The sequence below is a fragment of the Ruditapes philippinarum genome, unplaced genomic scaffold (genome assembly GCF_026571515.1).
Source record: "Ruditapes philippinarum isolate M1 unplaced genomic scaffold, ASM2657151v2 ctg407_1_1_1_1, whole genome shotgun sequence".
NCBI lineage: Eukaryota > Metazoa > Mollusca > Bivalvia > Venerida > Veneridae > Ruditapes > Ruditapes philippinarum.
In genome coordinates, this window is record NW_026857632.1 from 314,688 (window position 1) to 376,589 (window position 61,902).

General features: G+C 30.5%; 1 protein-coding gene across 2 annotated transcripts; it reads right to left on the bottom strand.

The window, feature by feature from the left end:
• Window positions 1-12,964: 12,964 nt before the first annotated feature.
• Window positions 12,965-53,357, bottom strand: LOC132750424 (uncharacterized). Of its 2 annotated transcripts, none has more exons than XM_060740407.1 (8): window positions 53,130-53,357; window positions 51,701-52,015; window positions 24,520-24,891; window positions 24,296-24,358; window positions 22,863-23,030; window positions 20,345-20,536; window positions 19,236-19,332; window positions 12,965-16,969 (listed from the first exon to the last, which is right to left on the bottom strand). In XM_060740407.1, the coding sequence occupies exons 1-8, from the start codon at window positions 53,185-53,187 to the stop codon at window positions 16,822-16,824; spliced, it is 1,413 nt and encodes a 470-aa protein (XP_060596390.1). In that variant the 5' UTR covers window positions 53,188-53,357; the 3' UTR covers window positions 12,965-16,821. The 2 variants fall into 2 exon arrangements, with proteins under 2 accessions (XP_060596390.1, XP_060596391.1); XM_060740408.1 differs by lacking the exons at window positions 12,965-16,969; window positions 19,236-19,332; window positions 20,345-20,536; ... (1 more) ...; window positions 24,296-24,358; window positions 24,520-24,891 and adding exons at window positions 37,337-37,934; window positions 40,109-40,202; window positions 43,921-44,103; ... (1 more) ...; window positions 50,560-50,622; window positions 50,756-51,127 and having other exon boundaries at window positions 53,130-53,335.
• Window positions 53,358-61,902: the final 8,545 nt, after the last annotated feature.

A 61,902-nucleotide genomic window follows, 5' to 3' on the forward strand; every position in this document is an offset into this window, starting at 1 on the left:
GTGCTCCAAATATAATAGGACATGGAACCAAAATAACAGCATGCACATTTATTACCCATAATGTTGCTCTTCTTCCGGCAACATTTTTCAAAACCGTCACTTGAAAATACTTGCCTTACCATAATGCTCAAATTTTGCACAGGCGCTAGGGTGTCGCAATTAAACTTCAGTATTTTTGTTGACATTATATCATGCAATACAATCACATTATACTTTAACATCTGCAGGCAGACAACTGATTTATCATAAAGTATGTTTTATTCTGATCAAAATGTGGAAAGTATGCAAACACTAAACATTGATAATATCTTGAAAAATAATCAGAGTGAAATAGGTTTGCATGAACTTTTGTTATTGCCAGTTTGAACAATAGAGGCTTTTTTAGACAGCGTAATGTAGATGTATAGAGCGTGATTATGTTTTATCATTTATAAACATTGACAGACACTTATTGTGATAAGGTAAATATCATAATAAATGTTTTAGTTTTACAAGACGAAATGCGTAAATAAATAATCTTAGAAAATATTGATTTTGGACATAATTTTAGCACTTTCATTAAAACAAGCAACGATAACAAGAGTTAGGATTTGGAAATAAATCAAACAAAAACACAACACATAACACACACAACAAAATAATTATAATAGTAAGGTTACAGTTATACATAGTTTTCCATCCTTAATAAGCTTTAAACAGCAATTCGCTGTGTAGATGACAAAGTCTGTATAATAATATGAGATCAGTTGCTGTACTTGAAATGAACAGTTGGTAGAACCCTTGTTTGCTCCTGGAATTTGTATCCGGTACATTTGTAATTTACATTGCATCCACTGGCATCATTCAAATGCTGTTATTTTATAAAGTGTAGGTAACACAGCTTTGAAAGAATTATTACAATTATAGTTTTTGAGACCACTTCAGTAGACAGTACCAACAGTGCAGATTATGATCAGACGGCACAGGTATGTTAATTATGGTTTGCACTGGCCGAGTCGAACGAGTCTTCAGGTTAAAGTTTCAAATAATAATTTAGAAATTCTTTAATAATATTTGTTTAAATGGGCTGATTTCTATCGAAACAAGTGAAAATATATTTGTTCTTATTTTTGTTGCTTCAGCCACGTTAAATTTAAAACATATTTTGTATACCAGCGGAATAAACCGTCAAATTGAATAAAGAGAAGATATTTTAAATGGAAATAAGTGTTAACTCTAAAGGTGTACAGTCTTATAAGGTTTTATAGAAAATGAGACAGTACGATCCTTTAAGTTGACTTTTGTGAGACATTTTATTGCCTGTGTAGGCCTTATGGCATTAAATTGTCATCTAAATAGAGGTTAAGTCGGTGGTAACTTCAATATATTTGTCGGTACAATCATTCGTAATAATAATGTTGTTTTGGCTTCATTAGTATAACCTAATTTGGTACATACGTTTTTACCCGTGAATAACGTCAGTAGTTCCCATTTTAAACTGATGACGTTATGAAAAATGCGTAAAAAGATTAATATGTTGTTTTGATGAAATACGTTATGCATCATGACCTTTGAAAGGGAATATTCTTCACGAAATAATATCTTTAAATACCTTGCCATTGACCACTTGGCCTGTTTTTCTTTTCTCCTTTATTATTGATGTTTGTTTCAGTTTGTTTGATTTAAGTCAAGGTTTTGATTGTAGAAAAAAGTTGTGTCCTAGAATCTATATATTGATATGTTTCTGCTTGTAATCATGCAATTCGTGTCTGTCATCGATTAAACTTTGATAATATATTGTTCTGAGTTAATGAATTATAGTTCATTACTTATGATGCTTACGAGTATACGTGTGTGTTTATTTATATGATCGCATGTATGAATGTTTTGATATGAATATAACCTGCATGCTTTTTTTTAAAAAAAAAGGAAAAAGGGCATTCTGTTCTGCAACTTTTAACAATATTTTTACAATCATTAATTAATATCGGGCAAACTTATGTTTTCATTTGGAATGTAGTAACACAAATTTTACTAATAATAAGCTGAAATTACCAAATTAAAAAAAAAACAATATGATAAATAAGATAATTAATTTGAAACATAATTAAGTATAGATTAATATATTTTAAATTAGTGTTAAACTACACAAAAGTTGCTATACATTAAAGTGATATATATAACCTGAAGCGATAAACGATGTTAGCTCAACAATCAACCTGCTGAGTAATATCACATATGTCACATTTCCAGACGATCATTTTTCAGCGGAAATTAAAAACGAAAAACAAGTCCTACATTCTACATTTCTGCAATATGTCATTGTCCTGTTCTAAGTTATTTGCTTAGAAATAAAATAAAGTAATTTCTGTTAATGACATTAGAACTTGCATTATGTTGGATGCCATCTTCTGGTTATCAAAATGGAAACCGGTATTTTGCTAAGCAACATTGCTATCAATGCCATATATTTGACGGGCTAGTCTTCCCATGCAGTTTCTTTGTAGTACTTTAATCAAACATTATGTTCATAACATATATCGTGATTTCATGTAGACACTTTATTATCAAATCAACTGTGATTTCTATCAGATACGTCAATAAATTGTGTTATTAAAGGGCTTCATATGGCAACATAAGTGCAGTACAAAACCGAGTTAGATGTTTATTATTTAATTTAATTCGCTGTTAGTGTTAAACTTTTACAGATTTGATAAGAAAATACGTATTTAGCAGGGTTGAGAATACATAAAAAAAATAACGCCTACAACTTGTATTGCAGCAAATCACACCCAACGCTAATGAAGTAACACTTCCAATTTCCCTAGTTAAAAATGCTTGCTACATAACAATTAAACAACATTCTTTGACAAAGTTAAAATAGTGACATTAAACATAACAAATTGAGGATGAAATATGTTCCACTTATATGGCTTTTGATCCTGTTCAATGAAAGACACGTAGAAAAAGCATTACAGTTTCCTTATTAAGTTTAGACTTTTGATTGATTCATTGTTTAATTACTTACTTGTTGAATAAAGGAAAAATACCGTGATTTTTTAAGACATTAAACGTTCAAGCACGCACTTTGAAATTAATTTATTGAATGATTTCGTAAAGTAAATCAAATCATACTTTTATTGCTAAAAAGTTCTAGAGTTTAACCTCTGTCTTTTAGAATTAAAATTGCTGAATACATGTTAAGATAAAATTGTTTAAAAGTTTCTAAAAAAATAAAACTTTGTCAGAAAGTATTTCGTTTTCAATGGCTTAACAAACACACGATTATTTATGTTAAATTCAATAAATATAATTATAGTATAAAATGACTTGCTAGATATGCCAGTAGTTATTACTTTTAAAGATAAGTATCCAGCTATTCTTAATAATAACGTGTTTATAAAACATGACCCTTCTTATCGTTTGCATTTTTAAAATGTGATCAAAATACTTTAATTATGTTCTGCATTTAAAGCTTTTCTGGATTGTTTCGGAACAATAATTATACTTTAGAGCAAATATGCCCGATGAATGAATTTAATCTACTTCTTAAAAACGTTTTTTTCTGAATCATGTTATAGTTTTAAAAAAGGTACACATTGCCGTATAACCTGAACCATATTTTGCTTTTGGTGCATTTTATTAAAGTATTTTGTACCGAATTTAAAATACTACTGTATGTACGAACTTTCTACTTTTATGACAAATAAGTTTACATTCAGTACTACTTTCTTCAGATGATAAACATCTAACATTCTGTCAAACCCGTACCTTAACGTTATAAAACGCATGTGTAGTCTTTCTACAGAAGAAAATAATATCATTCGTTTCAAGGGACTAATATGCTTTTGAGTTTATTTTTTTTGTGACCTTCCATTTTAAAACATAAAAAAGACATTAATAGCGAACCATACTGTTATTAAGCCAAATAGAAACGGGCGTAACGATGTTGCAAATGGTATTGTGTTCCCTTTACACTGAGCCTATACAATAATTGATGACTAAGGTATTAACTTACACGTCGTTTATTTCTTTATTACTTCTGTGTGCTCTATTTCACTATCAAGCTTGCATTATGCGAGGTTTAAATGCATGTATGTATTAATGATATTGATTTATCATAATACTACTTCAATTTATGTATTTACTTAATCTTTATATTTCTCTTTAAATTTTAAAAGTAACAATTACACTTTATCATTTTGCAAAATACAAATAAACGTAGTTTAATTCATTTACAAAGTTCATTAGTATCTATTGTAAAGTGAAATTAATGAACAACTTTAGTATATGACACAGTAAATAACTTGAATTAATGTACCAAAGGATATTCGTTAATTTAGAAATGATTAAGTAACCAATTCGTTTATTATAATCTACATTGTTCATTTTATATGATTGTTATTTGCATTCCTTCAAAAGGATCACCAGATCAAACATTCCAGATAGGAAAATATTTTAATAAGCATCTAAACATACATAAAGCATAGGGTTTCTTGTGTTTATATACATAATATACGTTAAATAGCCAGTAAATCATATTTTCTTGGCAAAAACATTTGACGCCGTCTGTGACCTATTCAGAATGTCGATCCCGCAACGTTTGTTGCCTTTTTCTACTCGATCTAAAAGTTATGATATTCACTTCTTTCTGCTGAAGGGACCAGAGATCAGGTTTGGTAGTTCGAGTGATCGGTGTCCGAGCGATCGCAGGTAGAATATGTATATAGACACGTTGCCGGGACTAATCAATGAGGTCAAGCGAAGGGAGATATTCCAGCGAACCGAGTTCGAGCAAACAAAGTCCAACCGTATTTATAACGTTAATATAAATATAAACTATTATTTGTGTCTGATGGCAAAATTGAACCTATCAATTGGTCATAATGAACTAAAATCTTAAAAGGCAGTACAATGTATTGGAATGTGAATTTGATGTATAATAATTGTAAGGAATCTAAATAAGACATTTAGCTTCTCTATAGTTTCTACGTTCATCTTAGAATTTTATACATGTATCATAAATGTAGGAAAATAGGTTAATGAATTTATGACCTGGTAATAAAGTCGTCACTTAAACAATTATGCTTTCAAGTATTAGTTATTTAAGAGCATAAGTATATAAATGCTTACATTCGTCGAATTTTTAAGAAGGTTAACGAACAATCTGACCTATCTTTTACAATGAGCACCTGCGACTATCAATTAAAATGTCGAGATGATGTTCAGGAAGTTACTATTCGTATTATCATTATTCTATTTCTTTTCAGTTGATAATTTCTTGCAAATACCAGCTCATTAGCAGTATTGCTAGATATAAGTCACGAGGTTAAGATTTAGTGTAATTACGAGAAATTTTCATAATATCATACTGTTCACAATATGAAATTTAATCAGTTTTGTATAGACATTAAAGCAAGGCAAGAGTGTAATGATGCCCTTCTATCGTTCATTTGAGATACATTGCTAGAAAGGGTCACACATGTCAAGTAATTTTTCAATGATAATATAAGTAGTGAGGTCACATTGGGCTTTTCATTTTTTACTCAAACTGCATTAATTATAAGATGTTTATATAAGCGTCTGCTACGAAATGTTTCATACCAAATATCTAAGCTCTTGGCACTGTGATTTCACACTAGAAGACTTAATTTAATATAGTTCACTGTACTGTGAAGGTCTATAAAAACTAAGGGACCCCGTCAGGGTCAATAGTAACATAAATTGGGCATAATCTATATAACTTTAGAAGACGACTATAAAATATCTAAAATCACTTTTATATTTGTATGTGTGGTGCAGAAGATTTGCAGATTTCTTTCCCTATACAACTCAATATAAATCAATGAGGCCATTTGTATCCTTTGGGGCATTACTTATATAATGTTAGAGATGTCCACTAGACAATGCAACATGCAAAGGCAATCTAAGCTTTTTACAATGTAGTTTCGAGCGGGCCAGTTTTGACTCCATTGCATTTGTTGAAATTTACAAGGTGATTCCTCATGCAAAATTTCTTAAATCTCGGCATTGTCTTTTCAGATAAGTACACTCTTTGGTCTTTTATTTGTATAAGTATCATAATTTAATAAACTAATTGACTAGTTTGTGCTAGTAATTTACATTTAAGCAACGAATCATGTTTAAGTACAATAAAAATATCCAAACAGGTGAAAGTTCATTTTCTGTCAATAGCACTTTTCTTTTTTTCTTTTTCTTTCTCTTTGAATGATTTAAGTTACACTTTTGCTCTGATTACTTCAAACGAAAGAGCATTATAATTCATTTTAGTTTTAAAAAAATACGAGAATCATATAAAAAAACTAGGACTATCTGCAAGGGACATTTAGAATACAATAAATTTAATTTCCCTGCATTATTACAAGTGATGCCAATGTTACCAAAATGTGTGTGGATTCTTTTACATTGGATTAGTTCGTGCTTCGGCTTTTCAAAACAAAACAGTTAAGTTTATGAAGGCTTTTAATACTTAAGTGTGTGTATATCCTGTTCCATTGAGCACCGTCCCTTTTTACCTAGATCATCATTTGTTTGTAATCATTTTTATAGTTGTATTATTCCTTTCTATTTCATTGTCGTAAATTGTAATTTTTTCTATCCATGCCATGACATTCTTCTGTTCTTATATAGTTTTATTTACGTGATAAATCAATTCAGAAATATGCATTTTATGTTTATATTGTCAATGTAAGTGCATGTATTTTTCTAAATTAAGCAGTATAATCATGATCATGCGTGACATTGTCTAATTTTAAACTCTTTTGTTCTAATTTACTTCATACAATATCCATAAAAGACTGACATCATGATTTATGTATATACTTCATGATTTGTGTTTGCATAATTTCCAAATTATGCTTCTAATTAATGCGTCTGACGTGTTCGTTAGCGTTTCATTGAAAAAATACCATTTCATCTCAAAGTCGAGATCTTTAGTATTACAACAAAGTTAAGGTAACAATATAATGAAGATTACCATCATTTTTGTATTAAATAGTGTAATCACTTGGTATGTAAAGGCATTTAGCAAAAATGGTATCAGTGATTGCTGTGCATTAATTTCAATTAAGATCACTCATTCTGCGTTTGAAATACCCACGTTTTGTATGCACGAGAAATTTCGTGCAATTAGATGCACAGTTAAAGCATACTTATCGCTATATTGACTCATTTAGCCATCTTAGAACTGTTCTTTTATCTGTTATTTTACCTTAGATAAATGTTCCTTTCAGTCATGATCTAAAACCTGAAACCTTCATTCACCTACATACATGTATTTGGCATCTCTATCTACAGTCTGTAATGTCTGAAAACCTTTGACTCTGACTTTAAAAAAATCACTTCACGTCAAACATATTCAGGTTGCAATGCGTAGTGTAAATCGGAGGCAGTAGGATCTCTATAGAACTGTATTGTATTGTATGACAAACATTAAAAATGATACATTTTTGTAACTCACTGGAACAAAACATTAACGTAATGGGAAGTTTCTTTTGTCTAATATATAACAGTAGATGCAACTTTCAATTTGGTCTTATAAATAATGTAAAACGTAAGTTACAAGGTGAGACGGTCTCATTTTGTTAATATCAATTGTGGCTCCGACTTCTTGAGATCAAAACAAGCATTATTATTTCAAAGAAGTATCGCTTTACTTTAAATGCGATGGTATATTCACCGTATTTTCCCCTGGGTTTCAAATTTATTGTCATCTTACTGAGTTGGAATTTCATAAAATCCGCAACGTTTTTTTTAAATATATAATTGATTTATGTATGAACAGTAATGTCGAAAAATATTTCAACAATTTACTGTTAAACGTTTTAAGTTCTTTTTATTTCCGCATGTTTCAAATCATTTCAAACAGCTTGTAAAAATATTATGTATACAGACAATTAAATAACTACACAGTTTGAAAAAAGTTATTACTTAAACGTGTGAAATAATCTTAAAATTGTAAGCTGTTTTTGAGTGTTTAAGACAAATGTGTATCTTTCATGGCATAAATCTACCATTTGGTAAAACAATTGATAAAATAAAGTAATGTTAATACCATTTAACACAATTCAAATCATATTACAATCGACTCCGCTTATAACAGACTCAATGGGACATTTAGATATCGTTCGTTATATCCGAAGTTCCCTAAAAGCGAAGTAGCAACAACTTGCTGACTTGTTTGGGTGGGTAAATTTGCCGTGAAAAAGGCATACCTGTCACTGGTTACCGGTATAATTGGTATTTTACGGCAGCGGTAATTTAATGCGGGTCATTTTATTGAACAATATATTATGTACATGGTACATGTATTTAGACATGTAGTACTTGTCTATAAAGTGCTTACCATTTGTATTCTTTTACTATTTGTTTGTTATTGTTTGGTTAATATTGCAAACAAAAAATCTGTTATTTTGGTAATTATCGGGTATTTACAGCAATTTATCAACTGTGGGTACGAAATACAACAAGTAACAAATTATGTTATGAGAACATTTTAACAAAATCGTTATTCTTACCCGTGCTATCACTCGATTGAATAATTATCGGATAGCCGTATTCATGTACTGATCTTAATCGAGAGCATCCCGATATTTCAATAATAACAGTTTGTTTTAACGGAAGAAATTTACATGTTTTTCGCCGTTTGAAACTTGACAAAATAGTTCGCTATAGCCGACAATTCGTTATAAGCGAGTACGTATTAAGCGATGTGATTTAATGTAAAATAAAGAAGGAATAGGCCGGGGTTATCAGATTTAGTTCGCTATTAACGATAATTCGTTATAAGCGAGTCCGTTATAAGTGGAGTCGACTGTATATTACACTCATGAACATCAGCTTTAACATGATTGTTTACATAAATTTGTCAGTTCAGCCTTTTTTAAGATGCAAAACCATTAATACATTTATCGTTATCCGATTCAAAATGATATCTTATGTATCAGAAAGTTTGACTAGATTAAAACACAAGAATTAGAAAAAAAACTCGAAAAGTAAAATTTGTTGAAGTAAACAAGGCAAATACACTGACTAGACAATGCAAGGAATCTGATATATTTAAACGAAATTATCTCTTCAGAAATTAAGTGATAAAATATATAGGAAAGCGATGGGAGTAATCTATGAAATATGTGTATTAGCAGATGTTCGTTAATTTTAATATGAAAACGTAGTTTCAAATACAGACACAAGCAACATTTATTATATTAATACATAGATTTAATGCTGTCTTAACATTTATTTTCGGAAGATTCTAACTTATATGAACACTTTGATAATATATTTTTGAAATTAATGTAAAATTTAAAAATAACATTGCCTTTCATTTCTGTCTGTTATTTCAGGTGGTCATAGTTTTATTTCTGTAGATGAACTGTACGATTAACCATACTGAAGCTGCATAGATATTTATCAATTTCAGGTTTAACGTATTCAATGACGTTTTACGTAGTATTAACACAATAGAGTTAAAATAGCCAATTTCCAAATTCATCGGAGGTAGACCTCAGGTGCTCCTCAGTGAATTATTTAAGGCACACCTGAGTAAGACCAACGAAACACTTACGCAATGCTTTAGATAAAACCTTATTTCGAAACACATGAGTGCATGTATCGAAGACATCCCGGTATTGAATTGTACCTAATCCGTTGTAGTCTAGGAAAAAAAGTCTGATCATTTTGAAATGCCCTCATTTAAGGTATGCACAGCTTGTTTGTTCATATTTATGCGTATTTAAATACATCTGTGTAGTTTTGTGTGTTATACGATGACACTGAAAGTTGTTTTCTTTGTTTCATTCAGGACTTTATTTCTGGGCGAATGGGCGGAAGGATATCAAATGTACTAATCGCCAGCAGACAGTAACGAATAAAGTGTACGTACATCTTATGAATTAAGATTTCTGAAAAAAAAAAAAGATATGGCTACTGTATAATATTTCGGACATCGTTTGTTTGGAAAGTGTTGATATTTAAAGTTGAAAACAGTATATAATTTATGAAAGATAGATAGTGGAAAATCAAGAATTAAGTATCAATTGTGAGTGATTTACTATAGAACTTAGAGTACGGCATTTTACTAAGCCGACTTTATACTGAATCTTACACTGGTTTCCCGTATAGACCGATATATCAAGCAGATCTAGATTTTTGCACTGAGTCTCAAGATCCCTAGCACACATTTTTGTAATAGTACAAATCTGTTTTTCGTGTAAAACATCCCCTAGGCGGGGAACATTTTTTTCAAAGTCTTATAATTCTTTCATTGCTGTGAACTGTCGTTTACCTTTTTATCTTGATGTACCTATGGCATAATAAAAGGTTATCATGATTATTATGATGGTGTTTCAAAATGATAATGGGTATGTATATGTTTTTGTATGATTAATGTATTTAATTAGACGATGCTTTACTATATAGTAAACAGCAGGTGTTCGGTTGTAGAACCAGGGAAAAGTATTTTACCCCCGTTGGTAAATTACTTTGTGTTATACCTCTTTCGAGTTGTAATGGAATATAAATATTATCAGGGCAATGAACCTATGAATGAGTGTGTTCCAATTCTTAAAATATGTAAACAGTATCAACAAAGAAGGGTGTAATTCATTGAACGCAACCGTCAATGCGACCCAGAAACATAGGATCATCGTAAAGGAGCCCAGCGGGATACCAGACAAAACATTCAATTTGTCAAATGTACTTTATTTGTATACAGTTACAGACGTATTCGAGTACTGATGACACTACATTTGATCAAAATATACGTATCATACTGATAAATGATCAAGACATTGCAAATGTAATGTTTAAACAGCTATATTCTTAACCTGCGACATGATGAACAGCGAGTGAGCTACATATAATTACAAGACATAATAGGTCTGCTTTGTGTAATAGGTTTTCCAACAACCTGTTTAGATATTTCAGGCGCATCAATTATCTTATTTACATATATAGGGACAAAAGCGCTGAACTTCAAACAAGAGCTAATTTAGAAGCATTTAATATTTCTTTTGTATCGGTAGATAAATAACACAAATGTTTGAAACATCAATTTAGATTACCATTTAACACACGTGTTCTATATGTTTGGAATTGACCGAACATTCCCTAGAAATGCTTCATTTTTGTTTCCAATTTTAAAGATATTCTGGTATAGTTTTGTTTAAAAGATACTAATTGGACAATTACCTGAACCATGATTGCCTTTATTCATAAAAAGTACAGTTATAGTGATTTATTCTAATCTTGAATGGAAGTAAAATACTAATATCTTTAGATTTTTATACGTTGATGAAAAGAAATTTACTTCGTCGCTAGACTTTCAGGCGATAAGTATCTATCATGTTTTAAAACAATGAAACACTATAAATCTACGTTGCCTTTTACACTGAAGCAAATCATAAACAAATAGTTTCTGAGGCATAATATCTCTTTAAGAGATGCTTTTTGTTAAATGAAATACCAACACAATACCTCGCAAAAGTATTGATCGTATATTAAGAAGTGAATCTGATCCTTCCATATGGGGATTTGCAAAGCTTGGTGTTTACTTTTCCATTAAGAATGAATGTAACTTTATTTCTGGAATTCATGCATGTTTATTGACAATGCAGTATGAATGATTTTGTAGGCGACATGCTTCTATCCTAAGATGTTTACAAAAAGAAATAAAACATATCAAATACTTCACAAAACTAGAATGACAAAGCCGAGATGCTATAGTTTACAACTGACTGCTGACATCTTCAATAAGTTTAAAATAGATATAGGCAGAATTGATAAAATATCTTTGAGGAAAATATAACATTTAATATAAACCTAAGAAATTAGGGGATATTTATTTAAACATATTTAATTTACATGAATGCAATGATTTTTATTAACGATTTTTTTGGATTGACCAGCAATGGTGTCATAAAGAAACATGACCACAGTAGACCTCAAACCTACGAGCTTTGAGTTGTCAAGGAGACTTATTAGCCACTGCATCACCGTTTTCTTCATGATGAAAATAAAACATTATTTGTCATCGTCTAGAAACGATTAAGTGCATTTAATAGATATAGGAATGATATATATGTGGAATACGATACTACTAAGCGCATCACATTTTACGAGAAATATCAAGTTGTACATTTTATGTAGATATAGCTTTTGTGAAATATGTTATATGATAAGATTATTATCTTAACGCAACAGAGTCAGTCGAATACAATTTAATTTCTGTTGTTTTTATGTTTATTTATTAAAACATTGTTAAAGCTTTCATTGAATTATATACCAGCTTTTATAATATTTCATAAATGAGTATTGTTGAGCAATAGGAGAATGTATAGCTCAAATAGTTCCAAATTAAAATCCAGATTTCTTTTCATTTTTCATCCTTTTTAATATTACAATCAATTTGATATATTTAAACGTTTTTACAAAACAACAGCGGATGTCTCTGAAATTGAAAACTCACCAAGTTACTGTTTAAGTGACAAATTTAGCTATATCCAGTTCTTGAGGGATGATTGACGGTAACATGCAATAAACACTACCGTCCATGAACGGACTTGATCAAACCGAGCCTGCATTTTTATCAGTTATATTGTTTTGAGCTTACTTAAAATATTCCGCGTTACACTATTGTGCAAAGGTCGCCTTTTTCACGCCACTTAATAGGTAAACTGAAATTACATTTAAAAGACAAACAAACCCAATCTCCCTAAATATGCCTATATCGTTAAATAAGCCGACTATTATTATACTGTCCAACCTCAATTATTCGAAGTGCCGGAGACTGAAAATTTACTTCGAAAAATCGATGGGTTGGAATAATCCAAATCCGAACATAGTGATAGATGAAAACTACTCCACTTGACCATATCGACAATTCTAGCGAAACTTTTCAACACGTCTTATACCGGTAATCAATCGTGAAAAACAAATAAACAACGATCAATGTTAAAAAAATAAATTTATTAACTACTTGCAGTTTATTACCAGGTTCTGTAGCACAGGTTAATATAAACATATAAACATGCACATTAATAACATTGCTGTCATCTTCCAGCATGTCGGACAAAGCGAAGGATTTTAATGATAGACATACATGCATGCATTACAAATGTATTCAAAATTATACAAACAATATCAATATAAACCGTCCAATTAATAAAATAGTTTATTTTCATTTGTTTATTTTTCATTCATCAATTAAAAAATCATTATTTTGAACACTTTGAACCGTGCACTTAATAGCATACAATTAATGTTCGGTACACGCAAATCGTAATTATCATGGCTGTTAGAAGTTTTTCTGCCAAGTTTTTCACAATGTGGGACGGTCAGCGAGTCAATCAGCGCCAGTTAGTCTGGCTTCAAATAATAGGTGTGCAATTCTTACATAATGATATAATCGGGACCGAAATTTTACTTTGAAAAATAGGAGGTATTCAGATAATGCATTTCGAATAATACGTTCATATTTATATCAATCTATACAGAGACGAAGACGAAACCGTAGATCTACTTTGGATAATGCCGGGTATTCGAATAATGGGTTGTCGAATAACCGGAGTCGGACTGTAGTTAATAAGCAGTTCTAGTAAAACAACTACAACACTGTCATGTGACAATTTTTATTGTCATTGTGAAGTGCAGCAAGACGATAAATCAAAATAGAAATCCTTGAAAAGCTTCCCGTTTAAGAAGCACATCAATATCAGTACAGCATGTACAATACGTTCTGCTTTTCGTTACAATACAGGCATTTACACAAACAAAATCTTTATAGTGGCATTAAAAGTCAATAAGTCAAATTGTTGTTCGAAAAAAATGCTGAAAAACCGTTACTTTTTTTTCTTATTTATTTCTTTTTAATTTGTTGTAAAAATATGCAAACTGTTTTAAATTCAATAGCAACTTACAAGCAAAATAAAAAATATTGTATGATCAGAAGTAGTTGATGCGTACATTGTAATTCCACGTTCGTTCAACAAAATCGAGACAAACCAGACTTAATCAATAACTACCTATTGTTCTCTTACTTACATGTAGTTTCCTTGTTTGTTTAATTGGGTTGTCACAGCGATAGATAATAGGTCACATGGTGACGTTCCAGATTTACTGGTTGAGGAAGACGTCAGGTGCATTTCCGTGCATAATTTCAGGCACGATCGGGCACCTTAGTAGAACCACAGACGTTCAGGCTTACATGTAGAGGTATGAAAAAATATTACTATAAAGATAGAGATAACGGTCTGTAATTCACATTGTTTCTTGGATTTTTAAACTTTCAAGTCTCCTTCTTGAACACATATTTGATACTTTAACTTGTAAAACTTGAAGGTAATCATTCAAAATTAGTCATCTAAACCATGAAAAGCCAAATAAGGTTACAAGCCCCTATCGTCGGCTAAAGCAAATTAAAAAAAAATGAAGTGGTAAATTTTTGGAAAAGAATAGAAACCATTCTTAAACGAAAAACTGTTATCGCTATATATGTTTTAAATATTCTTAGACTACATATTAAAGTGACATAATGCCCATCCAAGGGTATATAGTGAGTAAATGTGTGAAAATCAAAATATGTTTTCATTTTGCCATAATCCCTTTCAATTAAATAATTAAGTTCGCATAAACAATAAATAACACACAGACCCGAATGCAAATTCTGTAAATGTTCGTTAGAATTTACGTATAACGCTTAGTTTATAAAAAGAGTGGGGCAGTCTTTTTAAATTTTAGGCAGATTTATAATTGTATCCTAAACATTTTCCTATAACAACTGTTGGTCAAACACCGTATTGACAGTCAATCTTTTGAGATATAAAGTTAATTTAGCTCAACTTGACTATGAAAATATGAGCATAATGTCACTTTAATGTCTACAGAAAAACCAGTAGGATTATTGTTACAGAAATGTCATTTTTAAAAAAGTTATATCTTTGAACAATAGTTTGAAATAATAAAATGTAATTACATGTACAACAATATTGATTGAGTTGTAATGATTTGCAGACATATTATATGGAATCTGAAGATCATACCTGTGACGTTATCATCTAACATAAGAAAAACTGTGATGAAAAAAACGAAACAAAAAAGATAACCAGGAAACACGTAAGTTTCAACTTAAATTGTAACCGAAAAACGTCTTGTTTTTGCACCTAATGATGTTCTGATACAAATCATTATTTAGTTTAGATCCAATTGATTTAGCTTTGTTTTCATTTTTCTTCATATCAAATCCATATAAAACTTCGTCTAGCCTCGTTTGTATTTCCTGAGTCCAAAATTTCATTTATTATGAATAATTCCTATACTGTTTTCAGAGTAACAACGTGACACTATACATTATTGAATACAATACTGATGTTACTGTACTTGTTCACAACTGCAAAATAAAATACATTCGACTCAATGTACCAATGTTCGTTACAAATTATAGTTTTGACAATTAAGTTCTCTTCCAATATAAGGCAGCATTGTATTCAATATCATTACTTTTATCATCTAGTATCTTTTGACTTAGCTCTTATGTTATACAACTACCATGTTTTGGTAGAATAAATGCACAATACATAACAATGCAATGTTGCAATGTTCCTTGCAAATTATAGTTTTGACATTTATGTACTCGCCCAATATAATGCAGCATTGAATACAATTTAATTTCTTTTATCATGTAGTGTCTTTTGACCTAGCTCTAATGTTATACAACTACAATGGAATTAATACGAATGAGAATATGACAAGATATGATAACATGTTTTGGTAGACTAAATGGTACACCAATATATAACAATGCAATGTTGCAATGTTCATTCCAAATTATAGTTTTGACGTTTATGTACTCGTCCAATATAATGCAGCATTGAATTTAATTTCATAAATATAGGAATACATCACTTATAAAGCGTGAATCCAGAAAATGATTTGTAAACTAAAAATCACACCCATTTTCAGTAATTGATGAAAAACTAATAAACAAACATATTGTAAAACGTCATGATAATAATTGCAATCAAAAAGTGTTTTTTTTTTCATAAAGACATGTCATTATCTATTAGCATTTTATTTGTATGGACACTGAAGTGCAATTATAAATGATAAAGAAAACTTTTACTTTTTAAATATAAAGTTTTATGAAAAAAGCATAAATGACATCAAACGCAAATTCGGTACGCCACAGCCTGAACTCGAAACATGACTTTCTTATATATATTCATAGACGTATATAAGATGTGATTGATTACTTAACGAATGAAAAGTTTTGCATTGCGGTTTTTGTTGCATACCGCGAAACAGTTAATCAGTGTTGGTTATCATCTGACTGTCTAGAATCTCAATCTGCCGCCAAAAGCATATAATGACATAATGATGCCTAATGACGTATTAAGATGGCGCGAGTATTTTTTGGTATTTATAAATTATTCCAGTCGGTAGGAAATGTAACAAACATTTTGCGAAGCTTTGAAAAAGTTAGTTTGCCAAAGTTTGAAATTTAAGGTAGTAATATAATGTTAATAACTTTTCAGTACAAAAAATATATATTATTATAACATATTTGTTGTTATTTTGTCCTTTGTCTAGTAAAGTTATTCATTGGCATCGGTGGTTTGTTAACATTCAATGAAGCAGTAAATAAAATGATTAGAAATTCTTACTAAAAAAGCTTGTTTTACATCGACCAAACATGAATTTCAGCGTCACATGCATATGTTATTAAATAAAAAGTAACTTAATATCAAAGAAAACTGGACATAAAACTGCAAACTGTCATTTTGCCTTAGCCAGATAATTATAATATCGATGCATTTATCACACTAATTATTCATGTCGATCTATAGGTGCGAGTTTGTTTTTCTTCCGGAATGGAATGTGTATTGTGAGTCCAAATATATGCGCATCATTATGATCAATGTACACATGGCCATGTGTGATCCTTTGCTGTGGTGTAATTGCAGGCAATGGAGCACTAAAATGACAAAAAAAAGTTTTATCATGTTAAAGAATGACGCAGTATATAATATAGAGGATATTTGTTTAGTTCAGTGTAAGATCGGAATATATTTCACCGAGTGAGCACCAAATGGTATATTTCACGAGTGGCGCAAAAATAAGCACCATATTTCGATCTTACACTAAACTAAACAAATTTTCTTTTTATTATATGCAAAGAAACGTTTTAAAAAGACATTAAACCTAATACTGAATGAAAAGCGCACCAAATAATAATACAACGTGACGTCATTTACGACGTCACGTCATTAAGTTGGTACCCAGTACTGTGCACGCTGGTATTTCACTGAAACAACGTAAGGGGCTTAAATTCAAAACAGTGAAATTATCAAAGCCGTTATTTCACTGTTTCAAACAGTGAAATTACCAGTTTTATATCACTGATATATTTCTATAAACCACCGAAAAGCATGTAATAAATGAGGTTAATACACGACAAAACACTATCATAACTTAAAGCGCATTTCGATTGATGATAATATTACCCATTTAAATAATACACAAATGTCCTAAAACCTGTTTTTTTATTCTTATAACTTCATTTTTAGACAGCTCTTTTTAGCAATTATCAGTATTGCTACAACTTTTTTCAAGTCTGTATTTGAAAGGTGCGTGACCTTGTCGACACTATACATTTCTTGTGTCACTTAGAAAAAGAGATATATTGTTTACATATGGGATGTAAGGAATTCATTTTCTGATAGTCATCAAATATATTTCTTTTTCATTTATAACTATATATGTGTATTTATGTTTATGAAAATAAAGTATACAAAGAAAAAATAAGCACCAGACTTCCTGATGTAAGAAGTTTGTTATATAGAAACTAAACTAACAAGTAAACATGGAAAACAAAAACCTTTGCTTAGAATGGTGTGAATTACAAAACAATTGATAGATATTTATTTGATTTAAAAAAAAATAAATAAAAACGTATACAAAGTATATGTAGTTACGGTAATGTTTGACAATATGAATAGTACAAAAATGCAATTAATTAAATATACTTCTGCTCAAATGTAATGGTTGTGTTTCTATTTCTGGAATAAAACACTTAACTTGAAGAGTGATACTGAATAACAAAATAACGACTTAATAATATTTTACTATACATTATATAATTATGTATTAAATTATATAATTATAATAAACACCACTTATTTTTCAAAATTGACGTCTTCATGGACATTCCTTCTTTGTAGGTTAAGGCTTCATGAACATTATAGAATACTTGGTCGAAATATCCAGTCACTTTAAGGTGTCTAGATAACTTAGGGGTCTTAGTGTCACGGGCGGGGTCTTTAATGAATAGCTCTGACAAATAAACTTTATTCTGCATTTTTTTTCAACTAACTCAATTCTCCTATATGACATGCTTTTCTCAACCCGCTATGTTATCTCTGTATGGTTGTATTAGCATATCAAAAATAATCCAGATGACATTTAAGTAACACAGACAAATCATTTCGAAAGAGTATAGTTTAATCAAATACCTGTATGTGTAATATGTGTTTGTCAAAATGTTCTCAATTATTATATATACTTTATGTTATGTTAATGTAATCACTTTTGAATAACTGTTCATTATCAAGTGGTGGTAACTTTAAATTCTTCCCAGTGTCACCAGCAGTCTGATTACCAGACACATTCCCAATTGCAAATATACTTAGTTTTTCAAATCTTAAACTTAATTCCATATCCACTGACATTCTTTAAAACAAAACTGATATATTTGCCTGAGGTCATTCCAGTATGGTATCAGAGAACATTTTCCACACATTTCAAGGCTAAATTTTATTGTTAATGCATTTTTGTACTTTAAATGATACTTGCATATGTTTGTAGAAAAACAACATGTTTTACAATTCAAACTACTATGCAAAAAGAGCATGAAGGAGGATGCAAAAGAACATGAAGGAGATTTCAAAAGATACTAAGTATTTTCCCACTCAAGCAATTTTACGTCGCAAAATTCACAAAATGGCTAGGAAAAGGCATATGACCTTAGGCATATTATAATCCTTGGTCGTGAGTTTTCGGCACCGGGCTGCAATCTCAGAATAGGTCATGTGACACTCATTATCAGTTAAATCATATTCGATTTCGTATTATATATATTAACAAGTGTACTTAATATGTTGTTTTTCAAATATTTAGTTCTTTCTTATTATTCTTCAGAAAATAATTCTTTAGTTTAAAACTAAATAATTAGTGTTAATTACCCGGATCTTAAATATGACTCCTTTTCTGTCCCTCGCGGCGGTGGTACAATTGCGGGATATTGCTCTCCTTCGTAGGCAAGGTCTTCCCGGTCAGAATCTAAACAAATTATTCAACTTACACAACGTATTGATATAATCCAACAAAAATAAACTACGTAGATTATATTTAATGAGTGTAGGTTTATTTTTCAATGAGTTCAATAAACACATGAGTTAAATAATAAAAAAAAACCCAAATTAAAGGCTATTAAAATGAAAAACACGTTTTCTTAGACGCGCCTAAAATACAGACTGAGTGTATACTAAAAGTATTATTCAGATCATACTGAATTTTTGAAAATTACATTTAATTTAATAGTTCAAAACTAGGATCACATGAGTCGCCTCACGTAACCCAATTACATGTTGCAGCTTCTGTGTAGCAAGAGGCAGGAAAATAATTAACAGGGCAAGACGCGTACAGATTAAGGGCCATAACTCAATTAAAAAAAAAATAAGAGAAACATTATTATCGGGAGGGGATATTGTTTTGGCGTTGTCCGCCCGTACGTCGCTCCTTCCGACCGTCCGTCAGAATTTCGTTTCCGCACTAGTTCTCTGCAACTACTGGCTGGAATTTAACGAAACGTTATAGGAATCATCAATATCAAAAGGAAATGCGCATATATTCGGCTTGTTTCAGTCAGACACTTTACTCAGAGTTACGACCTTTGAACAGTTATGCAGTATGCATATAGAACAATATTCGTTTGACGATGGACGCCGAAGCATTCCTCTTTGATACAAATAACTCACCCTGAACTTTCAGTTATGGTGAGCTGAAACCATTAGTGAGAGTAAAAAATAATGTAGTTTACGGAAATTCTAAGTTCCAGGTGAGATAATTCTGAAACTATTGTTCTAGAGGTTTTAACTTTGTTACATAAGATGTTGTTAATGATAAAGAACATGTATTTTTAGTTTGAAGTTGTTAAAAAATAAAAAAAGTTATCATAACACTATTTTACAGCTACAAAACTTTTATCATAAACGGACGCCATAAAGTACGCGTGGTGAAGTAAGAGAGTTCTACATATACTTCGTATAATCGAGCTAATAAAGTATATTACTTGTATCTTGATCACGGTTACTGTTTGTACAGCATTTGACAACAATCAACACTATTAGGGCTATTACTACAGCTACAGATAGTACAATAACAGCTATTTTCCATGCTGCAAAATCTTGTCCACCCTGTTTACTTTCATCTGTGTCTGTATCAAGATCCTCTTTACTATCACCGTTACCATAGTTACCATCAGCTTAAACAAGAAAATTAATTACCCAGATTCTCAATAAACATATAATAACATGAATCTTAAGTACTGTTTAATCTTAAGTAGATCTTCCTATTCAATCAGGCAATTTTACTGTCAACAAAAGCCACACAATTTAAATATTGATCAAAATGTAACACTGCAAGAAGCGGTTCCGTGTTGAACTTCTAGAATTACTTCCAAGTATTACAGTTGTGACTCTAAAATTACATGCCCGTTGGGATATTATCCTATATCCTACACATTAAAGAATCCACTAAGAAAATACAAATAATAATGGCTACTTATAGCTATGGCAAAATTTGGTCATTTGACTATGATGGGGTTAAGTTAATTAATGACTGAAGGTCAAGTGTTAGTCTGTTATGCTAAGAGGTCTTATTCCAAGGGTTGTTGTGACCGAGTTTGAAAACAATACACTTAGAACTTATGAATAAAATATGATAAATTTCAAACATTTAGGGATGGCAAGGGAAACGCCGACACGACTGTAAGACTCTATGAACTCTCGACCCCTCGACAACTCAACCTCTGAGACATCTCGACCCATGACACATAGACCCCTTAGTCTCTTAGACCACTTCATTGACTGGACATTTCGACTCCTTATTCTATAATGTACATAAACACGTTATTTAAGAAAAATGCCGTTATTTGTTATCCATAATCATACTTCAAGGTAAGTGTTTTATACAAAAAGAACAGAAGATGTTTAGTCATGATTACATTCAAGTAATGAACGAAATAAATCCGTATATGAAAAACGAGATGAAATGGTTTAGATTAAGAATTTTGAGAATTAACTTTAAGTTGGTTTCCGGCCGAAGGTCAGTCTGTTTTTGATTTTATTTTCTGTACAATTTACAGGGAAGAATTGAATATATGTAAAAATGTAATTGGTCATTTTGAAATTACAATCTGAAATATCGGAATCTGATTTGCCATGATTGTAAAATTAGTAAAATAACATAACGGATTTTTCTGACATGGTATACGCTTCTCATTTTAATTGATCTAAAGAAATGTGGAAACGAACTGTTTACATTAATAAGTTCGTTTACTATCAAGTTAAATTCCAAACACTTAAACTCTGTTGAACCATGCCTTCTCCTTTACATAATATGTTCTGTATTGCCATGCATCATCCTACAGATTAAACGAGTTAACGAGTTATCAATGTTGTCAAACATTAATGAAACAACCACTTAAAATGTTTACTCTCGCGCATGAACATAGCGAAACAGCACATAAGAAAACGAACTTATCCGGTTTCAATGTAATTTTTATATCATGATATTTTTATATCATTTGTATCATGATATTTTATTACAAAAACGCCCAAACTACAATGTGTGGGATAGTAGCTTTGAAATATTTTGCATGTGCCAACATATGTATATGATTTTGATAACGTAAAATAAAATATTTGGCTCAATATCATTATCCCTTATCCCTACGATTCTATGTCCATGTTTCCTAAGATCTGCAAATTAACCTGTTTCAGTTCGACCGAGTATCTTTTTAAAGATACTTCTTGTTATATTTAAATAACAAATGAGAAAAAGAAGAGACTATATGTTTTCCAGCCAATATGTTTTCAATTCTACATATATAAAAAACATTTTTGTTGCAAAATAGTATTCTCGTTTCTTTTTCAACATAATTATTTATGTTAATATCATAAGTATGAGATAATCGCAACTTCGAACTAGAGACAGGTCAATTCAATTTGTAACATTTATTCAGTAAAAATATATAAATATTCATCTCCTATCTTACATACATGTGTTCAACAAGTAACAAATATTAACAAAAATACAGCAATTGTAAATATGAATATAGACGTGATGCACCGATCGCGTATGATGCACCGATTGCGTATGTTCTTACTATGCATTCATTCTGGTCTTGTCTTGGGTCAAAACACAACAAAATATATATATACATTGTAATTGCTATGTAACTAAACATTAAAACAATTAAAAATAATAATTACCTTTTATTTATTTTTTTTTTGATTCTGTTATGAAAATAATTAAAACATTTGATATTTGCCTTTAATTATTTCTCCAACTATTTTACTCGCCTGTTTTGTACATAAATTAATAAGGGGGTCAAAATGTCCTATTAACAAGGATTCGTAAAGAAATGTAAAAAAGTGGTCAAAGGTCCTTGGTTCTCGAAGTTAATTTCATATCCTTAGGGATCGAGAAGTCAATTGGTCTAAATATCTTACTTGCAACTGTAACAATAACCATTAATTTGCTTCGGAAAAAAGTCGAACTTCATACAAATATTCATAATATCTTACCAATACAAGTACTTGTTTCCCATGATCCCGTGTCTAAACATTGGATCGTCAGCGTTGTAGTGTTATATCCGTCTTCACAAATCACATTTGCACGGGCTCCATAAGACGAGTCGTTCTCAACGATTAATGAGGCATTGCCATTATCAATATCAATAACTGAAGCACAATCTAAATAAAACAAGTATGTATATACTTGTACATATTCTTTATTTATCAAATGTGCAAATACGACACGAGATAAACACCAAAGTGTGACCCTGAATGACATTACTGGCATTATGCCAATTACTTTATATTTAAATATTTCGTTCAAGTTTTTGTTTGTTTTGTTTTGGGTTTTACGTCACATCGACACAGTATAGGTTATATCGCGACGTTCCAGCTTTACTGGTGGAGGAAGACCTCAGGTGCCCTTCCGTGCATTATTTCAGGCACGAACGAGCACTTGAGTAGAACCACCGACGTTCCGTAAGCTAGCTGGATAGCTTCCTCACATGAAAGAATCCAAAGTCCCTGTCGGGATTCGAACCAACAGCGGTGATGGGCAAGTGGTTTGAAGTAAACGGCCTTAACCACTCGGCCACGGACGCCCCTTTCGTTAAAGTGACATTTTGCCTAACCAAGTGTATAAATGAGTGAACAGGTGAATAAGTTTTCATTTTGCCATAATTCCTTTTAATAAAAAACAATTATTTCATATAAACAATAAACAACGCGTGGATCCAAACGATTTTTTTTCTTAAATATCCATTAGCATTTTACCTGTAACGTTCAGTTCATAAAAAGAGTGGGCAGTCTTTTTATATTTTAGGCAGATTTTAAAATTTATCAAAAACTTTTTCCAACATGAACTGTTGGTAAATCACCATTTTAACAGTCAATATTTTGAAATATATAGTTAGTTCAGCTCAACTTGAATATGAAAATATGAGCATAATGTCACTTTATATCTCGACAAGGAATTTTATAATCAAATAGAGATATAGGTATATTTTAATCCGGCCAATTGATTTACGAAAATATGATCTCACAAGGCGCGGAGGATAAATAGTAAAATGCATTGACATCAAAAATAAGTAATTTTATAAAGTTATTTTAATGACATTTTAGTAAATAAGAAGTACAATTAAGTTGTCGGGCCATTAATAATATCACATATTAAACCAAATACAATAATTGCATGTTTAATCTTAGATAAGCCATTCAACCTTTTTGGCTCCATACGACAGTCTTGTCATTGTATCGTATTGTTGGCTAAATCAAATGAAATGGTGATTTTTATAGCAAACATGTTATTTTTCATTGATCAGAAATGACGAAGATCTACACTACTGACTACGAACCCACATACAAGTTATCTTCCTTATTGATATATGCTTCTCCTAAAATTGGTCAGATATTTATAGGTAACAAAATAGCAGAACCGAACCTACCAACACACAGAGTCTCCGGTACAGCAGAGCAGCTCAGACTGAATTGAGTATTTACTGTTGTAGCTAGAATAAAAAAAGATTAAAAAATCACACAAATATCCTTAATAAAGTAAGAGTTTATCATTTATATCTGTAGATGCAGAAACGGAGGAAATGAAAAATATACTTTGATAAAATAAAGATTAATAGTAATAATAAATGAAATTAAAATTGTTTATAATTACCAGCAAATCCAAGAAAAAATAATCCTTCCTGGTTAGCAGTGGAATTGTCCAAAAAGTTAATGGTGATATAATGCTTGTTTAGAGCGTGAGTGGTTATGTCAGATCCATAGTAACTTTCACATTCGATACCATGTAATGTCACGTTTAAACTGTCCCGTATTTCTAGTCTTTGTTCACAGTTTGATGTATCATAATACAAATCAGCGTCAATGATATATAAGTTAACACTAGATGGACACTCATAAATTTCTAGAGAGCAAGAACATGTAGATTCGCCTGTTGTCACACCCGGATAACCTTTATTTGTTAAATAAAGTGGTGCACTCGATGACTGTAACGTGCCACTTGAACATACGGATAATTTCCTTTCAGCTGTAATCATAAAACTTTAAATTTTATGAATAACAAAGAGGGGGTTTTGTGCCACAAAACATGTGTTTCCCACAACTAGGTATGGTACTGATGACTCCTGCGAAGTTTCGTCGGTATTGAACTAGCGGTTTTTGCCTTTAAAGCCAGAAAATTTGGAGGTTTTTTATTTATTTATTTATTTTTTTACTATTTTTTTAATAAAGCTGTGGTGGCCATTTTGTGCTGGCGATATACACGATTAGGGAAGGGTACTTATAACTCCTGTGAAAGATTACATTGGAATCCCGCCAGCAGTTTGACATGGTGCCAAGCCGGACGGACAAGCTTAAATTACGGACGGACAGATAGACGGACAGACGACGAGGCAAAACAATATAGATATATCATAATTTAACTTTTTAGGAAACATAATAAAGTCAAATCATATAGCAAACTCAATAGGTAAAAACAATGTTTGATATATAATAAATAAGTATTTATTTTGTTTAATCTATGAATTAATTTGATTGACTACTTTGCTTTTTTTAAAAAAAAAAAAGTTTTAAAACATAAGAAGTTGATAAGTTTAAAAAATTTTAAAAAAGATGTTAAAGGGAAACAATAAAATAAATTGTAACATGGGAAAGGTTTGTGCTTTCCCTAGGGAAAAAAAGGGCCCGGGACCCCCCCGAGGGAATACTACGGGACGTTTTTCCAGAACATGACGCAAACAATACTTTACCGGCGTGTCGCACTTAAAAAATGGTCCGTTTTGAACCCGCAACATGTGGGATCACAATCGCGCATATCCAAACAGGATAGAATCAACAGCTATCACTGAGCTTCCACAGTCTATGTTAACATTATCGGTATCACAGTGTGTTTCATTTCTCCTTTCTTCTACTGATGACAGTTGTGCTGGAACAAGTCATAACAAGTCATGACAGTAATGCTAAACTCATCACATAATTATCATGATAATTAATGTTATTATTACATGTATTATAAAAAATATTAAAATAATGATAATAATAATATAAAATTATTATTTATTATTATTATTATTATTTATTTATTTTTAAATTTATTTTTACATTTAAATAGTCCTTTTTCATGCTTATTTTTTAATATACTTTATACTTATTTATCAATATTTTTATTTAAATAGATACAATTTCCCTTTACAGGGGGGTTTAGGTAGACCCTGGGTAAGGGAACCCTAAGGGAAATGAAAAGAACAAGGAAGGGTTTTATGTCTTCAATTAAACCCTTTTTCAAAATTTAAATAGAATTTACGTGTGGTTTTTGAGCAATGGTAATGAACTAAGATTTGCCATTGGGGCTTTTTTCAGAAAAGAGGAAAATCTAAAAAAAAACTGTAAATATCAAAAAAAAATGTTTTCTTTTTGCCCGTGGTTTAAAAAAACAAATAATTACATTCAGGTAACAAATAACACAAACAAACTGTTCTTAAAATGTTCAAAAATGTTGCTCTACCCCACTTAATCAAAACACTAATTATACCATTTCCCTATCTAAAATGCCTAACTCAAAATATTCCTAAAATTTACTATAATGAGTGGCTGCTTTCAACGTTTTGCCTAAATTTTTTAGAAGGTATATCGGTTGGTCATGCAAAATATAAAATACTTTTACCGTGTAGTTTTTATCTTATTAAACTTTGAAAATATCTGGTATCATATTTGCTATAAATTTGGGCATTATTAAGCAAATAAATACCTACAATAATTACATTATTTGAATCAAACCCTTTTTTGATAAGGGATTAGAGAGATACATAAATAATGTTAAAAAGAAAAAAAGGTTACACCTTCTGGGGTTTGAACACATGTCCCTCAATTTCAGTGAAGATTGCAAGCGATTTTAGCCTATTTAAATACCCTTCAAATTATTTGATGGTAATGCATTACCCATAGTCTACCTTAAATATATGTAAGTCTAACCTGTTCCTTGGCAAATGATATAGTTTACAAATTGTTATTGATAGTGATATACTTGTTCCATAATTCAAACATCACTCTGTGATTGACTGCTCTTAACATATTCTTTGGCATGAAGTTATTTACAACAAAATTGAAATAGATACGTGTATGTATCAATGCATTCCAAAATATCATTATTTTAAACATCAAAGAATGTTTCAATCTACTAAAGTGTTATAAGCTACAATTGTAAATATGTCTAATACATTTTGTAAATAAGCTAACTATTGAAAAGGGGGCGAAAGAATATTTTAAACATTTGATCAATAAAGAAAAATCGGCACATGTATTAGCGTTCATTCGACATATATACAATAAAATTGAAATTTAAACAATATGATATATTACTTCATGTATATAAATAAACGTATAATAATATATGTAACGATGAACTGAATATGCTCTCAAATTATATGCGTTCAGTTCTATTCTAACAAATTAACCGGGAATGTTATAAATATATGTAAAACACATCGTGTTTACATGATTTTCTTCACTTAGTTATTAGTGTAAATCGATATGATGATATGTGAATATAACTGTTGGTACAGGACTGGGAAAGACACTTTTTAAATACATTATATATTTTATTGCGATCCCTTTTTTCCTTGACCCGGTTTAATTTTTCATTTTGGGGATAAAATAAACAACATTTAAATTTGTTAACCGATTATATATTTATTATGAATTTAAAAAAACATTTTTACTGTATGATATAAAATTTGACAATAAAAAACCAAACCCCGATATGCAAATGTATCTGTATTAAAAACCAGGGAAAGATTTTTTATTTCAACTTTTTCATTTTTAAGATGAAAAATAAATCTATTTTTACCCGGAAGGAAAAAATGTCAAATTTTGCGTTTTAACCCACCGCCTTTTCTATGCACCCCATAACCCGTTAAGGGATTAATAGTAAAGATTTTCTTTTGATTATTCAAAATTTAAAACATTTATTTTAATAAAAGTCGATAAACAGATTTTGGCACAACTCCATAATTTGATCTTTAAAAATTGATATAACAATAACGAAAAAGGAAAACAAAACATATCAATTTGAAAAGATATTGATTGTATTTAAAATCGGGTTAAAAAGGGTTTACAAAAGTATTGATCGCAAATGAAAGGTGGAAATAAGAAAGGGAAACAATTAGGTTACTTTATAATCAATAAAATGCTTTCACTTTTTCTTCACCTTCTAGTAAAGGAGTTGTTAGTTTTGATTCAAAACAAATTTACATTTTCATACTAAAAACAGTTAAGTGATATGTTATGATTATTTAAAAATAATGATTTTCATATGTTGTTACTGAGGTCAAAGTGTATTTGTTCTCACGAGGTGGGCTTGTCCTATATGCGTAAATACTTGCGTGCGAGTGCAAGGTTGTTTTTGTTTTGTCCTATGAGCCTATCGTTATGGACACACACTTTTTACACTGTGAACCCATGAACAAATAGTGTCCACAAAAGATCACAGCAGCCAGAAAAAAAAGAGAGTCAAAAAATGAGGGTAACTTTCCCTTTAAAACCATGCTACTTACGTTGTTATATTAACATATAAAGTCAGATGATAAAGTTAAACAAATTTAAAAGAAATTTAATATTTAACTCACTTACGATCCGTGCGTTGATTTGACACCAAAATGAAGCATTTGCTTTTGTTTTTTCTTGTTTTTTTTTGTAGAAGCAGTCTCAACAGTAATTATCAATAATGCTGATAAAATTACTCCGTTAATTGTTTGATAAACCCAATCTCTCTCTTTATTAAATGTAACAAATCTTTAGCATATATATGGCAGCGCGGTAGTATTTCATGCGGATTTTTATTTCGTTTTATTTCTTTTTTGTTTTGTCTTTTTTATCATTTTTTTTATTTCATTTTATACGTTTAAAATGGTTTTCATTGATGAATAATATACCTGAGTGTGTTCAATATTGTTTTTTTTATAAATTTATAACTATTGTAAGTTTATATATTTTCGTTAATTTACTCAAGTAGTTTTTATATACGTCCATCAAAGTTACATGTATAGTGACTAAATTATAATTCCTTGTTATATCAAGTTTCCTTTAAATGTCACGGTTTTGTTTTCAAAAGTGATCATTACAGAGAAAAAAAATTCCAAAAACAAATTTAAAGTGTATGACTGTTATAATCTATAACTCATGATTATCCTTATATCATTATCATTATAATTAGTTTATACATTTAACGTGCTAGAAATGTGAGTAATCAATTAAGGGAAGGTCTCTAGAAGAAACATTATCGGTCCAATACCAAAAAGAGCCGAAAGACCACGTTAAGTTTATTCGCAATTTTAGGTAATTCATTATTCAGATCACATAATGATTTCTACTTACTAATAGTCAAAAAATCATTCAAGTTATAATGTGTCATATATAGATATCTGCCGTATGTTCAGATTGCTTTTATCATAGTATATTTAATATACATACATATATGTGTTGTAATAATAACTGAAACTTGCACATCATTATCGGTATCAATCAATAGGACTATTATGGCACTTAACCAAATTGACACCCAATGAACTAAATAAATTATAATATTAACAAAAAGTATCTTTAAAAAGATACACGGCCAAAGTAAAACTTGTTATCTTGCATAGGATAAGCTACTACTTACCATGCTAACCGCAAACAGAACATTTAATACGTCCGCAATAGTTTTATTTCAGTTCATTTTACCCGCAATGTTTTCCCAATTAATTGTCATCTTAGATTTAAACATATGAATATTACTTACATTATTTGATTTTAATCAAAATGGAATTTGATTTGAATAGGAAATTTTAATAAAACAAATATTCATAGTAGATACTGTACACTAATTCCACGGAGAATTTTGCAACTGTAAATTAGTCGAAAGTTCGTTTTAATCGTCTTATGCCCGGTTTGAGAAGAGAATTTAATGACTAGAACAGCTTAGAAGAGAAACCCAACGAACGCCAAAGTATCAAAAATGCGATCTGTCATATTTAATTTCATATATTTATTGAAAAGCTGTTTGAAACATCTGGAAAATATCATTATTGTGTTTTAATACTTATTCCGACTTACACTACTTGCTATCGCGCAATCAAACAGACCTACCTATAACATGTATAACGGAAGCTCTTCTAAAGTATCAATCGAACAGGCTATTAGTGTTAAAATGACCAATGAAAAATATTCCTATATTCATTTCTTTACATGTACATATGGTATTCTGAGGTTAGTCAGATTTTTTGTTTTACAACTAAACAACGTTCATGTAGAGGGATTCGGAAGGATTTTAGGACCAACAATAACAAGCAAGACATATTTGTTTTTTCAGGATTAATTAATGAGAAACATTGCATTTTTAGTTAACAAAATATAATAAATTTGATATTGTTTCAATAAAGGCCAATTACTTTTTAATTGAACACTTGCACAGTGATATTTATACGAATTTAATATTTACCATAGTCCTCAGCTCCGTGAATATCCAAGACACTGCCTATATTGAATGCATTCAGTTGTTATCTTTAAACGACATGTAAAAAATTATTTCAGAATAAAACATAGAAAATTAGCACATAATGCCTATCAAATCCAATACATATATCTTGGAAGGATATAGGTGTTAACAATATAATTCAAATTTTGCGATAGTGCATGATAAACAATCTCAATATGACGGATAATAAATTATGATAAAATGACAATCTATTTCCATTCTACTTCTTTCTATCTATTTCTTCTTTGATATTATTATATGTTCATTAAAAACATAACATTGTGTGATTGTTACGAACCCCATTTGCTTGCTACGCAACTGCAATTCTACAGCGCGCAGTAATATATTATTGGTCTTGTTTTGCACGCGATATTTGGCGCTACATTGTGACGTCACGTAAACAACTCTTTAAACGTCTGTACAGCGTTAATAACTGAATTAAAAATATTGGTATTCGAATTTATTTTCTTATTCAGACCATTTTCTATCATTCTAGATAGTTTTCAAAGCAAAATTCAACAAAAAGTTGTTTTGTTTTTATCAGAATTTTGAAACAAAATGGCGAAAGAAGTCCCTTAAAATAAATATGAGTTTTGACTCCGCCCACTTTCATATTTATATTTAAAAAATATGAAATATATTTGACTCATATTATATGTTATTTTGGTTTTGGGGTGATATATGTGGATATTTTACCTGTCAAGATTTTATATCACCCGAGCCGTTAGGCGAGGGTGATATTTTATCTTGGCAGGTAATATATCCACATATATCACTCAAAAACCAAAATAATAATTTTATTACCCGTCCCCTGCCGAGTTTAGACGATTTTAAAATAAATCATTGCTACTTCAAATGAAACGTCGAAATAAGATTCCCTTTAGGGTACCTCTTCACCACAAAATGACGTCACATAAATACATGGCGTAGTTTCTTTCGAACCTAACAAATGTAAACAAGAGAAAAGGTGTAGGCTGTTGAACGCACTTTTTTGATATTAATATCAAGCTTTCACAGGGTCATATTTGTTTTCATTACTGATGAGAATATGTATCATTACTCTTTTTTGGTAAATATTTATCATTTGACAGTTAAAAAGTGCTTATAAATCGAAATTTACATCGCGTAAAATCAAACCGTCGCGCATCGCCACAGCGCATGTTGTTTACAACTTGGGGTATCCAACGGGGAAATTTAGTGTGTATATTACCCGTCTGGCTCGGTAATATCAATTTCTTTCAGGTGATCAATATCCAATCAAAAAGGCGGAAAAAATCTGGAAGGGTAATAAAGCACCATATTTCATGGGTAAAATTAAATAATATATACAGTCAGGACTCAATACATCGGAATACATTATACTGACAAATGCAAATAACGACTGTCACAATGAATTGTTGGGAACCAAAATTTTTCAATGTTATTATAATCCTTTATAACGGAAATTCGTATTCCGACTCCGACACAATAATTGGAAACCAAACGTGTTATTTTCTATACAATAAGTAAACGTTAAACTGACACTTGGCCAGTCAAGCGCGCGTATCATTCAGTCGTGAACAAAAGGCGCGAGGTGTTAAAACAGGTACTTGTATTGTAGCTTGGTCAGTTGTTACACCTTATTACTATACCAACTTGTTGTTGTCAGCTGAATTTTGTTATACCTGCCAACTTGTGACTAATTTATTAAAGTAATTGCAGAACCTCCAGCTAAACGTCAACGGACTAATTTAACTTTTGAACAAAAAAGAAATCATTTCATATATTATGTGTATGATAATTATGTAATGTGAATAATAAAGTGAACACATAAACACAAACATATTTTTCATTATAGATGTTTATTATAGATCTAAATATATGTACAAAATGTTCAGATACCAGTAAATAAGTATACCATTACAGGATGAATGATGAAATTCAATAAATTCGATATACTGACATATCTTTTGGGAACCAATAATGTCGTTGTAATGAGTTATGACGATAATAATCTACACTGTTCATTTAATTTTATCATTATTTCAGAAAGATCACTGCTATTCGAGATCAAACATTTCAGATAGAAAAAAAGTCTTTTAACATACATCTAAATAAACATACAGCATTAGGTTACGTGTATAAATATGCATTAAATGTTGTCATTAGTGGCAGATTAATAGACTAAGTCTTTAAATCATACAGTAAATGCATCACATCAGTATCAAATGACTTAATGTTAAACAGTAAGTTTATCATAATTATTTTCTTGACATCGCGATGTGTAAAACATGTGAAACCGACTGTCACTAAATCACAATGCCGACCCCGCAATTTTTGTTGAATTTTTGCGTTGGGTCAAAAAGTTGTAATTTTTATCATCTTTCTTCTGGAGGGATCATATATCAGGTGTGGTTGTTTGAAAGATCGGTGTCCGAGCGATCTAAGGTAGAACAACATATATTACATTTTTATAGAAACGTTGCCTCTGCAACGAAATGCTTAATGACAAATATCTAAGCTCTTGGCACTGTGATTTCACACGAAAAGACTTAATTTAATAAAGTTCACTGTGAGCGTCTATATAAACTAAGGGATTTTTTATATTTCATGTTTATATTTTCAATGTAAGTGCATGTTTTATTATAAATTGAGCAGTATAATCATGATCAGGCGTGACAGTGATAAATTTGAAACTATTTTGTTCTAATTTACTTCAAACAATATCCATGAAAAACTGACATCATGATTTATGTATATACTTCATGTTTTGCGTTTGCATAATTTCCATTATTCTGTCCTCTGATTTATGCGTCTGACGGGTTCGTTAGCGTTTCAGTAAAAATACAAACCATTTCATCTAAAACGCGAGGTTTATAGTAATACAAAAAAAATCTAGGTAACTTTATAATGTAGATTACGTTCATTTCTGTATGTAATAGTGTTAGCACATGGCATGTATATCATTTTAGCCGAATTGTATCTGTGAGTTTTGTGCATTAATTTCAATGTAAAGTTAACTCATTCTGCGTTTGAAATACCCACTTTTTGTTCGCACTTAACGTTAAATACTAACGCACATTGAAAAACGATAATCTAGACAGTAGAATGCGTTACGAGACAGCTAACGTTATGTTTAAAGATTATTTTTGTAATTCGGCTCTAGTAATTTAAAGAATTTCTACACTTTACTTTAAAAGCTTCGCACTGTTGAGGGCTTACGGGAAGAAAAGATTATATTGACATTTAAGCAGATATTTTTTTACAGGAAAAGGTATGGTGTATACGATTTCTTTAAAAAAAATGTTTCAAATTGAACAGTCAAGTACACATGAAACTATCTTCACATTGCTACCGGAGAATGCTCACCTATATACACTTACATCATATATTTTTTGATATTTATGTAACATTTTAAAATAGCATTGCAATTTCTGTCTATTATTCTTGTGACCACGTGGTCTTATTTATCTTAACGGTTGATATACGATTTCATGACATTAAATAAATTTATTGAAGATGTTTCATTTTGTTTTATAAATATCAGGTTTAACGTATTCTAAGACGTTTTACGTAGTACCAACATTGTAGAGATTAAAAAGCCACTTTCCAGGTATGCGGTGAAAATACACCTCAGGTGCTCCTCCAAGAATATATCTAGGCACACCTGAGTAGAACCAACGAAACACTTAGGAGTCATTGGTCAGCAAATATACATGTATATTAATTTTGGAAAGGATTTTACAATCACTTACTAAGCACTTCTTTAAAATTAAGATTATAATTTAACAACTTCATTAGTAACAGCAAAATAACGTCATTATAACCACACAATGATTTATATAAATCGTCATTTTGAAACACGCGAGTGAGAATAGGTGTTATCCCGATACAGCATTGTACCAAATCCGTTGTAGTTTAGAAATATTTTTTTGATCATTTTGAAATGCCCGAATTTAAGTCATTCCTGCCTTGTTCATATTTCAGGAATATTTGATGCATCTGCGTATTTTGTGTGTTATACGATGACATTGAAAGTTGTTTTCTTTGTATTATCAAAGACCTCATTTCTGGGTGATGTTGCATTTATTCATTATCCCTCATGTACAGACTAAATCAAACCGAGTCTGCAATTCTTATGTAATTGTGTTGTGATTAATGCTTCCGATGGATCACTATGTTTCCAGATTTTCATTAAGTGACGAGTTATGCTCTGGCCAGTTCTAGAGGGATAACTTGCAATAAACATTACCGTCCATGAACAGAATTGATCAAACCGATCCTGCAACATTACCATTTGTATTGTTTTCTGTTCTTTAAATATTCCGTATTACACTATTGTGATAAGGTGGTCTTTTTGCATGCTACTTAATTTAGATTGACAAAGACAAAACACTTATCTCCTTCAATATGCCTATATCGTTAGATAAGCATATTAATTATTATAGTTAAACAGCGCCATATGTCAACAGTTCTAGTCAAACAACAACAACACAGTTATGTGACAAATTTATTATTGGCATCGTGAAGTGCAGCAAGAAACAAATTAGAATGATTTATGATATTGGTGGAAATTCTTGAAATGCTACCCGTTTAAGAAGAACATCAATGTCAGTACAGCATGTACAATATGTTCTATATGTCGTTGTAGAACAGACATTTTCACAAACACAATCTTTATAGTGGCATTAAAAGTCAATAAGTCAAATTTTTGTTAAAAACAATGCTGAATAACCGTTAGCTATTTTTTTTATTTATTTCTTTTTATTTTGTTGTAGAAAATATGCATACTGTTTTTAAATTCGATAGCAACTTACAAGCAAAATAAAATACATTTATATATATGATCAGAAGTAGTTGATGCGTACATTGTAATTCCATGTTCGTTCAACAAAATCGAAATTAACCAGACTTTATCATTACATGTAACTACCTATTTTTTTCTCTTACTTACAAATGAACATGTAGTTTGTTTGTTTGTTTAATTTGGTTTTACGTCACAGCGACACATAATAGGTCATATGGCGACGTTCAAATTTTAGTGGTGGAGGAATACCTCAGGTACTCTTCCGTGCATAATTTCAGGCACGAACGGGCACATGAGTAGAACCACCGACGTTCCGACTTACATGTAGAGGTATGTACAAGTATTACTATACAGATAGAGATAAGGATCTGTAATTCGCATTGTTTCTTGGATTTTTAAACTTCCAAGTCTCCTTCTTGAACACATATTTGATATTTCACATTGAAAAAAATGAAGGTTATCATTCAAAATAAGTCATCTAAAACATGCAAAGCGAAATAAGGTTAAAGCAAATGCAACATTGAACATGAACTGGTAAAAATTTTAGTAGAATAATTTGAAATATTAAAAATGTAGTTACATGTACAAGAATACTGATTAAGCTGTAATGATTTGCAGACATAATATATTGTATGTGAAAACGATACCTTTGACGTTACATTTTTGTTTGCTTCATGTGACATAAGAAAACTGTGATGAAAAAAAAAAAAGAAAAAAAAAAAGCCAAAACTAGAAAACACATAAGTTTCAACTTAAATTGTAACCGAAAAACGTCTAATGTTTGCATCAAATGATGTTCTAATACAAATCATTATTTTATTTAGATCCAATTGATTTACCATTGTTTTCATTTTTTTCATATCAAATCTATAACACTTCGTCTAGCCTTGTTTGTATTTTCTGAGTCCAAAATTTCATTTAGTATTAAATCCTATACTGTTTTCAGAGTAACAAAGTGACACTATACGTTATTAAATACAATAATGATTTTACTGTACTTGTTCACAACTGCAAAATAAAATATATTCGACTCAATGTTCCAATGATCCTAGCAAATTATAGTTTTGACATTTATGTACTCGTCCAATATAATTCAGCATTGAATTCAATATCATTACTTTTATCATCTAGTATCTTTTGACTTAGCTCTAATGTTAAACAACTACCATGAAATAAATACGAATGAAAATATGACAAAATATAATAACATGTTTTGGTAGAATAAATAGTACACAATATGTAACGTAGTTATAGTAATACATCACTTATAAAGCCTGAATCCAGAAAAGGATTACTAAACTAAAAATCACACCCATTTAGGATGGTTGATGAAATGCTAATATAAAACATTGTAAAAAACCCATGATAATAATTACCACCATAAAGCTTTATTCATAAAGACATATCATTATTTATTAGCGTTTTACATGTATGGACACTGAAGTGCAATAAATGATAAAGAAATCTTTTAATTTTTAAATATCAAGTTTTATGAAAAAATGCATAAATGACATCACACGCAAATTCGGTACGCCACAGCCGGGACTCGAAACATGACCTTCTTTCTTTCATATACTCATAGACGTACATAAGGTGTGATTAATTACTTAACGCATGGAAATTTTTACATATACCGCGAAACACTAAATCAGTGTTGGTTATCTCTGACTGTCTAGAATCTCAACAAGCATATAATGGTATCACGGGGGAGGAAGTGTAAAACCAGGGATGAAGTTCTTATGATAACTTGTTATGGAGTTCTTGTGAAAACTGTCACGGAGTTCGTCGGAAAACTATTGTATATACTGCCAAACACTCGTCAAAAATGGTAATTTTCGTCTTTAAAAAATTAGATGAAGACTTGAAATTAACAGGTCAATACTTGCGAACTGGCAAATAATTTGAAAATCTTACTCAAAACTACCAGATTTTAAGCAAGAGGCGATAAAAAATGGACTATGAATTAGTTTTTGACACATACATGTAATACAATATGTTAGGCAAGCTTAATAATCAAAGGTTAATTTAGCACCTAAAACTCACTTTTCTACGATGAAAATTATCATTTTTGACGAGTGTTTTGCAGTATATACAGTAGTTTTCCGACGAACTCCGTGACAGTTATCACAAGAATTCCTTAATAAGTCATCATAAGAACTCCATCCCTAGCGTAACACTTCCTCCCCCGTGGGAATTAAGATGACCGTGGTATTTTGTTGTATTAATAAATTATTCCAGCCAGCAGGAAATATGGCAAGCATGTTGCGAAGCTTGAGAAAGTTAGTTTGCTAACGTTTGAAATGTATGGTAGTAATATAATGCTCAACTTTTTCTGTACAAAAATTATATATTATTATAACATATTTGTTTTTAATTTGTCCTCTTTGTCTAGTTAAGATCTACACTGGCATCGGTGCTTTGTTAACATTCAACGGGGCAGTAAATAGAAATGATTAGAAATTCTAATTAAATATTCATTTAGAAAACATGTTGCTGTCTTAGGTAGGCTTGTTTTACATCGACCAAACATGTTTTCGATGAAACAATGTTAAATGAATTTCAGCGTCACGTGCATATATAATCAAATAAACAAACTCAATATCATAGAAAACTAGACATTGAACAGAATATTGATATTTGTCTTAGATTGATATAATGTCGGTGCAAATATCACACTCAGTATTCATGACGATCTATAGGTGCGAGTTTGTTTTTCTTCCGGAAATGCCCATGACTGATCTTGTGTTGTGGTGTGATTGCAGGCAATGGAGCTCTAAAATGACAAAATAAACGTTATATCATGTTATTGAATCACACAGTATATAATAAGAGGTTAATACACGACAAAACACGGCCAGATAAGGATATCATTTTTTCCCCCAATTATTATCATAACTTAAAGCGCATTTTGTTTGATGACAATATTACTGACATAAATAATACATATATGTCCAACTCAAACCTTGCTTTTTATTCATTATAATTTCATTTTTAGACAGTTTCTTAACAAAAATCAATATTGCTACAACTTTTTCTAAAGTCTGCGTGACCTTGTCGACAATATGCATTTCTTGTGTCACTTAGCAAAAAGATATATTGTGTACATATATGGGATGTAAGATATCCATTTTCTGTTAGTCATCAACATATATTTCTGTTTCATGTATAACTATACTCGTATATGTGCATTTATTTTTATTAAAATAAAGTGTATAAAGAAAAAGTAAGCCTCAGACGTCCTGATGTAAAAAGTTTGATATATTGAAATTAACAAGTACAACACTGTACAAAGGGAAAAAGACAACATTTGCTTAGGTGTGAATTACAAAAAATAAAATGATTGATGTTTATTGGATTAAAAAATAAATAAAACGTATGCAAAAAATTTGTGATAACGACAATGTTTGATAATATGTATAGTACATATATGCAATTAATTAAATATATTTCTGAGAAAATTTAATACTTGTGTTTCTTTCTATTTCTTGAATAAAACACTTAACTTGAAGCGTGATCATGAAATAAAAAAAAAATACAGCTTAATATTATTTTATTATACAATAAAATATGTATTAAATTATATAATTATAATAACAAAACTTGTAATAAACGCAACCTTTTTTTCTATAATTTACGTCTTCATGGACATTATTTTTTGTAAGTTACGGCTTCATGAACATAATAGAATAATTGGTGGAAATATCCAGTTAATTTAAGGTGTCTAGGTGTCTTAGGGGTCTAAGTGTCACGGGGTCGAGATGTCATAGACTCTTTAAAATATAACCTTCAATCAAATATTTGTAAAATATTTTGTAAGCTAAGAATTATGGACAACTCTTAATTAAAAAAGTAAACATAGGCATATTGAAAGAAACAAAAAAATGTGTCATTTATATTTAAAATAATCTCTTGGAGATGAATTTCATTGCATGTTTGAATTTAACTTTTTTTATTATGTTAATAAAGATTCAAAATTCTCAAATCATCCTAACATTCATATATAAGAATATATAATGAATAGCTCTGACCAATTAACTTCATTAAAACTTTATTCTGCAAAATTATTCTCTCAAATAACTTATTTTCCTATATGGCATGATTTTCTGAACTTGCTTTGTTACCTCTTTATGGTTGTATTAACATATCATAAGTAATATAGATAGCATTTTTGTAACAAACCAACTCTTGTCGAAAGAAAATAGTTTAGACAAATACCTTTATGTGTTAAATTTGTTTGTCAAAATGTTCTCAATTATTATATGTCCTTTTCGTTCTGTAAACGTAATAACTTTTGAATAACAGTTCATTGTCAAATGGTGTTAACTTTTCATAACCCATGCATTTCCCCAGTGTCACCACCGGTCAGATTACCAGACCCATTCCAAATTGCAAATATGCTTTTTTTCCAATTTTAGAATTAAATCCATATCCACTGACATTCTTGAAAAGAAAACTGACATGTATGTAGGGGGTCTTTTCAGTATGGTATCAGAAAAATGATTCCCCAAATGTCATTGCCAAATTTTATTGTAAATGCAATTTTATACTGTAAATGATACTTGCATAGGATTGTAAAAACAAAAACTTTTTTTTACAATTCAAACTACTATGCCAAAAGAGCATGAAGGAGGTTCCGAAAGAACATGAAGGAGATTTCAAAAGATACTAAATATGTTCCAACTCAAGCTATTTTATAAAACTGAGCAAGGTACCTTTTCCCAAAATGGCTAGGAAAAGGCATATGACTTTATGCATATTATATTCCTTGGCACCGGACCGCAATCTCAGAATAGGTCATTTGACACTCATAATCAGTTAAAATCATATGCGATTTCGCATTATATATAGTAACAAGTGTACTTATGTTGTTTTTCCAATATTTAGTTCTTTCTTGTTCTTCAGAATATTAATTCTTTAGTTTTCAATAAAATTAAAAGTATTAATTACCCGGATCTTAAATATGACTCCTTTTCTGTCCCTCGCGGTGGTACAGTTGATGAATGTTGCTCTCCTTCGTAGGCAAGGTCTTCCCGGTCAGAATCTAAACAAATTATCAAAGGTACACAACGTATTGATATAATCCAACAAAATAAACTACGTAGATAATATTTAATGAGTGTCGGTTTATAAGTTCAATAAACACATGAGTTAAATATTCAAATAACCCAAATTTAAGACTTTTAAAAATGAAAAACACGTTTTCTTATCCAGATAAGAGTGACTTTTTAAAAATGACATTAATAGTTCAAAACTGAGCGATCAGTGATCACATGAGTGGCCTCACGTAACCCTATTGCATGTTGCAGCTTCTGTGTAGCAAGAGACAGAAAAATAATTAACAGGGCAAGACGCGGTTAGATTAAGGGCCATTAATCAGCAAAAAAAAAACATTCAACCGTAAAATCATTATCCCCAGCCGAATCGGGAGGGGGGTATTGTTTTGGCGTTGTCTGTTCGTCCGTCCGTCCTTCAGTCCGTCAATCAGAATTTCGTTTCCGCACTAGCTCTCTGCAACTACTGGCTGGAATTCGACGAAACTTAATGGGCATCATCAATATCAAGAGGAGATGCGCATATCATCGCCTTGTTCCGGTCAGACACTAAAACTCAGAGTTATGGCCCTTGATAAGTCATGCAGTATGCATACAGAGCAAAAATCTTTTCCGCGCTACTTCTCATCAACTACTGGCTGAAATTCAACGAAACTGTATGGGAACCTTCAATACCAAGGGGAGATGCGCATATCATCGCCTTGTTCCGCTCAGACATTTTAACTCAGAGTTATGGCCTTTGCTTAGGTATGCAGTATGCATATAGAACAATAATCGTTTCGCGCTACTTCTCTACAACTACTGGCTTGAATTCAACGAAACTTAATGGAAACCTTCAATACAAAGAGGAGATGCGCTTATCGTCGTCTTGTTTTGGTCAGACTCTTTAACTCAGATTTATCGCCCTTGATAAGTTATGCAGTATGCATATAGAACAATTATCGTTTCTTGCTACTTTTCTGCAACATCTGGCTGAAATTCAACGACCTTTTATGGGAATCATCAATATTAAAGAGATGCGCATATCGTCGGAAACTTTAAGTCAGAGTTATGGCCTTGATTAGTTATGCAATATGCATAAAGAACAAACTTTATGGGAACCTTCAATACCAAGAGGAGATGCGTGTATCATCGCCATGATATGCACGATAAGACTATGTAAAGTTTTGATGAAATTGTTCAAGTAGTTTCTGAGATGAAGTCCCGACGAATTTCTGTGTAGGTTGCAACATTAAACAAGAGCGATCAGTGATCACATGTGTCGCCTCATCATAGCCAATTGCATGTTGCAGCTACTGTGTAGCACGATATAGAAACAAATTTTTATTTAACATGCTAAAGGGCTATACCTCCGCCCAAAATAAACATCCGGTAAACCCGTTAAATATATGCAAGGACATCAGGTACCAATCAATCCTGCAGTTTTGTGGGACGGCAGTGAAAGGGATAGCGATATAATTACAAAATCCAGATGCTCGCTCATTGATTACTTTTTCCTGTGGTTTCATATTGTTTTAGCGAGCGTGTTTTTTGTTGTAAAATTTTGTTGTTGTTTTTTTTGCTTATGATACAAAAGGGAAAGAACATCAAAACACTCGGCCTTCTGATTTATACTTGGATGCTACGCCCCTTGTTCAACTAAGATAACCTCGAGTGTCGATACGTACTGAAAATTACTAATTATAAGAATAGTTACGCATGTAAAACTGAACTCTGATAAAAGCAAGAGCTGTCAGAGCAGATACCAACACTCGACTTATTAAGTACTGGACAAAGTAAAAGATGAACAAAAAACAACGAGAGCTATCCCTTAATGTGATTCAATTCATACCACCACTAGCGACCTTATCATTTTGAATAATGAAAATAAGCAAAATTAAACTCTACCAATAATATATCATTTTTCAATTTCTAGTAACGGTGGCTTTGACACTGAGTCCAGGGGGTCAAAATGCAATCCCGTTATGGGTCTTACTGTAATCTTGGTATATACTAAATTTGATTACAATATCTTATTCCTTTCTCTGGTAATTATCCGGAAACCATATTTCTATTTTTAGTAATGGTGACCTTGCCCTCGACGAAATCGTATCACAAATTACTAAGGTAATGATAACAAATGTAGTTTTGAAGTCTGAATTTAATCCCTGGAGAAATATCGAAGCTACAGGAAAAATAAGGAAAATTCTAAATTTAATGAGAAGATAATTTTAAAGCTGCACGCCTCCAGATGAGCCAAAATATTTCAAGAAATCAAAATTGTGACAAAATGAACTAAAATTTTAATAAAGGGAAAAACAATCAGGATCCAAATAATACTTTATATGTTATATGCGGTTCAAGACTGCTTTTGCCGTATTTTATCGCCATATTTCTATTGCGTTATTAACGCAGTGAGGAGTGTTTTTGGATATGTTGACCACTTTTGGTATATTTCTTGGATTGTTAATGCCGATTTCAATATGTAAATTGCTTTATTTGTTCATCTCACAATATCATACTTTTAAAAACATTTCCACAATATTCGTGAAAATTAGCATGAATCTGGAGGCGTGCTGTTTTAAACATTGACGTTTGAGTTATGACCATTACTTATTATTATAATCATGAGTTGTTATGAAATTTTAATATACAGTTTTAAGTACGTAAATCCTTTAAAATTCAAAAAAGTAAGAACAAAAAATCAACATTTCTTAGAAAAGAAATCCAAGTTAAAGAGAGAAATAGTTCTACACAAATACATGCTAGAGTTATGAATCTTGTCACACATGATGACAGTGTTCATAAGCAACAAGTGTATCAAGTTTCAAGTACATATCTTTATAAATAAAGATGTTAATGAATAAGTAACATTAATGAAGTAAAAATCTTAGTTCATAATTCTAAAAATATTGATTCTAGTGTAAGAAACCTTGCCACAAAAGATTTGGTTTATGCTAAGGAACATATATTGGAAGTTTGAAGTTAAAGAAAGGGCCAAAAATGCTGCATACAAAGTTTGGTGACCATCCATCAATAAGGTCAGAAGAAACAGATTTTGTATAGTTTTTTTTCTTTTCTAGCTTTAGCGGCCCCTACAAGAGGATACTCAAATTCATTTGCAAAAACATTACTAACTGACTACTTAGGAATGCTACATACAATGTTTGGTGATAATCCATCAAATTGCTCAGTACAAAAAGATGTTAAAATTTAATTTTTTTATTTTTAGTTCTGTTGACAACAAAAATAGGCCAGTTGGAAGGATATGAGCAAATATAAGTATGACTGTCCCAAAACTACAAACTACAAACCAAATTAGAAGTAAATTTGCCCAGAAGAAAATGAATGTTGACAAATGACGATGACGCCGGAGCATCCCCCTTTGATACAAATAGCTCACCCTGAACCTACAGTTCTGGTGAGCTGAAACCATTAGTGAGAGTAAAAAATAATGTATTTGTAATTACGGAAATTCTAGGTTCAAGTGGAGATAATTCTGAAACTATTGTTCTAGAGTTTTTAACTTTGTTACATAAGATGTTGTTAATGATAAAGAACATGTATTTTTAGTTTGAAGTTATAAAGAAATTTCAAAAAATGTTATAATAAAAATATGTTACTGCACCAAAACTTTAATCAGAAACGGACGCCATAAAGTACGCGGGGTGAAGTAAGACAGTTCTACATAATTATACTTCGTGAAATCGAGCTAATAAAGTATATTACTTGTATCTTGATCACGGTTACTGTTTGTACAGCATTTGACAACAATCAGCACTATTAGAGCTATTACTACAGCTACAGACAGTACAATAACAGTTATTTCCCATGCTGCAAAATCTTGTCCACCCTGTTTACTTTCATCTGTGTCTGTATCAAGATCCTCTTTACTATCACCGTTACCATAAGCTTTGAAACAAGAAAAGGAATTTCTCAGATTCTCAATAAACATATAATTACATGAATCTTAAGTACTGTTAAATCTTAAATAGATCTTCCTATTCAATCAGGCAATTTTACAGTAAACAATAGCCACACGATTTAAATGTTGATCAAAATGTAACACTGCAAGAAGGGGTTCCGTGTTGAACCTCTAGAATTACTTCCAAGTATTACAGTTTTGACTCTTAAATTACATGCCAGTAATGTTATTCAAAGATATTATCCAATATCTTACACATTAAAGAATCAATTATTGTTGCTGTGTTTGTAGCCGCTTTGCACTGATAAGATAAGATAATATGTTGTTTTCTGATCGCATATCACCAATAATAACTTGAGCCACTGCTGGGCGCTTGACATATTTTACTTTTTTCTTGAAGAAAATAATTTATATGTATCAACAAATTTTAATAAAAGAATATGAAAGATCAAAATTGCGTTTTTCCTAAATTTGAATTTCTATAGTTAGGTCTAGTTACACTTGTTGTTCTGTCAAAGAATTAATCGTTTCCATAATGTACAATGATCAACTTTACATCTGAAACAGTGCACAATGTCTTTTTTTATTCCATAGCTGTATATTACAGGACAAGAAAGTAGGTCACATCGTTACATCATCAAGGTAAGGTGATATGAAAGTTCAAATTCACATCTGAAACTGTGCAGATGACCCAAATTTCATTGTCAAATTATCTATGTCAGCTCATATCGAAGTTCAAAAGTCGCTCAACTCGTCAAAATCTATGTCGGCTAATATGAAAGTTCAATTTTACTTCTATAACTGTGCACATGCCCCAAAGCGCATTGTTATAGGTAACAATAAGACATTTAAAAAAATATATCTTCACGGTGAAGGTCAATTAAAGATCAAGGTCATTCACATCTTGATCAATATGTTTGTTTGGGCACAAGTCTTGTTTTGTCCAAATAAAAATCAAATTCTTACATATATAAAAAATGACAATTTAAGAATGATATTGACGGTCAAATTCATTAAAACTCAAGGTCAGTGTCAGTCTAACCTTTTTGAAGATCGTGTCCAAAAGGTCGTATTGTCAAAGTATAAATGAAATCCATATATTATCAATTCCAAAGTCAATTTTAGCTAAAATCAGTGAAAATTTAATAATGATGGCTACTTATAGCTATGGAAAAATTTGGTCATTTGACTATGATGGGGTTAAGGTAATTTATGACTGAATGTCAAGTTTCAGTCTGTTCTGCTAAGAGGTCTTGTCCCAAGGGTTGTTGTGACCGAGTATGAAGACATTACACTTACAGAACTTAAAAAAAAAGTTATGATAAATTTCAAACATTTAGGCCGACATGACTGTAAGACTCTATGTACTCTCGACCCCTCGACAACTCTAAATATACTGAATTATAAGTGAAATCTTATCCAGCCGTTATTTGTTATTCATAATCATACTTCAAGGTACGTATTTTATAAACATAATAACATAATATGTTTTAGTCATGATTACATCCAAGTAATGAGCGAAAAAATGCGTAAATGAAATACAAGATGAAACGGTTTAGATAAAGAATTTTGAGAATTAACTTTAAGTTTGTTTCCGGCCGAAAAACTGAATATATGTTAAAAATTCATTGGCCATTTTTTAAATTACAATTTGAAATCGCAGAATCTGACTGGCCATTGTAAAATTAGTAAAATAACATAACGGATTTTTCTGACATTCGGTTCTCATTTTTAATTGATCTAAAGAAATGTGAAAACGAACTATCTACATTCATAAGTTCGTTTACTATCAAGTTAAATTTCAAACACTTTAACTCTGTTGAATCATTCCTTCTATACATTGTATGTTCTGTAGTGCCATGCATCCTCCTATAGATTATTTTACGCTGCTTTAACGAGTTATTAATGTTGTCAAACATTAATGTAACCACCACTTAAAATGTTTAGTCTCGCGCATGAAAATAGCGAAACAGAAAACAAGAAAAACGAAATTATCCGGTATCAATGTAATTTTATATCATGATAGTTTTTATATCATTTGAATCATAATATTTAATTACAAAAACGGCCACACTACAATGTGTGGGACAGTAGCTTTAAAATATTTTGCGTGTGCCAACATATGCATATAATTTTAAAATTTCGAACATTTAAACGTAAAATAAAATATTAGGCTCAATATCATTATCCCTACGATTATATATCCATGTTTCCAAAGATACGATCTGCTAGTAAACCCGTTTCAATTCGACCGAGTATCTTTTTACTGTTTTACTGTTTTACCGAGATACTGTTGGTTATATTTGAATAAACATATGAGAAAAAGAAGACTTTATTTTATGCTTTTCAGTAGATTACTGATTTATCCGTGAAAATTATATTTGATAATTTCACAGTGAAAATTATTAAAATATAATTTCACACTTTTCATTGACGAAACTACTTTTTTAAGATTTTCCCCATGTGGTACCTCAATTTTATTTTGCTGACAATTCTGACAATGTCAGGCTGTTTAAAGAAAGGCAAAGCTGAAATTGATAAATAACTTAAATGTCAAAAGTATTAAAAAGAAGAAAACTTACTTCTATTCATTTAAATTCCAATCACAAAATTTCGTCTCTAAATTTTTTTGTTTCATTTTTACAGTCTGAAACATACATTCCTTACACATGCAAAACTGCTCTTGATGACATTTGGGCATATTAAAGTATCCTACGTATAGGTTAGTGTTTAATAATATGCATTAACAAAAATAATTGGTCAAGCCTGCCGCAGGCAGGCGACCAATTATTTTTGTTAATGCATATTATTAAACATTAACCTATTTAATGATCAACATTATTTTTTTCAACCAACAACAAGGCATTTCTCTAAATCACCTATAGCTCCGCCCTTTCGCTCTACAACATGTCTACACCTTGTCAAGTTGCTAACATCTCACATTTAGATAAGCTAAATAAATGGCCCAGGCACATTTTTTATTGAAATGTCACAGAATTTATACCTTTATCTATTGTAAGACTATCAAGTTTATAATATATCTGGAAAAAACAGCGAGGAAAACGATGCAATTAGGTAAAAACAATGGAGTTAATAAAATGTGTATATCCTTTCAAAATAAATGGAAAATGTGAGAAAATACATTAAAGATTATTAATTGATACAAATTCGTTATAAAGATTCAAGTTATTCACTAACATTTAAAATCCCTATTGATTTGCTCATTTGAAAAACAGTTTTTTCTGTTTTTACAGGTGGAGGGGGTCCATTTACAATGAGTTTTCCAGCCAAAAAATGTAATCATTGTATTCTTAATATCAATGATTGTTAAAGCAGTTCATTCCTATCAAGTGAGAAAAAAAAATGTTTTGGAAAATATAAAGTTTAAAACACTCAGCAATTTATAACAGACATTTTTCTTAGAGTTAAAAGGATATAAAAAAGTTACTATGTACTAGTAATCATTTGTCTCTGCGTGCCCAACATGTACTATCTATGTAATAAATCAATTGATTGTATCCTCACATTTAGAAACACCTGACCTCGCCTAATTTTTTTATGTTGGCATTGTTTTGCTAACCTTGACATTTTACAAATCAGAGTGTAAACCATACCTCTAACTCCTCCCTAGTATAATGCATTATTGAAATTTGTTAGACTGCGGTTAGACGACAGATTAAGTGAATCTTATTAAGTTAGTACACATTAACCAAAGTTAGACTAAGCAGAAATTTGAAAAATACTACAATGTGATTGGACAAAAAATAATGTTGATCATTAAGAGAAATAACTGCTTTATGAAAACTTGAAAAGCAAAAAAGCAAGGTCGGCTTTACACTATAACTGTGCACGTGACTCAAATTACATTGATGTCGGTAACACCAAGAAAATTTCAAAAGAATCTTCACGATAAAGGTCAATTCAAGTTCAAAAGACAAGAATAAAGATCAACAAGGCAAAGGCAACGTTCACAGGACGCAGCCCCCGACACACCAAAGCAGGGCACCCAGAATATGCACCACTATGCATGTTTGGTAACAATTCTTGTTTTATCCAAGTATAATTTAAATCCTCACATAAATAACAAAATTATCATGGCAAATTAACACCCATTCAATAATTTGACATTGACGGTCAAAGTCATTTAATCTCAAAGTCAAGGTCTGTCTAACATTTTACAAGATCGTGTCCAAAAGGTTGTATTGTCCAGGTAGAAAATATTCCATTCATTTCAGCGAAAATTCAATAATTTAACAATCAAGGTAACGGCCATAAATGAGACAAGGTCAATTTAAAAAGTGATTTTTTACATGAAGGTCTTATCCTAAAAAAATGTATCTTTATATGTAGTCAATCTATTCATTAAATAACAAAATTTAAGCCATATACAGCAGTAAAAGTCAAACTGTCAATAATGACCTACAAGGTCAATGCCATTTATGAGTGAAGGCCTTCTAATAGACTTAAATGCCTGAACTAGAAAATGTTGTGTTCAAGTTTGAAGACAATCCATTAAGAAAATAAATAAATGGCAAAATTTAGTCATTTGACTATGATGGGGTTAAGACAATTTATAACTGAAGGTCAAGTTTTAGTCTGTTCTGCTTGTAGGCAAAAGGTTGTTGTGGTAGAGTAAGTAGACAATACACTAAGCACTTAAAAAGTTATGATTAACTTCAAACTTTTGGGTACGGCAACAGGAACGCCGACATGACTGTAAGACTCTATGATATATCGACCCTTGACACGACAGTTCACCACTTAGACATCTCGATCCACGGTACACAGACTCCTTAAATAGACTGAACTGTTCGACCCCTTAGAGGATATATATTGATTTTAAGATATTAAATAATTTCAAGATTATATTTTTCATGATTAGGTCTGTTGACGACGATTTTACTTTCGAAGCTTTTTGACGTATGGCTATATTCAAATTATGAGCGAAACAAATTGCATATATGAAATACGAGATAATAACGAGATATATCTTCAATTCAACATATCATTGATTTTGCTTAATATAATTATATTTATATATTGCATTAAAGCCTAAAAACATAAGTGCGTGTCACATGAAAAAATACACTAAATCTTAACAAAAATACAAAAACTGTAAATATGAATACACAAGCGATGCACAAAACGCTCATGTTATCAACATTCATTCATTTTTTGTCGGGGCCTAGTTTAATATATATTAATATATTAATGTATATCATTCCTGCTATATCATGGGACTGTACAAAAATAAAAAAGATAATGTCAGTTTATTGCCTTATTGCTTTTCCTTTTCTGAATTTTGTCTGATCTTGAAATAATTCAAGTATTAGCTTTTTGCCTTAACTTATTTCTCCAAATATATTACTGTCCTCCTTACGTACAAAAATGGATTAAGGGTCTAACCCACCAGGGGTCGAAAAGTCGTGTAAAAAGGGGTGAAAAAATCCATGGGTCTTGAAGTCATATTAATATCCTGAGGTGTCGAGAAGCCAAGGGGTCTATGTGTCTTCCTTGCGACTGTAGCAATATCTCTATTTTTTTATTTCGAACAAAATGCAAGCTACAAACAAATGCTCATAATATCTTACCAATACAGGTACTTGTTTCCCACAAACCCGTGTCTAAACATTCGATCGTCGGTTTTGAAGTGTTATATCCGTCTTCACAAACCACATTTGCACGAGCTCCATTAGATGAGTCGTTCTCACCGATTAATGAGGCATTGCCATTATCAATATCAATAACTGAAGCACAATCTAAATAAAACAATTAAGTTTATACTTGTACATATTCTTTATGTATCAAATGTGCAAATACGACACAAGATAAACACCAAATTGTGATCCAAAATGACATTGTTGGCAAAATGCCAATTACTTTATATTTAAATGTACAAGGAATATAATAAAAAATAGAGTAATAGGAGTAATTAAATCTGGCCGATGGATTTACGAAAATATAATCTCACAATGCGCGAAAGAGCAAAGTCTGATCCGTTATTATAGTAAAATGCATTGGCATCAAATATAAGTTATAAATCAAGTTACTTCTATAATATCACTGTTACTTCAATGAATTCTTAGTAAATTAGGAGTGCAATATAGGTATCACATCATTTGTATATGATGCTATATCCTAATTGTGCTTCTTGCATCTCCTGAGCATTACAAATATCACACATTTAACCAAATACATGTACAATAATTGCGAATTGAATCCTATTTAAGCCATTCAACATTTTTATTTCTATAAAACAGTCTTGTCGTTGTATCGTATTGTTGGCTTAATTAAATGAAAAAGTGATTTTAATAGTAAACATGCTATTTTTATTGATCTACACTTCTGACTTCGATCTCACACTACAAGTTATCTTCCTTATTGATATATGCTTCTCCTAAAATCGACCAGGTATTTATAGGTTACAAAATAGCAAAACATACCAACACATCGAATCTCCGGTACAGAAGAGCAGCTGAGACTGAATTGAGTATTTACTGCTGAAGCTAGAATAAAAAAGATAAAACTCATCACACAAATCATATAAAAGTTTATCAATTATATTCTATTTGTATATGCAGAAAAGGAGAAAATGAAAACAAAAAAACCTTGATAAAATGAAATGATATTTATATTTACCAGCAAATCCAAGAAGAAATAATCCTTCCTGGTTATCAACTGAATTGTCTAAAAAGTTGATAGTGATATAATGTTTGTTTAAAGTGTGAGTGGTTATATCAGATCCATAGAAACTGTCACAGTTGATCTCATGTAATGTCACGTTTAAACTGTCACTTATTTCTAGTCTTTGCTCACAGGTTGATGTATCCAGATACAAATCAGCATCGATGATATATAAGTATACACTAGATGAACAATCATGTATTTCTAGAGAGCAAGAACATGTTGATTCGCCTGTTGTCACACCTGGATAACCTTTATTTGTTAAATAAAGTGGTGAACTCGATGACTGTATTGTGTCACTTGAACATACGGATAACTTCCTTTCAGCTGTAATCATAAAACATAATACTTTATGAATAACTAAGAGGGGGTTTTGTGTCACAAAAAGATATGTCTCCCACAACTAGGTATGGTACTCATCACTTTTGTGAAGTTTTGTCGATATCCCACAGCGGTTTGGCCTGTGAAAGCCAGCAAAGTTTCTTTCTATTTATTATAGCTTTGATGGCTATTTTGTGCTGCCGATATAAACGATTATCTGAGCACTCCTCTGAAGTTTTCATTGATATCCCACAATCAGTTTTACATTTGCAAGTCGGACAAGCTTGATGCGGACGGACGGAGAGACGGACAGACGACGAAGGCAAAAAAAAAATCTAAAAGTTTTAGGAGCCATAAGTAAAGTAATGTAAAAAGTGGTCAAAAAGTCGATGCGTCAAATTCTTTAGCAAACACAAAATTTCAAAACAATTTTTTATATCAAATATATGTGTGTATTTATTGAAATTTATTTTCACGTCTATAAATTAATTTGAGTATTTTACTTTGTTAAAATCAAGTTTCAATACATAAGAATATTGTTAAGATGAAGTTATAAAAACTTAGTTGAAAGTTGCTTACAAGGAATACAATAATAATAAATTGTAACATAGGAAGGTTCGTGCGTTCCTAGGGAACAAAAGGCCCGGACCCCTCCGAGGGCAATAGTGCAGGACGATTTTCCAGAACATTGACGCCGAACATCACTTCTATCCGGCGTCGTCGCACTTTCCAAACAATGGTCCGTATTCAAGTCGCAACAAATGGAATCACAAGTCGCATCATATCCATACATGATAGAATCAACAGCTATCACTGAGCTTCCACAGTCTATGTTAACATTGCCGGTATCGCAGTGTGTTTCATTTCTTCTTTGTTCTACTGATGACAGTTGTGCTGGAACAAGTCATTATATTAATGCTATAGTCATCACATTATTATCATGATTATTAATATTATTATTATCATAATTATCATTATAATTCTAATTATTCTAATTATTATTAATATTATTATTATTATTTATTTATTTATTTATTTATTTATATATTTTTTATTTATTAATGTATTTATTTATTTATTTGTTTACTTATTTATTTATCATGTTCTTTTATCAATTTATTTTTTAATTATTTATTAATAGTTTTATTTAATAGTAGATACAGTTCGCACTAAATATGTTGTATAAATACATTTAAATCAAATTCATTCATTTGTTAAAGATATAGTACACAAAATGTTATTGATATTTATTTACTGATAGTTCAAACTAATCTGTCTTAGTACATAGTTCAAACAAAACTCTGTAATTACATGATAGCTCTAAACATATTTTGTGGCACGATATTATCTAAAAAATTATCTGAAATAGATACGTGTATGTATCAATGCTTTCCAAAATATCATATTTGTACACGTCAAAGAGTGTGACAATTTACTAAAGTGTTACGAGATACAATTGTAAATATGTCTAATAGATTATCTAACTGTTGAAAGGGGGCAATTGATTTTGACAAGCATATTTTAAAATATTTGATAAATAAATAAATAAAACAAAATAAATGAAAAATAAATAAATAAACGCCGGCACATATATTACCATTCATTCGACATATATACGATAAAAATGAAATTTAATTACAGCAAAATGACATATTACTTAATGTATATAAATAAATAAATGCTTATGTATGTAACGATGAACTGAATATGATCTCAAATTATATGCGTTCAGTTCTATTCTAACAAATGAACGGGAAAGATATAAATGAAATAATCTTTACTTGATTTTCTTCACTTATTAGTGAATGTAAACCGATACATATAAATGTCGGTAAAGAACTGTAAACGACAAATTTCAGAATATATTCTTTTTGCGGTCTTATTTACTTTTACGGTTCAGTGTCATTTTGGAGACAGAATATCAACAGTTATTAGCTACCGATTAAATTGATATTGTTAATATGAAAACATGTACTATATGATATAATTAGACATTAAAATAACTCACCTGATATGCACTGTACCATGTATAAAACCATGAACGATTTATATGCAACTTTATTCATTCTACCGAAGAAGTATAAAACTTTTTTTCACCCGGAAGAAATATCATCAAAATAATTTCGGTGTTAACAACCGCCAATTTTATACACCGACACGCTCGTAAATCATTAAAAGTAAAGATTTTCTCTTGTTTATTCACTATTTATAAAAACAAACGTATTCAAAAGCGTCAATATCATGTTTCTAAACTTGCTAATTGATCTTTAAAACCAGCGTAACAAAAGAGAAAAGTCGAAAACGGAAAAATTACCATACATGGATCATCAATTACGTACATGTTATATTTACTAAAAGTATGTATTTTTCTTTTTTAATGCAATGATTTTGAATAAAGAAATAATTTTTTAAATTGGATAGAGATATTGATTTTATTTAAATCGGGGGAATATTGGTTTAATTTGCATTTCAATTCTGAATCATTTAAGTATATGATCGCATTAGTTGAAATACAGGGGAAACAAGTAGGTTACTTTATAATCATGATTGATTTCCCTTTCCTTCACATTCACTCTAAATTAGTCTGAGGGAGGAGTTGTTAGTGATGCAATACACTATACATTTTATACACAGAAATAGAGGAGTGTTATGTTATGATTATATAAAATAATGATTTTATTTATTATTACTGTCTTCGTGTAATGTTCTCACGAGTGTGCTTGTGTGCGTGTGAGTGTATATTCCTATCGTTATGGACACAAATGTGTGTTTTCAACCCTCGGTGCTAACACATTTTGCGCTTTGGACACCTGAACACAGTGTCTGAAAAGATAACACACATAGAAAAGTAAAAAAAAAGGTTATCTTCCCTTTAAATCAGGAACTACTACCAGTGAAACACACACGTTGGTAATATTTTCATAAATAAATATTAAGATTAACAAGTTTTACACTTGACACACTAAAATCCATGCACTAATTTGACACCAAAGTAAAGAAGAGGCAATTTCAACGGTACTTACCAGTAACTGCTGATATTATTTTCCCGTTAATCGTTTGATAAGCCCCATTTGACTCCTTATTGATTTTTTGCTTAAATAATTTTCATTGATGAATACTGTACCTGAATGTGTTTAACATTCTTTATATATTTATAACTTTTGTAGTTTATATTTTAGGTAATCTATTTAAGCAGTCTTTATAAACAGTTGTCCAACAAAGTTTGTAATGATATACAATGACTTAATAAAAAATTCTTTGTAATTTTATTAAATAGAAACTTTCCTTTAAATACCTGGGTATTGCTTTCAAAAGTGATCGTTACAGGAAAAAAAGTTTCCAATTACAAACTAAAATTGTGTGAATGTAATGTAATCTATAAATCATTTATTATCTTTATATCAATATCTTCATGATTGTTTTGTATATATATTATTCATTACGTATTTAAATGTCAAACTGTGTCGTCGGACGGTTATAATCCTTAAAGCTGTATGCCTCCAGATGTGCCAGAAAATTTCAAGAAAATCAAACACTAGGAAAACAAACTGTGCTTTAAAGAAAAGTAAAGAGATACAAGATAAAAAATAATGTTTCCCATGTTATATGCGATTAATGGCTGATTTTGCAGTATTTGTATTTACATTTCTACTGCTTGAGTACCGCTGTAAGGGCTATTTTTACTTATTTTGGCCTCGTGTTTGGTAATTTACATAGGTGGAAAGTGCCATTTGCAATATGTAATTTTGTTTGTTAACTTCAGAATATCTTTCTTTATATATTCATTTTAATTTTATTATTATTATTATTGTTATTATTATTATTATTATTATTATTATTATTATTACTATTATTGTTATTATTATTATTAAGAAGGGATTTGTTTAATAGATACTCGTAATAAGGCGTACATAAGATATGATGTATTCACGTAGAAAGCATCATCCCGCTTCTTACACATATACACATGTAAAATTATAAAGTAATATAACGATGAGGCAAGTTTTCAAGCTTTCAATATGTATTTCTAACCAGTTTCTTTTGACGGTCATTCTGTGGTGTAAGCCTTCTTCCCCATATTGCACGGATATTACTAAAAGAAAATAAAACAGTTGTCGATAATTATATGATATATAATAGATCATTATTAAAGTATATTTTTTAATTGGGCTAAATGGTCATGAAACAACATATTTAAATCAGTAATTGTTTCTACAGTTTATTTTCTCGATATTTTATCTTTATCCAGACGAGCTCGTATAACTTCATCACTTTGCTTATATTTAGTGCGATTTTTCTATGTTTAATTTCTCGCTCATGGCTTTCTTCCTTTCATATATGTATACATATATGTATACTGTATACATATATTATGAAAGAGATTTAATGATATTTATTTCCTTTACTACAATGTTGGAGTTTGATTCATTTTCTGTAATTCTACGTACTAGAAACATCAGGAATCAATTCAGAGTTGATTTAAAAGGGAAGAACTCTTACAGAAGTTACCATTGTTAAAAACGAAATGGAAACGATAAGCAAATTTTAAAGGTATAAACAATAGATATAATGTAAATACAATACATGTAGTAATTTCATCAGATATTTCTCTTATGCCTTTAGATACAAGTCATCAAACATCAAAGTTAATACACTTTTTTATTAAGGGATGCTTTATTGAGAACAAAATAAAATGTTTACATAAGAAATTATAAGAGGTCAAAAGCTTTAATGTCAACAGCTTTGGCTGTCTATTTTTGTTGATATTATTGATTTTAAAAGAAAATTTATAAATCATCTTGGCTTTAACATGGCACATGACCATATCAAATGATAATCTTAAACGTCACAGTCATACGGGATTCCTAACACTCACTTTAACAAATCGCGAATAAATTCTAATATCACAAGTACAATGGATTCATGAATAAGTCACCAATGTAGTGCAAATTATTTGGCAAGAAGTGCTTGAAGTAAAGATTATAATTACAAAGTGAAACGAAAGTCTAATAATATTAACTCTAGACTCCCTATATGAACGAGTTTAGTATGTTTGATTTATAAATCAAATAAATATATTAAATAATTAGAGTTATACATTACGCGTAAGTGACAGTTGTCTCTAAAAATAGAAGATCGGGAAACGGATCGACCGCTTTACGAATTATTAAGATATAGAAATGACCGTTAGATTAAAGATGTCAATGTAATCTATGGTCGTAAATTTTAAATTTTATTTTCGCTCTTCATTTCTTTCGGTTTGGCGAATACATAAAAGGATTTATCTAAAAAAAAAACATATTTAACCTTAAGAAACACTTGGGCCGCTATAAGTAATATCTGCATTATAAGAGAATTCAATAAAACAATAAAACATACTTAATATGGTTATTACAGTTTATCTGTGAATATATCTCGACGTTTACAACTTTTAAATTTATAATCGTTTCTAAGTTAAACTTTAAGTTGCTAATATGCCAAAAAGGCCAAATGTATTTTTTTAATTAACACTTTTCAAAGAATAAATGACTTGCTGATTTGTAATGTTTTAACCTTTAATCTTTGGTTTTATATGTAATCCATATGTATCTTTCATCGTTTATTATGTATCATTACTTCAATATATGAAGCATCCTACAGAATTTATCCAAACCGGATCTTAATATTAGATATCATGGTATTTATTCAATAACCCAAAGTTTCCTTTAAGCTTTATTTACTCTACTTAATTATCCATCATGAGTATAAAACTAGGTAATTTACCAGCAGTGATATAAGGTGCTTCCTCAATTATTCCCCGACTCATGCTATGTTAATCATGTAATAAAAATATCCATTTTCTTTTGAGATGCAATTATTCAGAGCGCATAAGCCTTTCAGAATATTTTATTTCTTGTAAGCTTTTTTCTTATTTCCTGACAGTTTAACTACCCTTCAGAAGTACATCTGATATAGAGATAAACTACGGAAATACCACGATCATCATTCTTTTCATATACCCTTTTTTCAACGTACAAACTGTATCATATTCAATCATTTTTTTACGTAAATAAATATATTCTTCTCAATAGTTTGGTAACGCTCTAACGTTTTGTAACTTAAATATATTTTCAAACAATTGAGTGAATACTACATGTATAACAAATAGAGATACGAATAGTGAATTTCTAATGTATCATTTGCCTTGCATAATTGACTTTATGTACGAATATTATGGAATTTAATGTGACAAAAGGAATATTCTTTTAGCACGCACGCTTTAAAATAATACAGATGAAGTTATATTTATTTATTAATTTATCTATTCGACTTCACACACTAACGAGTTAAACCTCACCAACCTATATTGAAAAATTCCAATATATATATGAGAACATTTTGGTGTTTTATAGCGTATACCTATGCCTATTAAATCATACTTACTGCTATGATAATATGATGGCATTCATGATTTTGTAACGGTGTAAGTCCCGCATTATTTTCTATTTTTAAACGTCTACACCTCATTACATAAGGATATACTGACCGATTTCTTCAGGTATCGTTGAATTTGACTGGGAACTCCTGTAATTTCAACATCTTAATGGTTTCTTTATACCAGTATCAATATGAAACTACTGCTTAATGGTTCTGTTACATTACTTTTATCATATCTACCATAACAATTATGATTATGTGAGACATAAAGATATAAACGTTTAACATTGAAGATTTTTTGTTACAAGCTTTCATTTAGATCTATTTACGAGATAGGTTCTGATGACGCTAGAGTGATGATTAATATTATTTCCAGAAAAGACAAATTCATTTTTTTAGCAAGCAAAAGAAACAATTATCGTCACGTTTGAAACAATATAATAAGCATATCATCTCAATTTACAATTGTTAGTATCTGTATTACTTAATATCTCATTTCTCCCTTTAAATGCAATATATGCATACATAACTAAAACATGATAAACAAGATCGACAAGAAAAGGCGGCGTTCAACATTTTCAGAGCGAGAGCACATTGGAACATTAAATTTATGAATGTTAGGATTATTAAAGATTTTTGTTGTCAACATATCTTTCTCTTACCAAAGTCAAGTTTTTTACAAAAAAAAAAGATACATATTATGAGCGATTAATGGTGATCTTACATTATGTGTAACTATATTTCTACTGCGTTACTAACACAGTAAGGGCACTTTTTGCATATTTTGACCTATTTTTGTAATAAACATTGGTTGTAAGTGTCATTGATAAAGTGTAAATTGCTTCCTTTTGCTTACTAAACAATATAATACATTTAATTTCATTTTCAAAATTTTCATAAAATACGCATAAATATGGAGGCGTGCTGCTTTAGCATACAGATTTCATTTTCATGGATCAGCGACATCAAATCCTACCAAAACGAATGTATGATTATAAATGTATTATTAGACAAAGTATTCTTTTCTTATGATGTTATTCATGTTATTGTTTATAAGTATCAGGAGAATACCAGTGTACATGCTTACACTCAGTATATATTATATTACATGTATTTGTATGCTGTGATTATTTTAAAGTTATTTACCTATAATACAGTGCTGAACTGATATTGAACTTAAGTATATTAAGTACCTTTAGTATATGTAATAGAACGAGCATCGAAACACGAGGCTATCTGATTTGTTCGAGGGGGCGTAGCCTCCCCCCACCCGAGTATTAATCAGATTGCCGAGTGTTTTGATGTTCTTTCTCATTTGTGTCAAAGTCAAACATAAAAACACGTTCCCTGTTATTACAATATTAAACCCCAGAAAAATGTAAACAACGAACGAGCATCTGACTATATTTCTATCGCTTTCCCTTTCTCTGCCGTCACAATAAGTTAAACCCAGGAAAAATGAACCAATTAATGAGCATGCTCTGGAGTGCGGGTAATTAATACCTGCACTCCAGTTCACGCACTGTGCATGTATAGGTATACAATTTATCTCTAACACATTTTCAACAGAAAGGTCCCAAACTATGATACAAATTACAATTATAAACGCAAACTTGTCACAGGTGCCGAATACTACCAACACGCCTTTTAAGGAAACGTACCTTTTAGTTTATGAAATGCATATAGGGCGAATGAAGTAAATTATAGATCTTTTCAAACGTTTTTGAATTTATGATTTTATTTGTCCTACATCAATAAGATTTAATTTAATAATAGTTTGGATTAGGAGTTTCCATGACCTTTTTTACGAACAACACGTTCTTTCCCCTTCTACTCAGTGAGATCTATCTATATATAAAAGTTCATGTTAATATCTTTTCTTTTATAGTTCTCAGGTAATGTCCTGGACATAGTTAAAAGTGTAAAATGAATGAAGGGCAATAACTCCCAATTTCGTAAGGGAGGGTTATTGTTCTTATGTACTACATTTCTCATCATTGAGATCTATCTACCTACAAAGTTTCAAGTTGATACTCACAATAGTTCTCAAGTTATGTCCAGGACAAAGTTCAAAGTATAAAAATAAATAAAGGACAATAACTCAAAATAAGGGTAAGGGGGAGGGTACAGTTCTTCTGCACTACACTTTTACTCTTTCAGAAGTATCAACCAACAAAGTCTCAAGATGATTTCTTCTATATTTCTCAAGTTATTTCCTGGACAAATGTCACAAAGTCAAAATGAACAAAGGGCAATAACTCTTAAATTAAGCAAGGGAGGGTTACTGTGCGCTTCATTTCTACTCAGTGAGACCTATATACTTATAAAGTTTTAAGTTGATACCCTTATAGTTCTTTGGTCATGTCCCCGACAAAGCTCGCTTATTTGTAAAAATAAACAAAGCGCAATAATTCCAAAAAAATAGACAAGGAATAAACTTTCGTGTTAATACCTCCTGTGGTTTCAGAGTTAAGTCCCGCACAAAGTTTACAGTGAAAAAATGAGCAAAGGGCAATAACTCCAAATTTGGGATGAGAGGGTTACGGTTTGTATACACAGTGAGATCTATAAACCTACAAAGTTTTAAGATGATACCTTTTATAGTTTTAAAGTTATGTTTCGGACAAATGACAAATGTCAAAGTGTAAAAATAAACAAAGAGCGATAACACTAAAATTAGACAAGGCAGAGTAACGGTTCATTCTGTATTTCTACTCAATGAGATATATCTACCTACTGATTATCTTGTTAATTTAAGGGCTATTTCCCTGACAAGATTCTCTGTGTAAAAATCAACAAAATGCGACAACTGTAAAATTAGGCAAGGTAGAGTAATGATTTCTTTGCACTGCACTTCTATTGAATGAGATCTATCTGCCTACAAAGTTTCTTGTTAATATGCCTTGAGGTTTTAAAAGTTATGTCCCGGACAAATTTCAAAATGTAAAAAGTAAGGCATGTGGGGTACACCATAATTCGTAATATATTAAATGTTTTTTTTCTAAGAATTACACTTCATATTTGACAAACATAAATGTCGACATTTATGGTCATTGCATAAACATAAATAATTTGGTTCTTTTCACAGTCATTTATTTCCTACGCTTTCATTGTTGAAAATATGTATAACTTTCTATGAGTATCCGAACGTTAGATACGTGGAAATCTTAGTGATATAGAATAAGAAACGGAAAACAAAGATATGAAATTCAATGAATTCACTTGGTAATAGGATATAACGCATATGAACAGGGAAGTGTTGAATTATTGTATATTTACAGCTTAAGCTATCCATTTTATGAACATAAATGTCAAGAGGCAGACGGTTCTGATTATTGCAATTAGTTAAGTGCTACCTAGGTCAGTTCTTCTTGTAGATATCTTACAACATTCAAAACTCTCTATGACCTTGCTTTTATTGTAGGTAGGTGATATTGAATAAAGCTGTGTACATAAAGATTGTGAAGAGAATGCAATAAAACTGTACAACGTATACTTGTTGATACATATTAAAATGAAGATGGTTATTGTAAGTGTATACTATTTAACGACATAAAAATCTACATAAAACTACAAGCGTCTAAAACTGCGAAATTGCATCAATCGATGGGTAACAATAAATTGAAATTGTAGTTTTTTCTAAGGTATGACAAAAACTAGAAGCTTAAAATTCGAATTATACAAAAATGCAATCACAAACAAAACAATAACGTTGCAGGAATAAATAGAAATATTTTGAAATTCGTTATTTTCTAAAGAGAAAAAGCAGCAGCAAACAATTTGATATCAGAAAGCTTAATTTAATTTTGCTGAATTTAAATATAAAACGGTTTAACATATTGAAATTAATTGTTATTAAATGAAAAAGCTAAATGTCTCATTTTATGGAATATATGTTTCAAAGGTTTTTATATCGTTTTCAAAAAATTTAAATACACCTTGAATATTGAAATTTTAGAGAAATTGACAATATAGAATGAAATTGTATTGAATATTGAATAAAGTCTGATGCCATTTACTGTATTTTATTCATGTTCTTCTCTCTAGTATATGACATTTGTTTTTTTCTATATAAGATAAGATCTTGACATGTTGATTTTTTAAATAATAAACCGATTTCTTATCCCAAAAGAGAAACAACAGACCCTTACATCTGTTTTAATATGTCTCTAAACGTTTCATAATTTTGAAAGTAATTGATATGTCTTGACAATTATGTACGACACATTTAATGAGACAAATACTTATGTATAACAACATGACATTAGAACATATGAAATGGCTTTGAAAACATTTGATCATTTGATATTATTAAAGTTGGAAATGTCATGTAATGATACTCTTTGATATTACATGACAAATAA

Excerpts from the sequence above, each read along its gene's own strand:
- LOC132750424 (XM_060740407.1), bottom strand. The coding sequence starts at position 53,187 with ATGAATAAAGTTGCATATAAATCGTTCATGGTTTTATACATGGTACAG. Across the intron at positions 52,016-53,129 it reads CATGGTACAGTGCATATCAG|CACAACTGTCATCAGTAGAA; the intron begins GTGAGTTATTTT and ends GACTTGTTCCAG. Across the intron at positions 19,333-20,344 it reads TAACCGTGATCAAGATACAA|ATTCTGACCGGGAAGACCTT; the intron begins GTAATATACTTT and ends TAATTTGTTTAG.